We start from the raw sequence: 72,089 nt of genomic DNA on the forward strand, positions 1-72,089 counted from the left end.
TCCTGCTAAACTTGCAAAGCCTCAGGTCTCCAGGCAACTGTTGTTAACCAGTCACATAGTGCCCATACCTGTTTTAGCTAATTAACCCTTTCAATGGAGTGATAAACTAGATTACTAATTGATGCTAAGGCAAAAATAACTGGACTTTACTAATGAATAGTAACAAGCTGTCTGCTGCTTGCTTACCAGCCAATGCCATGAGGTTTTTTTCATATTAACCACTAAATGTTCACAGAGAAAATGTGTTCACTGTAAGTTAATGGGGCAACCTCAATGTCTCTCAAGTCATATGCCAGGTGCTCCAGCCCACCCCAAGGCACAGAGAAAGAGCAGAATGGACAACACTGCTCCTCTACTATGTTCCTCACCCAGGTCACCTAGGTATCTTATTAAGCTCCAGGCTTCATGGTGGGCATTGATAATTTGCGGGCTCTAGACATGTGCAGAGACCTCAAGTAATGAGGTGCAGCACAAATATCTCTCACTATAAATCAAAGTAAAGAAATAATAAAAACCAATCTAGCAAACTAAGCATGAAGTGAATGCAGAACTGTTCCATCAGAGGAAACCCTGCTACAACTTGGAATTTTTTTTCCCCACTTTCTTTTAAATCCGTAATCCTGAAGTGCAAATATAACCTTGCCAGAGATAGTGAGGGGAGAGGCAGCATAGTTTAGAGTATGAGGCCCCCTCACACACAACAGGAAGATGGGAATAGTCTAGTACTTTATCGAAAAAAATACCAGTACTTCTGTTTTCAGTACATCAGAGAAGAGAAAATAACTGCATCTCTTTTCTTCATTCCACCTTTTTTAAAGTAGTCAATAGTTTAAATTTAGTATAAGAAGCAAAGAGGGGAAAAAAGGACAAAAATTGAAAGCACGTGCTGCTTTTGGACACAGATGTTATTCCAAGTAAACGCTTTACCTGTGCATCAGATCATGCACTGCCTTCTCAATGCAATACTTGTGTAGCAATTTAAGCTGGCCAGCAGAATACTTCGGTCTGTTACTAGATGTACTGGACTCTTCCCTTCTCTCTGCTTTTCCAGTTCCTGAAAAACCCAATAGAAGGATACTAGCGAGGAACTCAGGTGCCTTACATCTGGTCTCTCTCCCAGCCAGGAACACACACCCAGGCACTGCCACTCGCTGAGCTGCTGGATAGTTCAGTCTCCTCTGCCACCCGGTGGCTTTGTGCCCATCCTGCAACCTGACCACGGCTTCTCCTCCATATTTTCTCTGGACACAAAAGTCAACTCAATGGAGTACAATGACAGCAGAAAGCCAAAACCTCATATTCTCGTATCACAAAAAGCACTTCTGAAGGGTTTCTGATGTTCTTCACCCAAAACAAAGCTTTCCTCCAAACCCATCAAGTGATGAGTTCCACCTCATAATCAATATAAAAATCTAGTTAAAGTCTGAGGGTATAAGAAGAATAGCTTTGAGCATAAGCACCAAGACTCTTCCATATCACCACTATGTGGTTTTTCAATAGTGGCAAGCTACAGAAATACTTAACATTTAGGTTTGGTGTTGGTGTTGTCTCAAGGGTTTTTTGTGGTTTGTTTGGCTTTTTGTTGGGTTTGGGTTCTGGGTTTTTTCCATGAGAAATACTGGAAGGTATTGCTTGCATCCAAAAGTTACTTGCAGTCTGTCAGATTCTTGAGCTTTTGGTTTTCTTCCCTACAAGAAAATTGCCAACCAGTAAATAAAGGCAGTACCTTTGTCCCAGGCTTAACTTGTACTGCATCCTGGCTGTCTGAAGTAAGGCTCTACAGACATATACCGTATCAATTTTGGTTTTGTTTGATTGTGTTTTAATCTCTTGGACATCTCTCAGATCACAACAGATAATACCTCTAATATCAGGAAAGTGCATTTGCAAGTAGAAAAATTACAGCTGTAATTAACCAATTGTTAGCACCACCAGTACCGATGACCCTGATTTACGTAGTTTGTTTGAGAAACATTCCTTGTGGCAGAAAACAGTAATATGACCTGTATTTAATGCATATCTTTTGGGAGCTTTAAACTCGCCATATAAAGATTCCTTTTTAAGTTCCATCCCTTCTATCTCCCCTTCCAAATGAAACCCATAATTCCTGAAATGCTATCGATAAAGCCTTGTATTCTTGACCTTCCACATTATAATTCTGAATGTTTTATGCTAATGAAGTAGCTTCATTCTTACAGATATGAACACACTTTAATAGACCTAGATGGCCCTTGAAAATGGAAGTCAGAAAAAAGGTTCCACTCTAAATTAGCATGTTGCAAATTGTCAATAAGATTGAAATGCATGTGTTGTGCTGAAAATTACCTTACTGCTTCATGAATGAGGAGTCAATCTACTTAAACCTTAAGGATAGCAAAGAGATGGGGGAAACGAAGGCCCAGCAATTTTGCTGAACACAATCTACCCTGGCTCTTAAATCTGCAAGTAACATGAACTGCTACAATGCACAAAGAATGAGGCAGAGCTGGCACATAGAATTGTCTGCCACCGTCTAATCCATATGCATATCCCAAGTCAGAAAGAAATTTCACTAGATATTAGTGAATTTTGTAACTATATTAAACAGCTGCTTTTCTACTGCAAAAGCTTTTTTAAGAACTTGAAAAAAATGAAGCCATGTCAGGTGCTATACAATTTTTTGTGTCTTCTAAAGACTGTATTTTCAAGGCTGGTCTACATTCCAGGTATGCAAAGTTAACACCTTGCATTTGCAAACAAAGCAAGTTCCAACAGAAGAAACTTAGGTAGCACTAAGTAGTCATAATGCACATATAACCTCATGCTCTCCATGTCTGTAATATCTATATCCATATTTAGCCGACAAGTTTAGCATACACAATTATTCAAAAATAGTTTAAATTCAGTGTGTGGTCAATTGCTCAATTTTATACAAACATGACACTGTAGTAATGTTCCCATATCTGTGGACACAGTGCGAGAGGACTTAATTTCTTTTTCCTATTTTCCGTGCATCACCCATTTCTAATTTTAACTACTTTCAGAAGGTACAAGCTATATAAAGTCAGCTTGGCTCCAGGAGCAAGAATACTAAAGGCCAAGAATATGGCCCCCTTGTGCTGATGACACACACTGTTTAGGGGAGTGCTGTTTTAAAAAAATTATTATGTTGAATGTATCCAAGCACCAGAAAATGTCTGATGTTTAACTGATGTTCTCTGGTGTGTTAGAAGCTATAAGAAGACAGTGCCCTTCAGAATAATGACCATAGCTGTTCTGTTTTTCAGAAGTCCTCAGTTTCTTCAGCAAAGGAAGTTTAATACTGTGAGATAAAACCAGCTTAATTGCATCTGTCATTGGGCCAGTATTAAAATGCTTTCTCTACTAAGATGAACACATTAGACCCAAACTATTTGTTCAAAGTCTAAATGAAATTAAACAGCTTTTAATTTCTCTTATGGTGAGTACAGATTTGTTTCTGTGAAGATTTTCTTGGCCACTCTAAAACCAGATTAGTGGGTAAGAGAAGCATTTTTGCAATAGACCCCATTCCTTGATGAGGTCACTTTGTCATAGTAAGCAAATATAGCTTTATATCACCTTTGATTTTTGTTTACTTTCCCAATGACAGGAAACAGAGATCCCTTTCTGACACCACTGACATCCTCAGCAACTTGCCCACTTCCTGAGTTGTGCCAACGCTCCATAGTTATCTCTCTCTCTCTCTCTTCTCCAGGTCATGCCACAGGGACATGATAAGGATTTTTGCAGGTTGGCAAGGACAATTCTCCCAGGCATCTTAGTTTTCAAATTCTAAGAGAGGTTTATGTGTTCCCCCAGTTCTTGGCCACAGTAGCAAAACCAGAAATCAAATCCACTCACTTAGACCACATAGAAAAATTTGCATCTTCTCTGTAACATGTTAAAAGTAGTTCCTATAGAGACCACATTGGTTTAATTCTATAAACATAATTCTGTTAAAAGTTTCCTCCACTTTAATCCTGATGCGACCATCTCTTGTTTTCAGCCTTTTTTGCCGTCATAGCCTTTGACTCAGAAAGATCAATACTTATACCTTGCCTCATGTATTATCACCTCTATTCTCTCTTCACAATAAATACAGATACGAGCCATTGTCTCTAAATTCTTATCATTCTTTTCATGTGTCTCAAAATTTCAACTTTCTGTCCCCACCAAAAAATTTAAATACAGTTAGTTCTACACACAGCTTCCAAATAGCCATATCTCCACCTTGAAATAACACACAGAGACAAAAAATCCCAACCACATACTGACTTGGTTTTTTAAACATCTCACTACCCTGATCTTGGCATCCCTTCCACTGACTTCCTTGTTTCCTTCTTCCCCCCACACCTGATACACTTTTTTTGTTTGTTATTATTTGTTTTGTTTGTTTTGTTTGTTGCTGAACTGCTTAAATGCAAGTTCCACTGAAATAATGCAAGTCAACACCTACTTTAAGATTCTGAGTTTTGTTCTGGCCATGGCCAAGTCACTTCAAAAGAGGTACTTTTACTGACATTTATCTTGAGTAGTTACAATATATACCTGAGAAAAAGCCTTTTAAGTCTCAGAAAACTATCTGTAAGAGATGTAACAGTTACACTCTGTGACCTGGGCACAGCCCTGTTCCCAAGCTGTTTAAGTGGTACATGCATGTGTATATGTTTTGCCATGCTTTCTTTTGCCTTCTTAATTCTCAGCTGGTAAGTATTATCAGGTACAAGGAATAATCCATCTTCCCTGAAGACTACTCATATCTTATCTATCATATCATATCAGCGTCATCTGATCTCATTTTCTTCCAGTCAACTGAAAGCCAAATCATGCCAAAATTTAGGCAACATTCACAAAGTAACTCTCCATTTTCTCCCTTCCTGATTGTTCAACTGGTTAAACAGTCAAAACAAAGGTGCTTATGATCTGCGACTCCTAGGCAAGTATATGATTAGGTGGGAGGCAAAAATTATATTAACCTTGATGTAAAAGAATTAACCCAGGCTTTCAGGCAAATAAGAATTCTCTGCTGCATAATTATAGTTTTAGCCTCTCTTGTTACAAAAGAGAGAGCACAGAAGCATATCTGGGAAAGGAATTCATGCAAGGAAATTTGTTTTAGATTTCAGAAAAACTAAACTTCAGAAAACTTTCACTGCATTTCTTTCAAATGGATCAATTGTCGCAGACATCTTTTTATGAAAATCCTTTCTTAGGATTTTTTCTTCCTGAGAAGCTGAGAGGCTCCAGGAACAAAATATAAACAATGGTTATCTGCTGTGGAATGCAACAGATGGATCCGTGATTGGTCTCATGTGGATGTTTGGATTTAGTGACCAGTCACGGCAGAGCTGGCTCTCTCTCTCTGTCCAAGCCAGCTGCCTTTGTTATCATTCTTTTCTATTCTATTCTTAGCTTACCTAGCCTTCTGAGATGAAACTTTTCCTTCTATTCATTTAATGTAGTTATAATGTAATATATATATATCATAAAATAATAAATCAAGCCTTCTGAAATATGGAGTCAGCTCTACGCCTCTTTCCTCATCCTGAAAACCCCTGTGAACACTGTCAGAATCAATGAGGGCATTTTAATTGTTTGTTTACATAAGACTGTACAAGCTGTCAAGACTCATCAGCACTGGATGGAAAGCAACAAGCCACCCTCTCAGCTCCACATTGCTGACATATATTTCTTTGTCTCATGTAACAATGCTGGACAGACCTAGAGGCGAGAGCCCATTTTCCCCTCCTACACACAAGATGTAACTCAGAAAATAAAAATGCAATCTCAGAATTTAGCAGTAGCGAGTTTCAATTTCATGTTTTTTTCTCGTGAGAACCATTTAAAATGTTTGTATAGAAAAGGAGACAGTCCACCACTGCCTTCAAATTTAAAGCTTTGTGAAGCTTTATTCACAACCATTGATGTTGCTGTTATTTAAACTCAGATGATTATTAGAACATTAGGTCCAAGATAAACCACTTACTTTCAACAAAATCTTCTGAGTACATGGCTTCAGTATTTCAACACTTGAAGTACAGCAGCTACAGTGTACATGGAAAATATCCAAACACGTACAAGACAAAACTCTTCAAATACCATATTAGATACCTGTAGCTGCAAAAGAAACTTCTTCCCCCAGATACACTTACTCTATTTCGGCTGAGTCATCTGCAGGGGTGGATTTGATTCTGTCATAGGCCTCTTCTATCTAGCATGCTACTGACAAATGATGAATTACACTGAGCAAAAGAAACTCTTCCCTGAAAATGAGTCCAGCATTCTAGAACTAGAGTAATTAATCATGTCAAAGTCAATAGAGAGCAAAAGCTTATTAAGTCACCAGGATGGGAACAGGCAGCAACAAAGCACAAATCCAGCTCCCAGCCCCAGGAATCCTGTCTCTGTACAAGGCTGCACAGATGGAGGGACAGAATCTAGCCTCCTCCTTCTCCTTCGCAAGTCCAAGGGTCAGAACCAGGAACTCACCAAATTCACACCCATGTACTTTACCCTCTTGGCTGCTACTCCTATGGTAGCCTCAAGAAATTGAATGGGGAGCAAGAACAAAGGTTCAAATAAACCTTTATCAAATGGAAAAAGGAAGAAAAGGGTACAAGGAAGTATTCCACAGAGCAAGAACCACAGCCTTTCTTATCCAAAGCACCTACCTGCATAATTTCTTAGTTAAATAGCTGTCTATGGATTAAGTGTTGCAAGTGGGTTATGTTCGTTAAAAATCCTGGAGTGTAAAAGCGCCAAGTTACCTCTTGGTTTTTCTCAGGGTATTCACTGAGGCAAAATCAGACACTGGCTTAAACTAAAAACACGTAAAATAAGAAAATCACAAAAATATAGATTTCTTAGCTAGCTGCAACACAGTTTCTCATAAATCATTGAATTTCTCCCTAAATATGATACATCCTATTTTCATCAGGCAGGGACACGGAGGGCTAGGCAAGGAAAGGCCAGGCCAAGAACGGGCTAGGCAAGTAAAGGCAGGGAACAGGTATATAAGGAAGTGCAAGACAAGGGAGATGTAGGAAAGACAAGGGAAATCAAAGCTTCTAAGTGCAAGTGGAAGCAAACAGAAGGAGGGAGGCCAATAATGTGACTTTTCAGACAAGTCTTGAGCTGTTCTAATAATAAACCAGGAAAATAGCTTGAATATGACATATTTTTGAGCAGTAGACCCTGACCTTTCTCAGTCCATACACGGCAAGCAACGTCAACCCTTGCCCTTCCCTGGCACATGGAGCACTGTGACAGCAACTCTGGCTTTAACAGAAGCTTTAATGGTAGATCATCTCTTTCTGCCCTTGAATTTACAGCGATTCTCCAATATCATTTCACCTGCCCAAATTCCTTGCAGCTCCTGGGGCAGTGGGAAGTTTCTGCTATGGTGGAGGTTCAGCCAGAAAATGATACTGTGTGTCACTAACTGCTGTTAATATATGTAACAGATCTTTATACCCTTAGCATGTAGACCTAGTTTATCCTTTTTTAATAGAAAGTCTGAACTCACCTGAAACACTGAACCATATTTTAGGTAGTTGAGGTTTTTTTTAAAGAAAAAAAACACAGGCTTTTCATGTGTGGCCTTTGTTGGTATTGCTCACTGAGCCACACCTTTAAGTAATGACATGGGCATCTTCGAGAAACAGTGTTCAATATATTTTACATTCTCTCACGAGACCTTCAGGTTCATGTTTTACCACTGCTGTGTTAAATGCAGTCCAAGCTGACAGTGTCCCTTGCATCTGGTGTTCATTGGTCTGCTTGTGATGCTCATTTCCTCTGGATGCAGAGTTGGGCTTTCTGGGCGAACCATGCCCCTCAAACCAGAAGGCTTTTTCAAACCTTGTACATGATTTTATGAAGACATAAGGTGAGTGAGGGCTTTGTCTCATTTCTGTACTAAGGAATGGAATGCAGGAAGTTCCTGCAATATTGGCATTGAAGTTGGAATGTCCAGTGACATCAGTGTGGCAGTTCTCAGGGATGAATCTTGCACCCAGCAGTCTGTAGCATGGTAGCATAGGACATGACAAAGCACAGTGTGAGGGACTGGGGTGTAGACACAGTGAGGTATTTAATGCTGGCAGCTGAGTTTGGCGGTGCTGGTGTTTTCAGAGCCAAAGCAGATTTATTTGGTTCTACAGCACTGGAACAAGATCCAAATGGTGGGAGGTATTTATTTGTCCTTAAGTTGAAAAATATTGCTGTGCAGCACTTTTCCCCTTGCACCTGCAGTTCATTATGGAAAAGATTTATTGTAGTGAGCAAAAGTTGTTGTGGCTAGTGCAGTGAAAAGCAGAAGAGTTCCTGGTAAGATCAGCTTGGAGAGAGAATGACTGCCAGCGAAAACCTTGCTGTGTTCAGGTGCAATGCCACTGCAGGAGGAAAGAGTGAGGTGCAAAGCCTTGAGCAGAGGGTGCTGGGAAATGGGAGATGAGGAAGGGTCGGATTAAGGATGGATTTAAACTGGGCTGGGTGTTAGTGTGGGAAGAGATTTGTCATCCAGATTGTCAAAATAAAGACCTGTAAAATCCTAGCTCTGCATTGTGTTTAATGTAGTTTTACTTCATATTTATGTCATCAAAAAAGCAAGGAAAGAGTAAATGTGACTGGTTCCCACTATTGCAGTGTGAATGTTTTTAAAAGGCTGGTGTATTTGTGTTCTCTTTTTCCACTCCAAGCTTGCCTTTCCCCCTCCTTTTTCAATATCTGCTGCACTGTGTGCCCCAGGGAGGGCTGGGTTTTTCAGCAGGTGTCTTAGGAGCCTTGCCATGCCTGCTCCTCCTAGGACTCTCCTTGTCTTACCTGCCCCCAACTTGCTTTGCCACGCAAAGCAACATTTTCCTTTCCTTCCCTGCTACCTCTCCCTTGCCTTGCATTACCTTGCAAAGCACCTTGCCACCTTGACCTGCCTACTGCTTTCTTCTCTAGCCTTGCTCTGATTTGTCTTTCTCATCCCTTTTCTTGCCTTTCCTACCCACCCCCATTTCCTTGCCATTCCTCAGCATCCCTTGCTTTGCCACTCAATACCTAGCTCTCTAGCCCTGTTCGTTATAAGGATATTTTTGAAATTAGTCCCATTGTCTGACTCACAAGAGGATTTATTTTTCAAGGCCCAGGATGGTGTTCCAGGCAGTGGCATGAGGCACAGGGTAGATGTACAGCCATCCAGTAGTGCCTTCTACCATTGTCACGATGTAAGCCTTGGCAGGTTTGCAGTAGCATGATAGAATCTCCTAGGTCTCCCCTATTTATATTTAGACCACTGACTCCCAGACCACATTTGGGCTTCACATTTGGTCTTGACTGTGCAGTGCACATTTCACAGTCTGGGGTTACTTGGGATATAGTATATGTGGTTAAGTCCACTGCTCAGTCACAAGCCCATCGGTATGGTGCATCTCTTCGCTGATGACCTGAGGCATCCTGGGTCCATCAAGCTAGAAAAAACTCTTCCTTGTGCTGCTAGGCCATGTCTACCTCTGGAACTTTAATCTTGGCAGCCTGATCCACCTGTTCATTGTTGCAATGCTCCTCCTTAGCCAGACTCTTGGGCACACGATGGACTTTCACAGTCAACTTTGCTACCCAGGCAGAAATATCTTGCCACACTGCAGAAGCCTGTCCAGATGTGTTTTCCTCTGTTCTGCAATTGGCCTTTTTCCATGGTGCCAGCCACCCCCACAGGGCGTTTGCTACCATCTACAAGCCAGTGCAGAGATAAATTGTTTAGCACTTGTCTTGCTCAGCAATATCCAAAGATATCTAGGTGGCTTTCAGCTCTACAACCTGACTTGAGCCATCTTGGCCCTTGACGACATGACTTGAAGAGACTGCACTGTCGAGGAATGGAAAATGTTTTCTCTAAGCTCCTTTCTGAGTTTCTGAAGGCAATGAGCATCATAAGAGGAACAGGCAAAGCACAGCAAAGCCAGGAAAAAAGCAGTAGAGAAGTCAAGGTGGGGGATGGGTGAAAAACTCAATGCAAGGCAATGAGTAGTAAGAAGGACAAGGGATGGTCACGATGGTCAGGAATACAAAAAAAAGGGATAGTCAGGAATGGCAAGAAAGCGCAAGATTGGGTAGAAATGGCAAGGAAAGGCAAAGGAATTGTAGGCCAGGCAATACAAGGCCAAGATAGAAAACAGTAGGCAGGTCAAGGTCTGATCTGGTTCACTTTGACCTCCTCTAGACAGATAATAGCCTTGCTATGGCAGGTAGAAAGTGGGAAAAAATAAATATCTACATTTGCAAGAAGAACTTAAAGAAGCATTTTTCTGCTACATATTTTCCCCTCCTCATAAACTCTATAAACTAGATATTAATGCAAAAGCATTTTTCTGATAAAACTCCAGAATGGCCCTGCCAGACTCTTTGTGTTCACCAGTCACATTAAGGCAATTTGAAGCAACTCCAGAAACTGCCAACACCCACTAAGATTTACTCAGGAATTGTATAAGCTTCCAAAGAACTCAGTTTTTTCCTGGTGCCCAAGTTTGTTTAACATACATCAGTGAAAATACAACCTAAATTTGCTCAGAAGCACGTTACGCCTTTATACACACACATATCTCAGCACATATCAAAGGATGACCCAGCTTAATAGCCTGAACCATAGAATTAGTAATTTTTCTTCCATTGCTGTTCAAACTATCGTTGTGTCTTGGTTTAAGACAGTTTAAAAAGATGAGCACTCTGAAATTAGTGAAACCTCCCCCTTGATTCCAATCCATCCCTTTCCACCATTAAGGAGTGACATACAAGTGAAAAAATAAAATAGGTGAAAAAATAACAGTTTACTGATAAACAGAATGCCAACAGTCAAGGAAAAAAGTAAATAACTGCTAGATACAGAACTGCTAAAAACTCATAAATCCCACAGGTGAAAAGAGATACCCAAAATGCCAGAAATAGCCTTTCCTGAGATGGCACAAGGCAGGGACAGGCTCAGGCTTGTAGGACAAAGGGGCAAGATGCTATCACATCATTCTTGGGAGGGCAGGAGCTTTACAGAGCAGTTCTGGCAGCAGATGTAGTCTTGCCGGCTCCTGTGGGGTCTGCCTGCTGCTTCCTCCTGTTCGCAGGTTCTGCTGCTGTTGCTGTGCTCTGCACTTGTGGCTGTGGGATGAGGGGAAAAGGACCAGTCTGCTGGTGCTGGCATGGGGTGGCCTGGTCCCAGGAACTCTCTGGCTTTTTTTGCGGACAGCGGAGTTTGCAAATTCACTTTGAAATAGTTTCTAATTCAAAATGCAGTCTTTGTGGACAGCTATGGTTGTGAAGCTGAAGCTGCCATAAAGAGAGGCATTCTGCTCCTGTAGCCTTCTCCCCTGCAGCAGGCAGCCAGTCGATGCAGACTGGCTTGCTGGAGCCCATGGTGACTGGTAGACACCCATAGAACGTGCCCCAAGGCAGCTCAAACCTGCTAACTGCACTCTCTCTGAGAGGGGGAAAAAAACCAAAATGAAAAGAGATCCCAAAAAGGAAAGAAAAACCTCTGTCTAAGCAAAGACCAAATAACCAGTGAAGCAAATACCATGCTGCAAAATGCAGGAAGCTGCCTGGGAGGGCTGATTTTAAAAATGCCTGTGACAGCCCAGTCACACACACAAGGTCTGCAGCTGTAGGGTCTTAAAAAGACAGTAACAATTTTTGGGTACAGATAGATATGGAATAGGATGACATTATTGATTATCCCAGAGCACTTTGAATAACTACTTCCTCCTGCACTTGCCTCTCATGCTTAAAACAAAAGGAAAAAAACCAAACCAAAACCCAAAAAAACAATGTTTTGGACAGAATTCTGTATTAGAAATAAAGGTGGCTGTTCAAGACCTTAAAAACACGTAGCATCTGCTTACAAGTCTACAGCACAAACAAACCACAAGAGAGTGAAAGAGTATTGAATTTGTTTTTGCATGTCTGTCCCATGCTTGACTCACATCTGTCTCAGGGAAGGAGGTGGTAATTCCTTAGGGACAGATATTCTGCTGGCTTCTCTCTATTGATTAGGTTTAATGACATAAGGCTTTTCTGTATGTGCAGCTTTTCCTGTTCAAAAGCACAACACTCCGGCCATTATTTTCTGACCTTTTGTCCCAAGTTGACAGAAAGATCCGAGCATCTGTCTGCTGCAAAAAGCAGCATACGGAGGAGAGCCTTGAGCTAGCTAAAAACAGGCTGCAAGCATTAGAGTTACAACCCTGTTCTTCAGAAGCTATTTATTGAGTTTAAACTTAGACCTAATCTACACCAGGTACAGTGTCACATTCACATGACCAAGGAGCTTTCAAGGTATACATCCATAGCTTGGAACAATGTGATATTGCACTATGTAGATGTAACTAAATCTGTCCTTGCAACACAAAATGGAACCACCCCGGTGGCCTAAGTTACAATTGCTGGGATAAGCTTCATGTGAAAAATGCATATTATATGATTGGCTCTTCGCAAATGTTAAAATGAACACTATATGTGTTATGTCACAAAGTTATGCTGCACTAATCTCCTCTAAGTAGTGTAGTAAATACAGTTTTTAGGCTATAACATAATATTAAAATAGAAACTATATGATGTAAGATACTTTTTGTAACTAGCTCAAGAACTAGATAAGATAATCAAGAAATTCTTTGCATAAAGATAACAGCAACAAGACACTAAGGTCTCAAGAGAAAAACTATTGCCTCCTTATCGGGAAAAGCCAGACTTTGTGGGGATCAAGGCAATTGATTTACAAGATGCGGGGGCAAGTTGACAATAAACAAAAAAATGCCTAGTTTGAAAGGAATGTTTGCATCATGTATGAAATATACGAATATGCAACAGCTATTGCTTTTGAAAGTCAATCCTTTGTCAGAGAACTGTGTGCTTTTTTGGCAGAGTGCAAAAAAGAGGACATCCATAATTCTTTGCTTTTATTGTCCCTTATTGTCCTAACTCTGATTGTCCAAATTCTTATTACTCTAATTTTTTATTACTATTTTTGTAACTATTTTATTACTATTAAACTTTTAAATTTTTAAAACAAGTAAATTGTAAAACAATTTAAATTTTAAAATTTAAAACAAGTAATTTTAAAAAAAGTGATTGGTATTTTTCACACTTCACAATGAAATGATGCAAGCTTGTGAAAGAAGAACCCATTCAGATGTACTAAATGCAAAGACATCACCTCCTGACCAGAGAGTGCAAGGATGAAACTTAAATTTAAATTTAAGATGGCTGTGTTTCTGAAGGTACAAGCTGCAGCATCTGAGCCTTGTTACCTGTGCTTGGGCCATCTGCCATATCAGGTCTGCTTTTCTCAGGTCTTTTGAGGGTCTAGACATCTCCCACTTCTCCCTTAAGGTACAGTTCTTACACTCCCATTGGTATCATGTAGCACTATCTGTCAGTAAAGTCCTACATTTACAAGGTTGTTCTTGCTTTGAGATACAGCAGTGATCTCTGTGAGCATTTCTCACATTGTGACAGATATTATCATGACACAATTATTTCAAACATTTACTGTTGCATCTTTGAAGTCAAACATCCCATGTGCCCCGAAAACTAAGTCCAGGTTTAACATTCAGCATCTCTTTCCACAAAACCCACTAATTTTAGTAAAATGACTTATATGCTGAGAGGGAATGGCAACATAGTGAGAAGTCAGATTTAGAAAAAGACATGAGAAACAGGTCTAGAACAGAATCGGAAAACAGTTCCAGATCTCTCTCTACTTGGGTAAGGTCTATGCATCTCCATGCATTTCTTAACTTCTACACTTGCACTGTCCTGAGAAGGGGCTACAGCTGAAATGAAGAAGTTTTGACAACTCTACATATTTCCCTATATAGTGTAAGGGGGATGACACATTACATACATTGTAGTGACTGCAGATTCTACTTTTTCTATTGTTTTTCATACTGCTACAGTCTTTTATTCTAAACTTTCCCCAGGAATGACTAAATGTCCCTTTTAGAACTGTCTTGTCCTTTGAATCACCGGTGATTATTATTTTTAGGAGCAATATAAATTTGAGGATGAGGGTATTTACTGATATCCCTAATGCAGATGGCTTATAGTTTTTCTATTACATCTCCTTGCAGAGTTTTCATAGCACAGCGTGTGGAACATTGTGAAGATCTATTTTTATGTCAAATAAAATACAAGTAAATTAAGGGTTTGCCCGGCATCACCATCAACACATGCTGTACAGTATATTAAACTATCCTGAATCTACATGACCAGTGCTAGAAATTTTACCATTTGTAGCATGAAGTGCTATAATCTGCCTAAAGAACATACCAGGTTTCAAGCTAGCTGCATTTTGATTACACAAAGCTGTGTTACTCTTTCCAAAGAGAAAACAAGAATGTGTTGTCAGCCACACCCCACCAAGAAGCCATTCATTGGAACAGCAAACTCATATTTTACTCAGACTTTCAAAATCCTCTGGAAGTCTGAAAGAACAAAATGCTTTTTCTCCTATAAAACTTTCTAGTGAAGAATTCTCTGTTCTGCACCAGAACAGAGACCTAACCCCTTTTGTCACCAATAGTTGCCCCAGTAACCTTCAGAAGTGAGGACAAGTAGGATGCACTCAGCCAGAGTTTAAACTATGGGGAATTATAAAGAAGATTTCCCTGTATCACAGCTGAATACCCAGCCCCTTGGGCTATTGTAAATGCAGAGGAATTTCTCCACCTCTGACTTCCAGAAAGCCTGCCAGGGAGTTAAGCAATTTTCAGGAAAAAAAACCAAAAAACAACCAATCCCAAAAAAACCCACTGAAAATAGTTGATTTGTAATAGGATACTGACTGGTGTGGGCTATATTCCAACACTGCCACTAACAGATGGACTGGCAGCTCTTTGGGCAGCTCTTTGCTCCATAGTGCTGTTACAAGGGTACGCCACATGAGAAGAAAAAACTCTGAATCGAGCTGGGTATTACACCCCCAGACCTAGTCCACCCCTCCTTAAGCAATTTTACACACTCTTCAGTAAAAATACAGTTGTGAAACCAATTTTTTTTTTTTTTTCAGAATTTCACATCTGTTTGAAAATTGGAGTTTTCCCATTGGTTTGAAAGACAGGTGTCTGCTAAGGAAGGCAGGAACCTCCCTTGGAAGGGAAAATATGACCCTCTTCTCTCCAAATTATTGTAACTGGTGCTGGGCTGGATGCCGCGGTGGCAGTGAATTTCTCCCGCTGCAGCTCAACTGCTCCCCTCCGATCCCAAGAGAGGAGCTGAGCCTAGACCCCTGACCTCCAGACAAAAATGTCACAGCGTTTCTGCTCTTCCCAAGAGAAAAGCCCCCAGCTAAGGGGCTGCAACCAACTGCATCCCTTCTCCCCATGCTGACAATTTATTTTGTCTCTCTTAAGTACTGGTCGTTATTATCTGTTAGGCAACAAGTGGGAGAAGATTCCCTGAGAGAAAGGGGAAAAAAGAAAAAATCCTAACCTCCAACACAATCTTAAAAAAATAAATAAATTCTTCCCTCTTTAACAAATCTTAACACCACTGCCACACTTTGAAGGCCTGACCATGGGCAGTGCTTTGCTGTAGCAGATTTGAAAATAAGCACTACAATATGTTGCCTCCACTTGAGGTGTGGCGTCTCGGGTCGGGAACGGCTCGGTGGCAGCACCTTTGCCACATGGACCAAGTACACGCACTCACCAATGTGGTGGATGGTAACTGGCGTTTATTAACGGCGGAACAGGGTAATTTATAACAGGGGCTAACAGTAAGGTAACGGTAGAAGGGGAGGGGTTCCACCCGACCATAACATCGCGATATCTTAACCTCCCACATTAATACAGACAGGAGAGCTGTCCTTAAGTTGCATTCTGACCACGATATCATCTAAGCCAAGTTTTACAGTTTTTGTGCTTGCTCCAAACTAAGCATTCTTCTACATTTTAGACTTTTCAGAGACATTCACATCCTTGTTTAAATGATGCTGAGAAACTCCAGTATTACATGTATATTCAATATTCAATACTGTTTCCTAATCAGTCCTGCAGTTTTATACATATATTTTGAGCTTCTGCTTGCATGGGCTGGCAGTGTAATTTCAGTCTGAGCAGGAAGAACATTCAGTCTCACACTGGATCCTTGTTATTTGTATTGATATAACTCTATTCATCCATCTCAAAGCAGCTTTCATCATCCACCCTGAAAAAAGCAGCCATTTCTAAACTTGAAAGCCATTTTGTTCCACCTCTGGGGCTAATGGCACAGCCATACCAATTCAAAAAAACCAAGTGGAGGTGGGAGACTGTAAGGGAAAAAACCATGCAGACAGATCAGTGTCAGACAAGAGAAGACAAAGCACCTCCTCGTTGCCAGAGAAGAGGAAAGAAAAACAAACTGCCTTTCAGCTTAAATCAGGTATTTCCAGTAAATAAATATAAGCCAGAAATAATTAAATAGCAAGTTCTTTTTTAAAATCAACACAAGGCCCGAAGTTAACAATTATATTCTCCAGTTATTATTTTCCTTACTAGGTTATTATAAGGCATCCTAAATTTCAAGGTTATGAGAGGTCTCAGATTCATAAAACACAGGCATCTTCTTACAATAGCCTGCTTAAAAAAAGTAGTCTGGGTGAGGGAGAATAGCAGCGCACACATTTCATCCTCTCCAGCAAGCCAACTCAGAAACCTGGTTTGTGGCTATGCAACTGGGACTTGTTAAAGAAAAATGGGGTGGGGAGGGTACAGAAACCCCAATAGTAGAGGCTGTGCAAGCTGCACTTCTTGAGCCTGGGAAAGAAAGAATTCCAGGGGGACACGAAGCACCCTCACAGAAACTACAGGGGCTTATTGAGAAAATGGATCTGGGCTCTTTGCTGAGGTGTTCTGTGAAGGAAAAGGGACATAAATTGAAAAAAAAACCCTACAAAACCAAACAGATTTTAAAGAAAATAATTTTCCCTCTGGGAATAAATTAAGGGACAAATTACCCAGAGTTCTTGGAGGTTTTCAAGACGGGGTAAATCTGTGAGGGCTCTGATGTGGATTTGGGGGGATTTAAGCAGGAGACTCTCAAGGGCACTCCCAGCTGGGTTGATCCTGTCCCTAACCTGTCCTTCCCAAAGCCAGGTAGAAGCCAGCCACTGGATGTCTCCCAGCACTCATTCAACATTGCTGCTCCCAGTGTACTATGGCAGTGAAAGGCTTTCTTACAAGCTTTTTACTTAAGGTAATGACTTAAGAGTATTACCCTTCTTCAAAGACATCCTTGCTGGAAAGTACACAACAGGCTGTTTTTAAAACTTCTGAATCCCTGCCTAAGGTTGAAAACTTCATATTAAGTTCAGCCATGAGTTAAGAGTGCATTTTGAGGCCACATTAAGAGTGCTACACAACCCTATTTAAATGCAAACCTGACATGCATTCAGGTCTGCATGTATTTCCCCTATACTGGGATAAAACGAACTGAAACAGACTATGAAATCTTATCTAGTGTACATATTACTGAAACAGGATTGGTGAAACTGCTATGATTTCCACAAAGAAATAGCAAGGACAATAATCACTGTCGGGGAAAAAGAAAGATTCTAGAAGATCCAAAGCACCCTTCAATGCCTCCTGGCATAATATTGACTCACCTTTCCTCCTGAAAGTCGGTTCCTGTTTATTTCAGCCAGGTACAGCGTGAACACTGAGGGGTCTGAATGGCAAGCTGTGTTCTTCTGGAAGTGAGCTTCACCTAAGAATGTGAAATGCAGGAAGCAGATGCAAGTTCAGTGACAAAGCTATTGATCTGTAACTGTCAATTTCACATTAATAGTGCTGTCATCTGCAAGCGCTCAGAAGCTCCCTACAGACATCCTGTGCTCCCCTGCCATTTCTCCCTTCTCCACTAATCCCAGATTTCATCATACACATCCAGGATAATTTACCTTTAATGTCAGTGCTGCTAAAATTGCCATACTTCCCTATATTTGTAAAGGGTGGAAACTGAGACTTTCCTCAAAATGCAAGAGTCTCATTTTTTCTTTTGTAGCAATTAGCATTAGCAATGGGAATTTTAAGTTAACCATTCTGAAAAAAATAAAGTGCTGCTTTGATTCAAGTGAATAAATTATAATTGAGACACATAGTGGATCTTCTCTAGAGTAAGAAGACCATGTCAGACTCAACATCTCCACGCTTCTGAGCACACACACCATCCCCTGTGCAAAGAATCTACTCAACATGCCTTCTCAGTGGAGCATTTACACAGTTAGAGATTGCTGTCAGATACGCCATGGACAAAGACGTCGAGAATTGCTTTATTCCTTGTATAACACCGCAGCAGACTAACAGATAAAGTTACAGTGCTCTATGCAACTTTTAAAAATGATCCTACGCAAAAGTCATATAATGAAGCTGTAAGTTTATCTAGCCTATCATACCTGAGTTCAGACTGTAGCACAAGTCATCAGTGTTTATGTGATGACAGTTTTTACACAAGTACCTGTGACATTGTGCAGACAAAAGGTGCTATAAAGCTACACTGGATTGGAGACCATCCAACAGTTGACCTTTAGAGACTGAATTCAAGAGACAAGAAACTTTGCCACTACAGTGTTCCTTCACAGCCAAATGCTTTATGGATATCACGAAGTCAACCCTTATACTACCTTCCTCAGAATTTCAAGTAGCAAAGACAGATTCTGATGCCCCCTTCAAGCTTGCTGAGTTATTTTTCTGTACAGAAAGGTCATTTTGAACAGGGTCTCTAATGGCAGCCAGGGAAAAGGCAAAGAGGAATAAAAGCACACTGCCCACATTCTGTCACAATGGCTGCCAAAGAAGTACTAGCAAGCTGTTTTTCTGTGAGACTCCAAACATTGCCCTTTGTGCAACATCAAAAAGGATAATAGATGTATACCTACTCCCTGGTGTATGCATCCTGCATTGGAAGTATTCTCCTCTTAGTTGTTTTGCTGTCCACATATAGTATCCACGTTTATATAGAGTATCCATAGCTCATACAAGCTGGTTAGAGAGCAAACAGGAGCTGAAACCAGCTATGTCTGCAAGTTTTCTTCATAACTTGAGTTAAGGATTAAGTGCAATGTCAAGGACTACAAACACTGGTCTTATTTTATACCACAGAATGTCCAGTTCTGGCCTGGAGCTCCTGCACTGCACTGTGATTGAAAAGGAAGGCATCTTTGTGGAGACATGTATATTTTATGTATATCAAGCTTCATCTTGTGAAGTATAGAGCTGCATCTTCCACATCCAAGTAGAATTGGATATGTTAATATTTGTAACCAATGATATGAAACAATGCTTTGAGAAAAAACTCACATTTTCCACTAGCAATTGCTAAATTTCACCTCATAATTTTTATTCATAGCCACAGGGAAATTTAATGTATTTTGCCTGTTGTTTGCAAACACTGCCACAGGTGCTCTCTTGGTACTCACAGCTTCCAATGTGTATTGAGGTGTAGGGTGCATTCCCACCACACAGCCTGTTTAAAATGGACATATTAAGACCTTACAGCAGCCCTTCAATACCTGAAAGGGGCTTATAAGAAAGATGGGGAGAAATTTTTTGGCAGGGCCTGCTGTGATAGGACAAAACATAGGTGGATTTAGATTATACATAAGGAAGTTTTTTACAATGAGGGCAGTGAAACTCTGGCACAGGTTGCCCAGAGAGGTGGTGGATACCCCATCCCTGGAAACATTCAGGGTCAGGTTGGACAGAATGCTGAGCGACCACCTCTAGTTGAAGACGTCCCGGGTCTTTGCAGCGGGTTTGGACTAGATGGAGACTTTAAGGGTCCCTTCCAACCCAAGTGATTGTTTTCCCCTGGCTTAGAGCCATGGTTTCAGCTTGAAAATAACCTGTACCAACACATGCAACAGGTAAGAAGCTCTTTTTGATGCACTGCTAAAGCCCATATTCAGTTGCTGGTGTTTTCACGATTGTTAGATAACTCTTACAACTGTAAGATTTATCCCAGCAAGTCACAGATAGCTCATCCAAGGGAGGAATTTTTAATAGCCAATACATGGTGTAAGGTTGTGGCAGGAAAATTCACACCAAGGTCACACATCTAATCCCGTGCATAGCTTACTTAGACCACAGAGACTTCGAGCAATACAAAGGCTATCAGCTTTATTAACAAGTAACAGAATGTATGCACATAAAAAATTTCTAAAGAACAAATCCTGTGTGGGACTGTGTCCTCATCCCAAATCACTCCCTATAAATAAAAATGTTCTTGTTTTGAAGAAAGGTTGCTTGTTTCACAAATATCTATTACAGGAAGTGTGTGTTTAGAGAGGGTGCCCAGGTTGCCTCCTGTCAGCTTTCCCTGGTAGAAGCCAAGAGATTGCCTGCTCTCAGTGCTAGTCACAAAAGAAATTATTATCTTGAAAAAGAGAGTTAAGAGGAAAAATGTTTTGAGATTACTGAAGAATTAACATTCTTTTATTGCACTTCAAAGGTAAATGAATATGTTATAATATACACAAAGTACGCCATAGTTGATTCAAAGGACTCTGGAAAAGAAAGAGGTGTTTTGTCTTTTGACTCATTTTGCACAGCTCAGATAATTTGTTCCTGCCTTGAATTCTTAAAATTAATTAGACCATACCTCCTTCTCTCTTAATTTCAAATTCATTTATCTTCCTTTTTTTGTTTGTTTTCTTTTGTATTCCTACAATCCAAAACCTGGAATGGTTAGTCATATGTAACCCTTTATCCTTAAACAATTCCTAATCCCACATGAAAAGGATGACTTAGACTGTACACTTAGAGAACTGCTGACTAGAAAATAAATCCCAGTATTTTGCTTGAAAACTTCTGGCAGGGAAAATACTTCCAGAGCATGTTGCTTCCTTCCTGCTATTACCTTATCTGCCTACACAAATCTGGATTCTGCCGCAGGGAATTATCACACTCTTTTGCTCATCTGCATCAGAGCAGTGTATCCAGTGTATCCCACATAGCTGCCCATTGGAAACACGAGACAGGGAGCTGCTGCAGAACATCTGCTTCCTGGTAACCAGAGTACTCAGCCAGCAAATGGCCAATTTTAAGTGCCTGAGGGAAGGCAGGCAATCCAACACCACACTCTGATGTGCACACAGCATATTGTGTTCAGCCCATTGTATTCAGCACTGAGAAAAAAAACCAAAAACAACCTATTGATATTTAATGCTCAAACACCAACCAACACACATGGATTACCCCAAGTGCTGCACAAAAGGATCCTGAGAGAGGTCCACAGGCCGAAAGGTTTATTATAGCAAGGTCTGTAGCTAATGGCATACATTGATTCCAACAGTGAAAGTTACCTTTTTGGGAGGAAAAAAAACTCTGAAATAAAAGGAGGTTGGACACACAGAGGCCCCCAAACCCTTTATCTTTTAGGCTTCTCTCCAATGTAGGAGGTGTCCCCCTTAGTGGTTTTCCCCATCAAGTTCCCCACCAGACATTCCTTCACACAATGTCATTTGCACTGCGTGATGATTCATTGTTCAACTTTGGGCATCAGATCTCCTCATTTAAATGGCAACCCCTTCCAAAGAGAGCCCATCTTACACCAATATTGGGCTTTGAAGGTGTAAGGCTGTTTTGGTTCAGAGCAAATTTGGGAGAGAATCTCTAAAGGGGCTCTTCTAGGAAAGCAGATTCAATCGGCCTCTCTCCTTAACCGGTCTGGGAGAAAATACTTCTTTGGAGAAAATGTTTATTAAACAATAAAACTTAAACATTTAAATATTAAATGTTTAAGTTTTATTGTTCTTATTGTTTAAATATTAAACAATAAAAATCTTTGCTGCTCTAAAAGAGATGACAAACTGATAAAGTCTCCTCCCCGGGTTGCAGTTCAGCTCACTCAGTCTCTTATCAGTCCCTCTGGTGCTGGAAATGTTGTGGGCCAGGCCCAGCCTGGTGGGCCACAGGTGCTAGCTGCTGATGCTCTTCTGGGTGTTCAGTCCAGAGCAGGTTTCAAGAGGTTTAAAGAAAAGGGGAAAAAGAAAAAAAACTACAGTCCAGGGAACTTCGTTGTCTCAGCTAGCTAAAACTAACCAAAAGCAAAGGAGAGCTCTGTCCCGCTGTCTGTTCATCCACAGACAACACAGTCCAGGAGCAGGAATGTGGAGGAGTGAGTGCAGTGTCTGAAAACAAAGTGCGTGCTTCTTCTCTCTCTCTCCTTCACTCTCTGGAACAAGTCTTAAAGGTGCAAAACTTATTATTCAGCCTAAACAGAACAAGACGATTGGGGATAAAAGCATCATATAGTCAACCCAGGACATGAAAGCAAGGCAAAAACATTGCCAGTGCTTTGGGAGAAGGTCACAGAGCTGTGAGGAGACTGGATTTTGATTTGCAGATGGAAGGCTGGTGGTGCAACACTAGCTCTATTTGTAACAGTTCCTTTAGGAGATATTGCTGGAGCAGGCAGCACACAGATGGTCAAGATGTGCTATAGACTATTTTAAATGTGAACAAAGAGTCTGATCCTTAAAGTCACATTTGCAAAATAAGCTGAGATCAGTAGATGTCTCTGTATGACCCTTTGTTTTCACCACAATGTTCCTACATAAAAGTAGGTTATCTTGAAACAGTTAAGTCTTCAAGAATTTGTTCTGTGCATTTTCCAGTAACCAAAATAACAGCTTCAGAAGCAATTTCAGCACTGAAAGTTAGAATCGCTCTTTACACTTTTCACTTAAGTGAAAAATGTCGCCTTACAAAACCCATTTTTTTGGTAAAACTGCATGTGGCATTCTACATAGCCAGTTGACAAGACAAATATATAACAGAGCTAAACAAGCGAAGTAGTTTTCCCTTCACCACTATTTTTTAAACTATTTTGTCCTCAAAGATAAAGCAAATTTACTTACAGACACAGTCATCATCAGTACACAGGTTCTTGTTGGTAAGCTTCTCCATAAAAATTCCAGTTGTGAGAGGACACATTAATCTGAGACACAAAAGTAAAGTCATCAAATAAACACTTTGTGTCACTTTTCTTTGCTGCAGCACTTGCTGAGTACATGCCAGGTCCAGCAATCCCCACCTTTTATGGAAGAGGCAGACACCTGGACAAACACACCAGGCTAATAGAAAGGGGCTATGGCAACATTCCATCCCACCAGAGGAGCTGTAGGCAGGGGGAAAACCTCAGGACCGACTCATAAAGCTGAATCTCCTCCCAAAACCAGCCTGTATTAATATTTTAATCAGCAACTGTATTATTTAAACATTCTAAGCCCTCCTAGAGCTGTCCATAGCCTTAATCACACTTCAAGCAAAGTCTGAGAATGAAAATTAAGTCAGACCCTGGTAATGAAATTACATCCTTCTTAATACTCCCATCCTTAATTTTCACAAATGCTCCCTGACAAGCACAATCTTCTGTCGACCAAAAATCCTCAGTGGCAGAGATTCCCCTGTTCCCGCCTACAGAAAGGACCTACTGGGATGACAGCAGATGGATGCAATGTAACAACTGATTAGGGAGCTGTGCAAGGCAGTAAAAAGACTTTTAAAGTCATTAATTAAAATTTAAAATCTAAGAACTCAAGCACTGCATACTTGTACAGGCAAGACCCCTTCCACAGGGAGATGCAGTCAGAGCAAAACACAGAGGTCATTCCAGGACAGCAACCATTTCACTTTTCATTACCTAGCTGAACTCTGTTGAGGATTTGAAGGTCCCAGACATTAAACAGGGCCACAGGCTGACTTAAAAGGTCCCCTTTACAACAGCACAGCAGTCAGGCTCCAAACCCTTAAAGTGAATAAAGGTGAAAAACAATGGTAGTCATGTGCACACAAACTAGTGGGAGGACATGACAGCATAATTATTATCTATAAATTTATGACTGCAGCAGGAAAAATCCAAGGTTATGATGGAAGAACTGCTCTTACAGACACATTGGAATGATTTGAATACTTGTGAAAACACACATACACAAAATCACCAGAAAGAATGAAAAAGTACATAAAAGGAGATAGGACGGTAATTGAAATGACTGTGAAAGAGACATAATTTTGCAATGTAGTCTGGGAGCAGATGAAACTTCAATTTTCTAAGTCTTGTGCAAATAAAGGTGGCTTATGTTGCAGACATAAAACCCTACAACTTTCTAAAGTGATTTTTTTTTTCTGAAATATTTAGAACAGTTACAACTCACAATACTATATCTGATCACTGCATCCAATGCACTTCATGTCACACAAAACCTATAAAGTTTTTAGCAAATGAGAAAAAATAAAGTAAATCAAACCTCGAGAAACCCAGAAGCATTAGGTCATGTATTTCAGAAAAGCTAGGCTAAAAATCTGAAACTTTTATGTTTCCTCTCAGGACTTGTTTCTACTTCCAGTCACCAAGACAAAACCAAGTTGAATCGCATTACTGCCAAACTATAATCAATTTCTAACTGTACCTGGGGAGAAAAACCACTAATGATAAGCTGTATTCCTAAGTGAAAAACAGTTGTCCCCTTGATAATGAGGTTGAATGTTGTATTTATTCTGTATTTATGCTGGCATTCAGCATCCCTGATCATACTTTTGCTCTGGAAAGAAAGCTATTTTTAGCACTCACTTCTGAGAAATAAGGCTCACCTTAAAAGCTCCTAAACTGAATAAAGCCCTGCAAGGCTAATCAATAATGAGACAGACTTGAGGAAAAAATATGGCTCGAAAACAGCATATTTATATTTTATTTTATAAAAATTTGTATTTCAACAGAAAAAGTTACTATCCGGGTGATCTGTGAAAATTTTACATGTGCCCTGGTCATTGTGGCAATTCTATTTGAGTCTTATGTTTTCTGCAGAGAACAGCAAACATGGTAGCTGACCAGAGTATCAGTGTTTTTAAAAAAAACACCTGTCCACAGAAGTCCTTTATAGGATCATATAGCTATTTCTTCGCATAAGTGATTTTCATGGCGTGAGATGGAGTGATCTTGAATCCTTGGAGAGCGTCTCGAGCAGCCCCTGCTTGGTTCTCATTTTCAAACTCCACAAACGCGATGTCATGGCGCCCTGGCACTAAGCGTACTTCTTTGAATCCGGGAAACCTTTAAAATAAAGTGAGAGTCCAAAAATACTCCTTACCTCAATAATACAGCTCTCTTCAGTAGCTTCTTATCAGAAGCATCTACTAGTGCAATAGTTATTGCTAATGGAAGATTTAAATTGAAGGGTTTTACATGTTCTATCCTTAGAACTATGTCTCAATTAAGAAATATTATGTGGAAGCAGTTTAATTAGAGCTGTACACATACAGAAGCAATCTATCTAGCTCTAAAACGGCTCCTGCTGTCCTACAGACTTTAGTATTACAGTCACCAGCTTGAATCCAATGCAAATTGATAGCAGATAAACCACACAATCAAAACCAGCTACGGAAAAGATCAGATTTGCTTTCTGAACCAAGTCATCAGAACCAACATCTGTAACCTTGGCAGTAAGGCTAACAGCTAAAATACCTTCAGAAGAAACTCTCATTGCTAAGAAGTGAGCTTGTTAACTGAGAAAAATCACACAGGTTACAGAAGAATTCAAAGGAGAAATAATTTCTATTCAAAACTTACTGATTAAATAACATGGACAGCATCATCTCATTTGTTTCCTCAGGCAAATTATTAAGGAAAAGGATATAGTTTGGTGGGTTATCAGGCACCTGCAACAACAGAAGATCAAAGCTCAGAAGACTATACATAGTTGCATACAGTTCCTTTGCATCTGTCTGCATGATTATTTGAACTAAGACTCACATTCCTTTAGTTTTGCTCATAACATTCTATCTGGGCTACACCACACCTTTATCAATATGCAGACAGAGCCCCTTCATTCTTTTACACACATATATTAATTTGGAGAGGTTCTTACTTCCACAAAAATCACAATACCATACTGTCTTAGATGTCACATTTAAACTCAACTAGTCAAGAGCTGACACTGCAGTACTCTCTGCACCCAGGTGCCACAGCAGTGGTTGCAGTGCTATTCAAGACACCTGTAAGGCAGTGGTAGAATGTATGAAGGACTCACATCCTTCCAGAAAGCAGAGGGTAGCCAAGCCCTGTTTACCTGCAGTACAAACAAAATACTGAGTATCTCTGGGCAATCAAAACTCACAAAATTCACATGGTTTTATTACAGAGCTCAATTAAAATGTAATTAGAAACCCCTTTAGATTTAGAGCTTTAGTCTTGTAACAGATTAGCCTGCTAATATGAATTTGTAGCCACTCACCACAGACAAGGCTGAGTAGTCATCTGCTGATACTGAAATCTTCAAGTCATCAAGTAAATTATAAATCTAAAAATAAACTGGACACCCCAACTTCAAACATCTTCAAAGCAGTGCCAAATAAAAAGCCTCAGCAGAACAATCTCCTTCTACTGATGGAAATATTCTAGGTAGTGCCATTCGGAAATAAACTTCTGATGTTCAAAGAAATACCCAAACACTCAGTGCTGCGCTTTGATGCAAACTGACATGCACATATTGTGCCTGAAAATCCAGGGAGCAGGACCTTTTCCCCTGTTGATTATGTATGCAGTGGCAGTACTCAAGAAAGATGCAGGGCAGGGCAGACCAAGATATTCTTCTATGGTACTTGCTCTCCTGTAAATCCTGGCTCTTTACCACTTTCACTTCTAACATGAATCATTTAGAAGGTCACTGAGCAGACAAGATGAATGAAGTGTAGGGAGTTGTTCCTACATCTCCACACAATCCTTTGGAAAGTAAGACACTTGTGAGAAAAAGGAAGAAGTGAGCAGAGAACCCTCAAACTCCTGAAATAAGGCTTTTAGGCAGATATTTTGGCATCCCATGTTGTCCTCCTTTTCTTTATCTGCTGCCAGAAAAAAAGTAAGCTAAAGGGAACCTATGATCAATGGAAAAAAAAAATTAAGAATCCTTCAACTGATACTAAGCACAGTCCAAATTTAAGAATCCAGTATGATTTTGTAATAGTGCTGTTTTCTGTATAGTAATAAGAAACTGCAGATTTTCATTTCCTGTCAACCAGATATAGTAAAAAAGGGATTTGTTTTGTTTGTTTACTGTCATGTAGCTGTTAGACAAATATCTCATAGGACAAAAATAAAGCTGTAAAATAAATCCTCACATTTCCATGTGTAACAAACTATTATTCATAGAGAATAATTATAAACATTAGTGCTTTTAGTGATAAAAATAAAAAGCATTACCTGATTCTGTGGTGTAGTCCCTGGGGCACTGGCTGAATTCTGTGTTGCTCCCTAGCAAGTAAGTACAAAATAGTTTTACAAAGGTGTTCCATTAGAAATAAACAAGCACATATCACCATGTTTCTCTACAATTCAAGACATATGTTAAAGGTTTTTTTGAGCTGCAATCCAAGAACATTTGGGTGCCTATGAGACACTTCTCAAAGGGAACAAATCCTGTGAATTTTGCTTGGCTCCAAAACCAGGCAATCAAAAGAAATAACATCAGTACTACCTGATCAATCTAATGGCTGAGTCAAGTATTTCTCCACATGACAGAATTTTATTTAGTAGACAGGGAGAAAGTAGTTTTGAAAATGAAGGCCTAGACAAGTATCCTGGTTTCACCTGGGATAGAATTAATTTTCTTCTTAGTACAGTGTGGTTTGAATTTAATATGAGAGTAACACTGATAACAAACTGATGTTTTGGTTGTTGATAACGAGTGATTGTTTGTATCAAGGACTTTCCAGTTTCACATGCTCTGCTAGTGAGCAGGCGCACAACAAGCCAGGAGGGAGCCAGGAAAGCTGACCAAAACTGTCCAAAGGCACATTCCATAGTACAGAATATCATGTCCAATATATAAATTCGGGGGATCTGGTGAGGTGTTTTGATGTTTTCTGCTATACTCCAGCACAAAAGCTACTAAATATTGTTACTTTAGACAAACCAACCCTTAGTGGAGATAAATTCCAACCTAATTCCTGTTAATCTAACATGGAACATGTAATATCTAACATAAATGAATTCTCTTGTTCTCATTTATTATTCTTCTGTCCTTATTAGGCAACATGGAATTAAAACACTGAAGAGAAGAGCTGGTTGAGCACTTGAAGCCAGTACTAAAGATAAGCCCATTCTCCTTTTTTTTCCTTTTCTTAAGAGGCTAGTTTCTACTTTGGTTTGTTGTACGTTTGCCCTCCATCTTTATTTTCATCTGATAATAGCAAAGGAGGATAAAAAAAGGAACAGCAAGGCTACATAACCAGCTCCCTCTCCTTTAACTTCTAGTAAATGCTCAAGAGCTCTAGATAACCCACAGACCCCAATTTAGGGAGTTGAAAAGCAACAAAAGACAATATCAAGTCTTAAAAGAATTATTTAGAATAGCTTTTGTGTGGGTTTTTTTTTTTTAATGGAGTTCTTTTTTTTTGTTTGCTTGGTTTGTTTGTTTGGGGTTTTGTGTTTTGTTTTTTTTTTTTCTGAACAGAGAAGCAGCTTACCTGGATAACCTTTTTATTTGGTGCATTTGCTGACTGTTCCAGAGTTTTAGCTTTTTTCTTTTCCTTTCTTTTTTCCTTATCAGCAAAAGTCCCACGCATTTTAGAGATGATATCGGAGTCTGTTTTTGCATACTGAATACGCTTTTTAAAAGAAAAAAAAAAAACCAGAGTATATTCTACAGTTAATAATACAGAACATTTTGCACCACTTACATTAACTGTGTGTTTACACTTTTTTTTTGCAGAAACTTTTTATACTAGTAACATTGTTAAAAAGTGTAGGTACACTTAGAAAGTAACCAATTCTCATAGTTTTTTCAGAACACAATTACAGAAGTCTAAGAAAAAACCCTAATATGCAAATTACTAATTTTAGCTCATTGAAATCAGAACTCTATTTTATCTAACAACAACTTTTTAACATCTGTCAAGGTAGCACCTACAGAGAGATACAGTTGAGCTACACAGAGGACAACTGAGAAAATCGGCACTAGCTTCTATTAAAACTGTGAGTTTTCAGTCCCATTTTAAAGGAAGTTAAATTTTAAAGTGATTTCTCAGATTTCTGCAGAAACATAAATTCAGCAAAACCCAAACTTCTTAAACAGAAAAGGCAAGTATTCACCTTAATCCCAACAGGATTGCATAAATGCTGCTGTTCTTTTGACAAAGGCCTCCTACAGCTGAAGGTTAAGCAGATGCAGGTATAACTATACCAGTGTGCAACATTATTATTTATGCATACAATCTTATTGTTTTTCCTATCAGAGACTACCTCAATACAAAACTACACAACAGCTTAAGATTTTTTTAATGCTTTTGTTTAGCGCTTAGAGTATACATGCTGCAGGCAATGTTCAAAGATGGAAGTACATTTGAAAGCTTATGAAGCCTCAATCCTTTTATTTCTTATTGAGTTCTACTGAGCACAAAACTCCTTAAGGATAAATGGCGGACTGAGTTTGCAAAATTCTGTGTTAAGGATTTAATTAGAGAATCTGAAGGTGTTAAGGCAAATAGCTTGCGGCTCAGCAGCACAACTGCTCTCGTCACTGCTCAAAGCCATAAGCTGAGAGCCAGTAGAATTGTACCCATCCATTGCTGAAGTCATGGGCCATTTGCATGTATTGTTACACCTTACCAACAGCCGCAGAATTAAGAGGTGCTTAATTGTCCAAGCAGACAAGAACAAAGCAGGTCAACTGTGCTGCTCTGCATACCATGAAGCACATTACTAAATCATGTTCTATCAACCAGCGCTGTATTTACTGAAGTACTGAACTTTACTAAAGTTATTCTGAAGTACAGCTACTTGGTTTGGTGATCTACTGTCAAGCAGAACTAGCCATCAATTTAAAAAAGAAAAAATCAGTGGTCACATCTGGAAAGCAAACGGGAGATCTTCACCCTTCTCACTGTTACCTCAAAAAGGAAGCATCACATTCTAGCTATACATTACCAATCTAAGAGTAGTTAATGCTACTCTACATAAAGTAATTGAAAACTAATCTAATTTCAATAATATTTCAGAATTCATTTAATTGGTTCAATGGAAGACATGATGAGTAAAATGAAAGCATTTAAGATCTTAAAAACTTTAATCCAGCATAGAAAAACAAAAAGTCCCCCATGTTAAGTTCAAAGTGTGTGTGTTGTAACTGCAGTCTCTTCAGCATCCCTCCAGCTTGCACAAATGTAGATACTCATCAGGATGTGACCGGAGTAATCCTTTGGTAACAACTACATAGGAGAGGTCATTCCCAAGGTGCAAGTACCAAAAACACTCTATCACACCATCAGGGTATTTTTCTTCTTTACAAAGGTAACAAAATAGCTTACCATTGGTTTCCCATAAAACGGAAAGCCTTGTAGCTGTCTCAAAGCATTGGTCGATGATCCAAGTTCTTTAAATATAACAAATGCCTGTCCTCTCATCTTCATAGTTTTTAAAGCCACAATGTCGACCACATGACCAAACTGTGAGAACAACGCATACAGGGACCTCTTCAGCTCTGGGGACCAAGGGAGAAAACACATTATAACAGGTTATATGCAAACTTCCACTTCTACCGAGTCTGCCGTCCTATGGGAACAATGTTTTTTAGAAGCTTTAGCTCACACAGCGAGTACATGAGTTTGTCAAAACTGTTACATCATTACAAGTTTATTTGTCCAGGTTTTGTAAGCTGGTGTGCAACATTCGGTTTCATACCTCAAGGATTCAGGTAGTGAAGAAGTTGTAATGCCATCCATTCTACCATTCCAAGGGAATCACAATGACATAAAGGTGTATGTAAAAACGTATTTTCATACAGGTATATGCACACACAAGTATGATGCGTGACAGCCATCTCAGACTGATCAGAAAATCAAAACTGAAACAAGCAGCAGTAAAGAGATATGATGCAAAACAAGAATGCAGCAAAACAGGCTAAAAGGCTAAAAAAAGTTGGAAATTTTGGTTGTAACCATTAAATCAATTTTCTCACCCATATTCTGGATCCAAATTATTTTTGTATGAGACTACTGCAGCTTATGGCTGCATTGGGTTTATTTTAATTATCTACCATTACCTGAATACATGCCAAATTAAACCTTAGTACTATCCAAATCAAGCTAAATAAATAATAGGTACTGTGTAATCATTCTAACACAAAACCCTTACATTTTAACTATTTTAGCAATATAAGAATGCTGTCTCTTCTTTATTGATATTGAGACTTGGTAATATCAGTCCACTGTCATTTCCTCCACCTGCTCCTGACTAACTATATTAACTATATGGTTTTTTTATTAAAAAAAAGGTGTTCTATCAAAACACTTTCCCTAAAAATTACTTTAAGACCTGTATTAAAACAGAAAGTAATTTTTAATCTTAACAGGTAGTTTAACACCCTACGAGATTTAACAAGACCAAGTGCAAGGTGCTAAACCTGGGTCAGGGCAACCCCCAGTATCAACCCAAGCTGAGGGATGGACAGATGGAAAGCAGCACTGAGAAAGACTTGGGGTGATGGTGGGGAAGGGGCTGGACATGCGTACTCACAGCCCAGAAACCAACCATGTCCTGGGCTGCATCCAAAGCAGAGCGGGCAGCACCCTGTGAGGGAAGGGATTCTGCCCCGTTCAGGTGAGACCCCACCTGCAGAGCTGCATCCAGATCTGGGGTGCGCAGCACAGGAAGGACACGGAGCTGTGGGTGCAAGGCCAGGAGACGACCAAGTTGATTAGAGGGATGGAGCACCTCTCCTATGAGGAAAGGCTCAGAGATTTGGGGTTGTTCAGCCTGGAAAAGAGAAGGCTTAGGAGTAGTGATCTTTGGCCTTCCAGTACCTGATGGAGAAGGACTATATACAAGGGCTTGGAGCGACAGGACAAGGGGTAATGACTTCAAACTGACAGGAGGCTTAGATGTAGTATTGGGAAAATATCCTTTACTGTCGGGGTGGTGAGGCACTGGAACAGGCTTCCCAGAGAGGCTGTGGACTCCCCATCGCTAAAAGCGTTCAAGACTGGGCTGTAGGGAGATCTCAGCAACCTGATCGAGTGGGAGGTGAATTTGTTTGCTTTAGCTACTGTTTCATTACAAGAAAGCGTTTGCCCAGAGCTCGGATAATGATCTCCTGCTCAGCACTTCAGAGACCTCCGGGAGATCCTAAAAGCCCCTTTGTAAGACCAGTGCCGTGTGCAAGTGAATGACCAGGCTTCACTGGACAACCAGAAGCGATCGGCAGCCGTTCGTACCTTCCTTCTTGATCTTGTCATTGATATTGTTGATGTAGATGGTGTGGTTCGGCCTGATGTCCATTCTCGGCGGCACCCGCGAACTGCCTGCGGGCAGAGCACACAGGAGAGGCGTTAGCGAACCCCTGGCCGCGACAGCTGCCAACGCCGGCGACACCTCACAACCCCGAGCAGCGGCACCGCGAGTGGGGGGCGGCTTGTCTGTCTACATGTCTGCCCGCCCGCAGGCCACACACCCGCCCCGCTCCGGCCCTTTCCGGGCGTAAGAGGGCTGCGACGGCAGGACAGGAACTCCAGAGAAGAAGCCCCGAGCTAGCCCCTTCTTGCTCTCACCTGGATCTCAGATCCTGGACCCCGGGTCCCAGAGCCCCTCACCACCCCTCACCTCCCCTCCCCTATCCGGCCTCAGCTCTCGATGGCGGCCTACGCTTCCCGCCCTGCTGGGACGCAGCGCAGGCGGCAAAGCCACTCCCAGAGCAGTCGATGCGCCGAATGCCGATAGCGCCGATGGGGAGTGGCGGGTGCGCGCGGCCCAAGAGCGGCGGGATGAAGGTGTTGTACGGAAAAAACGCCAATCCCTTGTTTTTAAAATTTTAAAAGTTTAGTAGTAATAAAATGGTTATAAAAATAGTAATACAATTAGAGTAATAATAGTTTGGACAATTTGAATTGGGACAATATGAGACAATAGAGACAAAGAGTTACGGACGTCCGGGTACGTTTTTCCGGGCAGCACAAGCCCGAAAAAGGACGCACGTTAACAGAGGATTAACCCTTAAAAACAATAGCCTGTTGCATATTCATGCACCTCATACATGATGCATAAATTCCACTCAAATACAGGATTCTCTCTGGTCATCGTCAACTTCTTCCTCATAAGCCAAACGGCGTCATCCTCTGCTGCGAGGCGGGAAGTTAGTTTCTTTTGATAGCGGAGCAATAAATTCCCTTTCTCTGAAAGATTTAAGTGTCCTGTGACTGCTATCTCAGTGCGAGTCCTTTCTTCAGAAAAAAAGTATCCTACATAGAATAGTTTCTATTTTAACATTTTGTTATAACCTAAAACTATGTTTATCACACTACTTCAAAGAATTAATACAGCATTCCTTTCTAACACAACACATATAATATTCATTTTATATGTGAAAAACGCCAATCACTTGTTTTTAAAATTTTTAAATGTTTAATAGTAATAAAATAGTTATAAAAATAGTAACACAATTAGGGTAATAAGAATTTGGACAAATTGAATTAAGACAATATGAGACAATAAAAACAAAGAGTTACGGACGTCTGGGTACCTTTTTCTGGGCATCACGAGCCCGAAAAAGGACACCCGTTAACAAAGGATTAACCCTTAAGAACAATAGCCTGTTGCATATTCATACACTTCATACACGATGCATAAATTCCATTCAAACACAGGATTCTGTCTGGTCAGTGTCAACCTCTTCCTTCTAATCCTAACAGCGCCTCCAAGCCGGGAAGAAGTTTGTTTCTTCTGATAAGAAGGCAATAAATTCCCTTTCTCTGAAAGATCTTGGTGTCCTGTGGCTGCTATCTCGCTGCAAGCCCTTTCTGTTAAACAAAGCATCCTACATAGCATCATTTCTATTTTAACAATTTTTATAACCTAAAACTATATTTAACACAGTACTTAAGAAAATTAATACAGGATTATTTTCTAACACTACACATATAATATTCATTTTAATATTTGCGAAAAGCCAATCATAAAATGCATGCATTTTTCACAATCCCCACTCTTATTCTTTGTAAATCATTTGGCTTGAGCAATATTTTTTTATCTACTTGCATCTTCTGGACTATGCTGGCAAAATAAAACAGGGGATTACACAAGTAAGTAATATAAAAACAGTTGTAACACAAAATGAAAAGATCTTAATTTCTTCTAATACATCACCCCACCAGCTAGATTTTAACATTGTTTTCTAATTTTTGGACTGGTACCTGGGTTATTATATGCATATATATTTTTCTTCTTTGATTTCTTTTGCTTTTGCTAAAATGACTTTTCTGTGGTCATCAATTTTCAACAATCTGATATATTGAACTTTCTACAAACACCCCCTTCTTTGGCCAATAAATAGTCTAAAGCCAACCTATTCTGATACCCTACAGTTTTTGTTTGGCTTAGTTGACTTAATATTAACTCTAATGCCTGGGCAGCCTTATTTGCTACCATTTCTGTAACTGCTTGGAGTCTTGTAATACAATTCAACAGATAATTTGGAGTCAATACAGAGTTAGATTGCTGTGCTGGTTTTAGCTTTTCGTTTATTATTTGTTTTTTACGAAATCTTGAACCGTATCTTCAAGATTGAATTTAAAACAAATCCATCTCTCTCCTTTTGGACATTCGGTTCTAAATCTATTACCACTTTTCCTTAAGTTTCTTGTAATCTAATAATTTACTCTATTTTGCCTACAAGTTCTAAATTTGGATGGGTTATAACAGTGGCTGTTGACATAGGTGTGTGTAATAAAAGAGGAACTTTGGTTTCTTTCTATATGATGCTTTATGTAGCATTTGTGACACGATCTTGCTGGTATCCCGAAAGGGAAAAGACAACAAATGAGTGCCAGAAACAGGAATAGCAGAGGTCCAGTATGGCTTATGCTCCCACCTCCCATGCCTGTGAGGTTGCAACCCACAGCAGGTTTATTTGATCTTCTCGGTGGCGAAATACAGAGGCCAATCTGGTCTTGCCCTCTATTTTCTTGTCACTTTCTCTTAACTAATTTCTAGGCAAATTGTTTTTGACACTCTTTAACTGTGGTCTCTTAGTGTTCCTCAGGTATCTCTCATTCAACAGGCACTAATAATTCCCATCCACAAAACCAAGTCAGTACTTTTACACTTTTTGCAATAAGAGCATAAATTTTCCTAATCACAACACTAATTACTCTCACAATTTAAGCATTTACTTAAAACCCAGCTAGCATGTCCAGTATTGGAATGCATCAAATAAATTTTACTAATGGAAATGGCAATTCCCCTTCTCCCCTGTACAATTCTCAGGCTAAGGTCAGAATACAAAAAAAACTAGTCTTGATCTTTCTATCTGAAGTTTTCCTACCCCAAGGAGATGTTTTGTTCAGGCAGTGCTCAAAACCAGTGATATAAGCATTATCTTATATCTTAATTCAGTGTTATTCTTTGTACATTTCTTGGATCATTTGGGTTTTCTCAAACTGTTACCACTCAGTCCTCATTGGAAAGTCAGTTCGGCATCAGCCGGGTAAAGGTGATAGTCCATTCCTCAGGTTTCTTCACAAGTCCTTTGATTCTGCTGGCATGAATCCACCCTCTTTCCATGATTCTGATCGTTGCTTCAGTAGTACCTGGAAGGGACTTCTTAATAGCATAGTAATAAAAGAAAGATAATACTGCATTAACTGTTATAGGTTAGTTGCGGTGGGGAATGAATCACCGACTAAGAAGTCCAAATAACATGAAATTCATTAATTGATAAAGCAAGCGATAATAGGCAAAGTCAGCACCCCGGGCGCGCTGGGCGACCGGAGAGTCTCCACTCTAGCACTGCCGCGCTCTCCTGATTTTCCGTGGAGTTCTTATACAGTCCTTCTTCCGGGTTGATGTGTAGTACTCTGCGTATTCTTCTTTTGTGTTTAGGTGGTCATAGGCCACCTCCCGGGGTCTGAAGATGAAGGTTGGTAATTTTCCTTTGTCTGATTCCTGGAATTTTTAGGTTCAATCTGCTGAGTTCCTGGAATCCTAGGTTTACTGAGCGGATAAGCTGATACTGTGCTATCAATCATAGCAAATCCCCCACCCATACTGACAGTTTACTAAACAGATAAACAAATGTTTGTGAAACCTATTGTCTTTTGGTTTCATCTTCCTTATCCTTTAAAGTCTGGAAATTTACTTAAACAAACTGGAGGTGTTGCAACAGTCTTACTGGAATTACTTTGTCAGCTTTGATGAACAAACTTAAAGTTTTAACCCATTACAATTCCCCCGTTTTTCTTTTTAATCATTTTGTTCATCAAATCGTTTCAGTTCTTGTTTTGCTAGCTCCTAAACAGCATCAAATGTGCAACTTCTAAACGTCTTTTTACTATGGTAATTAACCTATAAAATGCAGGGCCCAAAAGTGGGCCTGAGTAGTGTATCTACTGCTCCCTCTTCTTCTGGGAGCCAAGATTCTTCTATCATTCAACTGTCCTTGTTCTAAATACAATTAACAATTAAAACACAAGGCAAAATAAACAAAAGCAGTAAAAATCACACCCAATATTTGTTATGAACAAAAATTCTGTTAATTTTTTTGGGGAGGAAAGGTTACAAAAAGGCAGCCAGATCACTGTCACTGCCGAAGTTCTGCGTGTTTTGTTATTGTAATCACGGGTCGTTGTGGCTAATTGCTCCTTTTGTATTAGCAGAGCCTTGCCCGAGGCTAAGTTGTACTTTTCCCCAGGATAGTGAAGAGACCTTAGAGGGTGGGGGGGGCTATGCAAAGTGATTCCAAGGACCAGCATGCTGTGTGGGACCCCTATTCCAAATGCACGGAGAAAACCCCAAAAACAACGAGCCACCTATGAGTTGGGAGATTGGAGTGATGTCTGGATGAGAGGAGCGGAGTGCAGGGCCTTCAGAGATGCTGAAAACCTTCGTTGTTCCTCACCCTGTCTTCGAGAGCCCCTGGGCCAGGTCTGGGAGGAAGCGAGACGAGACGCAAACCAAATCAACATCGGATGGGATCACCACGCCCTAAAGGTTCCCACGAGGACCTGATCCCCAGCTCTGCCCCTTGTGGACAGAGCTGCGCATATCCTCCTCCTCTGAGTCGCTCTGGGAGAGATGACGGGAGACTGCAGCCCCGCCGAGCTGCCCAATCCTGAGCTGATCACTTTTAATAAAGGCATTAAAAAGGAGAAGAAGTCTCCTGGCCCTGTTTATTTCATATTCTTATAACATATGTTACAAAAGTACAGGCTAGCCCACCAAGTATGTCCAGAAAGGGCTAATAACTTTTCTTAAACTCAGGCAAAACGATGATTGTTTAGTTTGATTAGCAAACATTACCCATATGTTTTCTTTTTGGCTGGTTAAAGCACGTTACTTCTGTTATACCAGCTGTTACAGCGCTAAGAAATACAATAAAAAATCAGTTTTGTTTTTCTTTTCCCTTTTTCTTTTCCTTCCTTTTTCTATCAACCTTTAGCTTTACTCCTGGCCATTGTAGTCTAAACTCCTGTAATTCTTTTATACATTGATCTAATGCTTTATCAGGGTCTCCTTAAACGGGCCCTACGATAGAATGCTGTGTTAAGGGCCCTAATCACCTACACCTTGCGGAAGTTATATAAGACCTACTTTGAGCTTTAACCCTTTTTATAGTATGCTTTTTCTCCCACCGATAGTAAGCCAAAACCTTCTGTTCAGGAGATCCGTAAAAATCTAAAGCCGAAGCTGTATCCAGCCCCGTCTGCCTCCTCAGGTCCCCCTGCCAGCTATCAAATATGTGCCTATGCTGGCATGTGTTGCATCATAGGTGCCAGATCAAAAATTGTTCCACTCAAAAGGTTTTACCACAACCCCCATAATATAGTGCTACTCAAGCGACACAATACAGGCTATAACACTCAAGGCAGTTTTCCCCTGCTGGTCCCCTTATGTAAAAAGGCGATAATGATTCAACAGTGTCAATCAATTCCTTAGCCGTTTGGCGGCGTATAACGGCCCTGTGGACCGCTTTCGAGTGTCCCTTTAGGTGTATCAGTAGTGGTCGCAGGATCAGGAGCAGCTTCTCTTCTTAGACGCTTTTTTGTCTTTGTCTGTCAGATTGTCCACCCGCCGTTGCATTGAAAGCAGGCTTGGTCCACTTCACAGGTAGTTATACAGCTCCTGTAGGGGTAGAAACATAGGGACATCCCCTTCCCCAGTATAAAACTCTGGCAGAACCTATCCACTCAGGTTACAACATTTAGAAGAGAAAAACCAGAACCTGCCAGGTCAGACGGTAGATGTTGCCTCTGAATTGAAATATTTGCCAATTCATTCCCCAATTTAGTGACTGCTCCCCTTTTCTTTTAGGAGTTCATGCTCCACCTGTTCCATAATCTTTCTCTTTGTTAGGTTAGAATCGATTCCTCCACAGGTACTTACCACTCTGCCTTTACTCGTCAACTCGGTTGCCTCGAGCTACGAGAGAGGTATAGTCTTCTTGGCAGCAGAGGTGTTTCTTCAGGAGGGTCTAACCTGTCACTGTTATGCTGCTTCAGAGAAAAAGAGCTCATTATCAAAGGGTACGAGGGATCGGATTACAGGGGCACCGTCTATGATTTTGCTAAGAACTTGACTCCCCCCCCTTTTTCTTTTGTGGCTGATTCCATCGTCTATCTTGACAAATTTTACATTTACACCCTCTACTGTGGGATTAATGAAGTCTTTTTCCATTATTTAATTAATATCCGATCACCCGGTTTAAATGTGATAGTCCGTTTTTCAGGTTTCTTCACGAGTCTTTTGGTTCTGCTGACATGAAATTCACCTTCATTCTGTGGTGGTCTTTGGGCTATCATGCTCTTTTTCGCAGTTCTTCCCTATATCGCATTAGGGTGGTCAAGTATGTGTTAATCTGCTTGTCCCTGAGGCTGGGGTGGTCTTGGAGTGTATCCCGTACAGCATTTCAAAGGGGCAAACCCCCACATCAGCCCTAGGCTGAATTCTAATATTTAATAGTACCAAAGGTAAACACTTGATTCATAACGACTTTGTTTCTATCATCCATTTGGTGAGTTGTTTCTTTATTTGCCCATTCATCCTCTCAACTTTTCTTGTGCCACGGAGTGTGATGGTCTTATTGTATCCCATTATTTTCATTACTTCCTGAATAATTTTAGACACAAAATGTGGTCCTTTATCAGAGTCAGTTACTTCCGTGACCTTATATCTTGGTATAATATTTTCAAACAAAATTTTAACTCCACAAACCAGGTCTAGCAGGTATCGATGTCTCCCTACTTTAGCCAGTTTAGTAAAATCAATCAAAATGTGTGAAAATAGCCGGTCAGCTAGAGGTCTGCTCCCCCCGCCCCAAGGGACGTTCTCGGAAATGGGCTTTGTTCTCCTTCAGGCAGGTTACACATCCTCTGATTGCCTGTTATGCTATATACCCCTATTATTCTTAAAATTTATTTCCTACCTATTTTCTCAAAAGTTCTCCTAATTACAGATCAATTTCCATCAATTCCCCTTTAACACCCTTTATAAATTTTAGTCAGAAATCTTTTCCTGGTGGTGATGGACTTGCCACTGCTCCCAGCAAACTTCAAAGGCATAATAAAGGATTATTCACTCTATGCATACCACTTAACAAAATAAGAATAAGGCACAAAAACATTTTTGTCATGCTCTAAAATAATTATGAGTGATTTTTTTACAATAAACCAGAATAACATATGCACAAATTTCATTAGTATTAGCTGCCCACCAAGCCTGTTCTCCTTTCTCAGTCAATTAGTATATGTTTTGAACAGGGCTAGGCTCTAATGGAAATTTCTCTGATGTTCATGTTAACATTTTACACACAAAAAATAAGCTTTTAGCATAAATTTATCTAATGTCACTTAAACCTAATAACACTTAAACTTAAAACACTTAAACTTAAAACATTTGAGCTTAACCAAACTTAACATCACTAAAACTTATCTTTACTTAAACTTAACAGAAATTAAACTCAACAGAATTTGAACTTAGTAGAACTTAGTTTAGCAGACCTTAACTTTAACAAACCTTAAACTTAACAGATTTTCAAATCAACAGAACTTACATGTAAAATCACTTAAATTTAACAGAACTTAACTTTAACACAACTCAACCGACTTAAATTCTGCATGACTTAAAACTAAAAACACTTCACCTTAACAGGAATAAAACTTTAAACATTTGACTTTAACAGTATTTAACCCTTAATGACACTCAATAGACAATTTAACTTTCCACCACCGGAGTTATCTGGGCTTCTGATGCACTTTGTCAAACAAAACGCACATATCAAACACTCACACAGTTTGGCCAAACTGCATAAAACATACATTCCTTATTATAAAAACTTTTTACCCTAACTTATTTGCTTTTATCACTTCAAATTGTACTCCTAAAAAGCAGGCTTATGTACTATGGTAGACAAAATGCAAAAAATTCTAAAAGCATATTTTTATCTTTAGTATGAGCCTTCTCTGAGAGGCTCTAACACATTTTGGTTCGCAGCATCGTATTGAGCAATAAAATGCTTGAGGCCTTCAACGCATCTCTCACTTCTTTCACGCAAGTTCTGCCTCAGGGCAAACTGAATGGCTTTCTCTAATGATGGATCTTTATCTACTAACATCTTAACTACTGTGCTAAAGGTTTCACAGTCTTGTCTGTAGGCCTGTTCAATTTCCCTTGTTTTAGTTGTAATTGTTTTTAACCGATCTAGAGGCTGCCTATTTGTTAGATTTGCCTCTATAATTTTTGTCTCGCTGTGGAGGCCAGATTCATTGTCCGTATTCTGCAGTTGAGTCAATAATTCCTGATCAACTGGAGCATTTGTGACATTGATATTTCCCTGATTATTAGTTGTATTTACCGCAGGGAAAGCTTGTATTTCACTCATAGTATTCAGGAGGTCATAATCCTGATGATCTATTGCCTCCCTTGCAATTGCTTGCCAATTTACCCACGAAACCCTATTTTCAGACCTTCCATTTTCATCTTGAATCCATTCCTTTTTCTCATCCCTCTTCCTCTTACGGCATTCCCTCTTAAAGTGTCCTTTATTCCCACTATAAAAACAAACAATCTCCTCCCTTCTTTTAGTCCACGGAACTCCAGCTCCTTCCCTTTTCTCTCTTTGCAACATTCGTCTCTTTTCATCATTTCTTCTTACATACACTTTCTGAGCTTCTCTTAGGAGCTCATCTAAGTAAATATTTTTCTTCTGTCTCCTATCAATTACTTTGTCGATATTTTGTCCCTTAAGGGGAACTGAAATAAACCCAATCCCGGCTTGAGCACCCGCATTGGCATTTCCTTCAGGGGATAGAGGTGTAGCTTTTTCGGTTGTGCTTGGAGTCAGTGGTTCCCAATCGTCTAGATAACTATCCGGGAAGGGGAGGGGATCCCCCTCCTGACTCCTAGTTTGAACACGGGGTGCATTTGGTGGGGGAGGAGTATATGATGGTGATATTAAGGGAACCTCCTCCTTCTTCTTATTTTTATAATTTGCGCCATCATCTTTCTCCCTTAGGGGATACATTTGCTCATTGTTAATTTCTAAAGGACATAATTTTACACTTTGCCTTTAGATACCTCTATTCCTATTCCGAATTCAATCATAAGATCCCGCCCTAAAAGATTACAATTGGCTTCTGGGACCAGCAATAGAGACCCTATTCCCATTTTGGAGGGTCCTTGAATTATTCCATCTTTTATTATAGGTATCCCAAAAGATTCCCCTTGAAATCTTTTCAGCTGCACCATTTCTGTGGAAAGGGTACAGCCTTTGGGGAGAGTTTGAATTGTAGATAGCTCGATCCCCAAGTCCAGAAGGAACTCGTGTATCTGTTGCTGGGGACCTATCTTAAGTGTTATCAGGGGCTTCTCTTGTTTTCCTGTCCCCAGCAAATAGTAACCCAGGTCTTGAAATCGTTCCTCATCCTTTTCCCGTTTTTTACATGCTTCTTCCAAGTGTCCTTCCTTCTCACAATAATAGCAAACAACCAATAGAGGTCGTTCCATGCTAAATGATTCCCTTAAAGTAACGTAATAGATTTCGGCTGGACACCCTGATACCTATAGGGAGTGTTCTCGAGGGGCTTGCTCTCCTCCTGTCCCCCGATCGACCTCCTGGAGTGTCTCCACACACACACACACTCGCCCCCTCCGTTCGTGGCCCAGTCTATCTCGAGTATGTGGGAACTGCACTATAGGAGGTCCGCAATCGCCCCGTCCAGAGGATGTCTCATACACCACACTCTGGGAACACACTCTCCAACATCCCAACCGGACCGCCCCTTGTTGCCCCTTGTTCGTACTCACGTATATGCTCACCTGCGTCTTGGTCCGGACTTCGTGCACAAAGATTATGGGGTTGTTGCCGGCTTCCCTTTGCCTATTATCTGAATTTGGGTTCGTCGGGTAGGGTAGAAGCGAAGGTTGGACCCTAGGCCACCAGAGGTGGGCACCTCCTTGGTAAAATCCATCCTCCGCAATTATCCCTATCCGAGTCACGGCACCAATTTGTTATAGGTTAGATGCGGTGGGGAATGAATCACCGACTAAGAAGTCCAAATAACATGAAATTCATTAATTGATAGAGCAAGCGATAATAGGCAAAGTCAGCACCCCGGGCGCGCTGGGCGACCGGAGAGTCTCCACTCTAACACTGCCGCGCTCTCCTGATTTTCCATGGAGTTCTTATACAGTCCTTCTTCCGGGTTGATGTGTAGTACTCTGCGTATTCTTCTTTTGTGTTTAGGTGGTCATAGGCCACCTCCCGGGGTCTGAAGATGAAGGTTGGTAATTTTCCTTTGTCTGATTCCTGGAATTTTTAGGTTCAATCTGCTGAGTTCCTGGAATCCTAGGTTTACTGAGCAGATAAGCTGATACTGTGCTATCAATCATAGCAAACCCCCCACCCATACTGACAGTTTACTAAACAGATAAAGGGAATTTATTGCCTTCTTATCAGAAGAAACAAACTTCTTCCCAGCTTGGAGGCGCTGTTAGGATTAGAAGGATGAAGTTTACACTGACCAGACAGAATCCTGTGTTTGAATGGAATTTATGCATCATGTATGAAGAGTATGAGTTACCTACGCACCAGGCCGTAGCTCCCGGGTAGCTGGGGGCTTCTGGGCCGAAGGGTACGAGTGACCTACGCAGCAGGCTGTAGCTCCTGGGTAGCTGGGGGCTTCTGGGACGAAGGGTATGAGTTACCTACGCAGCAGGCTGTAGCTCCTGGGTAGGTGGGGGCTTCTGGGCCAAAGGGTATGAGTTACCTACGCACCAGGCTGTAGCTCCCAGGTAGGTGGGGGCTTCTGGGCCGAAGAGGAGTGAGCGACCTGCGAACCAAGCTAGCGTTCCCTGGGCGTGTGAGTGGCCCTAGCTGAAGAGTGTGAAAGACATGCAGACAGCCTCACAGGTGAACGGACACCAGAGGCAGCCAGAGTCAGGGCCCTTCTAGGGGGCCTGGTGACACTGAGACCTGGAGGTAAACCCCAAAGCGAAAGAGGGGGCCACAAGGACTTGTGATTTTCTAGCAATAAGGATCCACTTTGTGTCTTGCGAGTGTGAAGGAATGTGTGAAAGTGAATGAGAAATAAAAGTGAGTGAATGTAGATGAATGAAAGTATAGGTAATGTCGATTGTGCATTTTAAGCCTTACCACATCTCCTTGGAGGGAGGTGGATTGTATTGAAAAGCAGTGTGAGAAAAAGGGGGGGTTTTTTTGGGTGTAAGTAGTTGAAAGAAAAAATTAAGTTGCTAGTAAAAAGTGAAAAAGGGAAGCAGGAGGTGAATAGATAAAAAATTGAAAAATGAGACAGAAATCCAGTAAGGTAGATACAGGAAAAGAAAAGCAGAAAAAAATTACCAACAGAAATACCCCAAGATAGCACTTTGGGGGTTATGTTAACAAACAGAAATACAACTCCTTGCAAAATATAAGGTATGCAAAAGTTGATGAGAAAAAAAAAAAACATGCAAACTTGTGAATTATATACTTAAAAAGAGCATTAGGAAATTTAACACAAAAGAAAGGAGTTATATATTGATTCAAGGTATGCCTTTAGAGTAGCACATACCTTAAGAGAATTTTAAAAAGGGAGATTACTTAATTAAAGAAGAAAAAGATTAGTACATGAGAAACTTATTTTTGAGGTTTTAGAGGCATTAAAATTACCTAAGAGAGATAGCAATAATACATATTAAAGGACACCAAAAGGTAAAGACCCAGAAATAAGAAGAAATAATTGGCAGATCAAGAAGCTAAAGATGCAGCAGAAAATAGAACTGAAAGAGTTAATATTAACTCCAAATGAAGGAAAATTGGAAATTCCAAAGTTTAGAGAAGCAAAAAAAGGGAATTAAAACAAGATAGGTGGCGAACAAGATGAATCGGAGAAATTGAAACATCTTGATGGAAGACAATTAGATAATAAAACACTCACTAGGGAATAACAGAGGACATGTATCAAAAAAAAGCCCGGTGGGATACTCAGGCTTTGTGTGTTCATTTTTTTAAAGAACTATGGTTGCACTGAGACTTTTAGAGTAGAAAAACAAGTACCTGAAACATGTATAATTTGCCAAAAGATAAATAAAAGGGTGATGAGAAAAACAATATGAGAAGGTCGTGAGTTAGCTCATTGACCATTTCAAAGTATCCAAGCAGAAGTTTAGATTTGTTGAACTCTGGATTTATTTGTAAAAACCATTTAATCCAGAAGAAACGCTGGGGAGGGGGGTGGCTGTAAGAAAATAACATTTTTGAAAGGCAATAAAAGCAAAACGGGGAAAGTATAGAGCTGAGAACAATTTACCTCATCCATTCCCATTCGTTCCCCCACTCGTTCGCACCACCCCTCCCAGCCCCTGTGCCGGCTCCGGCACAGTCCGTCTGTCCCAGTCGGGCCGCCTGGTCCGCGGCCGCTCCGCAGTTCGTGCCGGGGGTGGGGGTCTGTCCTGCCCTGTGGACTTCAGTTACCGCGCTGATCGAACCGAGGGGGATCCCGTCTGTCCCATCCCCGGCTGCCTTGACTCTGGTCGGCTCCCGCCGCTGCAGCCGAGGTCAGTCGGCAGCTTTGTCTCTGCAGGATCAGCTACTGTGAGCCATGTGGGGGCTATCCACGCTCCAGCTCGGCCTGCACCAGAACACCCCTCGGGCGATCGCGGCTGCAGACCCCGCCTTTGGAGGACCGAGACTCTTGAGCTGTGCCAAGTCTCCCTGTCCTGCCCTGAGCTCCGTTCCCTTGGTAACCACAGCTCCAGCTGCTCAGGGGAACTTTCTAAAAGAATCACTTTATCGAAACACTAAAAGTTCAGTTAGAAGAAAGCCCTCTCCTGATTCTTCCTAAAAATACGGGAGAAAGGCTATAGAAGATAAAAATCCAAAAAGAATGAGATAAAGAGATTGGTCTATTTCCATTAAGAGAGGTTCTCATAGGAGGGGACAGATCAGAGTTTGTAAATGCTCCTTTGACTTCGTCTGAGGTCTGAAATTTTAAGAAATAAATAAAAGGGATAGTTGGAGAATTCCATAGGCAAAGATGAACAATTAGGCCATCTTTTAGGTCCAAACATTTATACTTGAGAAGAGATGCGGTTGGTAATGAAAATAATGTTTTTCTCAAGAAGAAAAGCAATTAATCAGAGCAACTGAAATAAAAGCTTAAGAAAAAGATAATCCACAAGGACCCCCAGAGAAGACAAAATGCCAACTGTACCTCCTGAGTGGGGTTAAAATAATGAGGAGGGGAGTAAACACATGAATTGTTATTGTAATTACATAACCAAGAGAATAAATGAGACAGCATATCAAAGGCGAAATGCCAAAACAAAAGGTTTTTGAAGGGCAACTTTTAAAGGGGAAAGAAGAAACTCCAACTAAATAGATAAACAAACCTGAGAGAAAAAGGAAAATGGTCCTAAGTAAGCAGAAGATCTGAAAATCTTTAAAGAAATGGACACATAAAAGAAATAAAGTCATAGATTCTGATTTTTTTTGGAGACAAATACCATCTGAGGCCTGTGATAACTTTACAAGTGGGAGAATTGGAATTTGTAATAGACACAGGGGCAAATGTTATGAACAAAATTCGGGTAATATTTTTTTGTGAGAAAAAGTTACAAAAAAGCAGCCAGACCACGGGTAGCTGCTGAAGTTCTTCGTGTTTTGTTATTGTAATCACAAGTCGTTGTGGCTAATCGCTCCTTTTGTATCAGCAGAGCCTCGCCCGAGGCTAAGTTGTACCTTTCCCAGAAGGGTGGGAACCTTCCCGAACAGTAGAAGAGACCTGAGAAGGTGAGGGGGGCTATGCAAAGTGACTCCAAGACCACAATGCAGCATGGGCCCCCCGGTGCACAGAGAAGACCCCAAAACGACGAGCCACCTAAGAGTTGAGAGACTGGAGTGATGTCTGGACGTGAGGAGCCGAGTGCTGAGCCTGCAGAGATGCAGAACACCTTCGGACCCTCTCGCCCTGAACAAGAGAGACGACCCCGGCGGTGAGACCAGGCTGACTGAGCCGGCAAAAGTACCATCTGACGGGATCAGCAGGCCCTAAAGGCTCCCACGAGGACGTGATCCCCAGCTCTGCCCCTTGTGGACAGAGCTGCGCATATCCTCCTCCTCTGAGTCGCCCGGGAAGACGACGGAGACTGCAGACGCGTCGAGCCGCCCAATCCTGAGCTGATCACTTTTAATAAAGGCATTAAAAAGGAGAAGAAGTCTCCCGGCCCTTTTTGTTTATTTCAGCTGGGGGCTCGTCCGGGATAGCCACGCCGCAAGAAGACTCAGGACTGGCCATCTTGGATCTTCAGAGGACAGCTGGCTACCAGGACCAAGAGGGATCGGCTCAGGACAGCGACGCAGAGGAGCACTGGACTGGTGAGAACTCCGGTGGCGGGAGTGGGAGACGTGCGCATGTGTGTGTGAGTGAGACGAGGGCCGGCAGCCGGACCTTCGAAGCGAGTGGGACCCCTCAGTACTGCGTTTCCGGTTTTTTGCGAGAAACCCGACCAGGAACAGGGGGAAGCGAGTAGACTTATTGTGAGTGAAGTCGTCTCCCAAGGGGGAATAAAGGGCCCCCCCACTCCGGGCGTGCGGAGTGAATTACTGTGTATGAGTGGCACGCACCCAAAGTAAGTCCTGACAGAGGAAGGTCAGGCACTTTTGTAAGTCTCGAGAAGGATTCGCGTAAGATTTGTCAGTCCCGAGAAGGATTCGGGTGTTTTCGCAAGCCCTGCAGGCAAAGTAAGTCCTGACAAAGGGAGTCAGGCACAAACCCCAGCGAAGGAGGCTGTGGTTTGCTTTTAAGTCCTGATACGGTGAAGCCTAAAAATTGGCGAGTTAGGCAAACTAAAAATCAGGCAGTTGTTTTTCCTGACTGAGGGAGTCAGGCACAACCCGGATTCTTGGCCGAGGCATCGTGTGTTCAAGTCCCGATAGATATAAGACCTGACGAAAGTTGGGCAATCAAGAGATTGGGCAGTTGTTTCAGTATAAAGTCCTGAGCATCAGGCAGAAATTTGAAGTTCAGTGGAGGAGGCTGAAGCTCCTCAAACAAGGTTTTTTTTGAAACTACCGGTCAGTTGAGGCACCTTTGAGACTTTTTTATTGAGACCTGAAAAATGGGATGTTGTAGTAGTAAAAAGACCGGCAAGAGACTGAGAGACATACCTCCCGGTAGTCCCTTAGGAGAACTGTTAGTGAAATGGGATTCTATAGAGGCCACGGAGGGATTAGATAAAGTGAAAATGATCCATTATTGTATGGTAGTGTGGCCAGAATTAGAACTGCAAGGGGGATGGCCTTGGTGTGGGACAAAGGATAAGTGGATGTGCCAACTATTAAATAATTATCTGACAGCTCAAAGAGATACTGATCCTGAGCAATTATTGTATGTGGCTTGCTGGGTAAAGAGCGCTGTTGAGGATGAAGGGGTGCAAATTTGTAAGGTACAGAGGAAGAAAGAAGGGAATGAAAGAGGGGATGATAGAACTAGTAAAAGATGGGACCCCCTGGATTATTTGCCTCCTTCTGCCCCTCCACATTATAATCCTCTTCTTCAAGCACCTCAAATGGCAGGTCCGGTTCCTCCCCCGGCTGCCATCCCACTACCACCTGCTCAAATTCCTCCTTCTACCTCTTCAGCTTCCGCTATGATAAACCCAGTATCTCCTCCAACCACTCCCTCACCACCCCCTTCAGCTCCTCCAGTTCCTTCTGCATCACCACAAGCGCCTACTCCACCTGCTGCATTCTCCACCCCTTCTCCAGCTCCGCTTAATATTCACTCAGGCTCTTCTCCCCCTCCTATTGCTGTCCCTTTACCTCCTCCTAGTTGGGACACAAATGCCTCCTTGCCCGATAAACAGCCATCAGCAAATACACCTGCTGATGGGCAGAATGTTCACGGTAACCCAGAGATCCCTCAAAGTAGTTTGGCATCTGAAGATGGGCCGTACTGTAGCACCAGATCCAAGACCTCCAAGGCGGAGAGACTCTTTCCCCTCAGAGAGGTTCCTATGGGAGGAGTAGCGGGAGGTGTTGGCTTTGTGAATGCTCCCCTAACTGCTTCTGAGGTGAGAGGATTCAAGAAAGAGTTGGGGCATTTAGTGGAGGACCCAGTGGGCATAGCCAACCAAGTGGAACAATTTCTAGGTCCAAATATCTACACTTGGGGGGAGATGAATTCCATCCTGAGTATATTATTTTCCCCAGAAGAGGTCCGGATGATAAGGGCGGCTAGCATAAGAATATGGGAGAAAGATAACAGTCCAGGACCCCAGGTGCCAACAGGTGAACAGAAATTGCCACTAACGGAGCCCAGCTGGAACCCTAACCAGGAGGAGGGGAGGAAGGCCATGAGGGAATATAGGTCTTTGATAATATGGGGGATCAAAGAGTCAGTTCCCAAAGGAACTAATACCCAATTGGCATTTGAGGGTGCACAAGAGAAGGATGAAACTCCTGCTGCCTGGCTTAATCGCCTAAGGCGGAACTTCCAGTTGTACTCTAGAATAGACACAGACACCCCAGAAGGTCTAATGCTGCTAAAAGTCCAATTCGTTACCAAATCTTGGCCTGATATAAGGAGAAAACTGGAGAAGATGGAAGATTGGCAAGAGAAGGACATTAATGAATTGTTAAAAGAGGCATTGAAGGTGTATTTAAGGAGGGAGGAAGAAAAAGCAAAGGCCAAGGCTAAGGTCATGGTTGCTGTAGCTAGAGAAAGTGCAGGGGGGGCAGGTCCACCATCAGGAGGAGGCAGAGGTAGGCCAGTACTGACAGGTGCACAAAGGATTGAGAGACCTCAAGTCCCTTTGAGAGGACGACAGTGTTATTACTGTGGGGAAGCAGGACACACCAAGAGGTTTTGTAAAAAGCTCAGTCTCGATGAGGCAATAGCCAAGGAACAAGACAATTTAGGAAGGATTCTTAAGGGGGAGGACTAGGGGTGCCAAGGGCTTTTTACTATAGGGTCCCGATGAAACATCTAGAAGAGCCCTTGGTAAACTTTGAAGTGGGACCCCTAAATTAAGAATTTGAATTTTTGGTTGATACAGGGGCAGATAAGTCTTGTCTCAACAAAATACCACAAAGTATAGAAATTGAAAAAAAATTTTGTAAAGTATTGGGTGCGGAGGAGAGACCATTTAGAGCATCGGTGATTGAAGAAGTGAAAATAATTGGAAACTCAAGGCAGTGTGAAGCTAATTTTCTTTATCTGCCTAACTTAGAAAAAAGTTTGTTAAGAAGGGATCTGCAAGTTCATTTGGGGGTTGAGATTGTTCCAAGGGAAGGGAGAATGGTAGTACAAGTGATGAAGCTGTCTCAAGGAGATGTTGCAGAGATAAATCCTGAGGTATGGGCTGAGGGGGGGAAGAGAAGCTTATTAGACATTCCACCAATAACAATAAAAATGCAAGATGATACCTCACCCATACGGGTTAAACAGTATCCGATTTCCCTAGAAGGAAAGAAGGGGCTTGCTATAGTCATTGAACAACTGTTGCAAGAGGGAATTTTAGAACCCTGCATGTCACCACATAATTCCCCTATACTGGCAGTTAAAAAGGCTGAAAGGAAATATAGGCTGGTGCAAGATTTGAGAGAAGTCAACAAAAGAACCATTGCCAGACATCCAGTTGTGCCCAACCCATGTAGTCTCTTAAGCAGAATTCCAAGAGAACATGCTTGGTTCACTGTCATAGATTTGAAGGATGCTTTCTGGGTGTGTCCTCTGGCAACAGAAAGTAGAGATTGGTTTGCCTTTAAATGGGAGGACCCGAGTACGAAAAGGAGACAACAGCTAAGGTGGACCCGATTACCACAGGAATTCACTGAATCCCCCAATCTCTTTGGACAAGCTTTAGAGAGTTTGTTGGAACAATTTGTCCCTGAACAAGAAGTGCAGATCCTGCAGTATGTTGATGACCTGATGGTATCAAGAAAAGAAAAAGATCAGGTCAGACAAACTAGTATTAAACTTTTGAATTTTCTAGGAGAGAAAGGACTAAAAGTTTCCCAAGGGAAACTACAATTTGTGCAATCAGAAGTAACATACTAGGGGCACATAATAAGGAGTGGGTATAAGAAATTAAGCCCTAACAGAATTTCAAGTATTTTAGCTCTCCCAGCCCCAAAAACGAAAAGAGATGTGAGAAAACTCCTGGGCTTGTTTGGGTATTGTAAGTTATGGTTAGACCAATACACACAGAGTGTGAAATTTCTGTACAATAAACTAGTGGATCCAGAACCCCTTATTTGGACAGCTGAAGATGATCAACAATTAGAAAACTTAAAAAACAAATTGTCTTCTGCCCCGGTCTTAAGCTTACCAGACCTCAGGAAGGGCTTTGACCTGTTTGTGAGTGCAGAAGGAGGTATAGCCTATGGAGTATTAACTCAAGAGTGGGGAGGGTGCAGGAAACCTGTGGCATACATATCCAAATTGTTAGATCCAGTAGCTAGAGGCTGGCCAGTTTGTATACAGGCAGTAGCAGCAACCGCAGTTCTGATAGAGGAGACTCAAAAATTGACCTTACAAGGAAAAATTAAAGTGCATACCCCTCATGATCTTAGGGCAGTACTGAGACAGAGAGCTCCGCAGTGGTTAACCGATGCTAGAATATTAAAATATGAGATAATACTAATGAATACAGAGAACTTAGAATTTATCACATCAAATGCCCTCAATCCAGCACAATTCTTAATGGGAGAGCCTATAGAAAATTTAGAACATGATTGTCTTGAATTAGTTTATCTCCAAACAAAAGTAAGAGAAGATTTGGAAGATCAGCCTCTAGCAACTGGAAGAAGCTTATTCATAGATGGCTCTTCGAGAGTAGTAAATGGAAAAAGAGCTTCAAGTTATGCCATTATAGATGGAGAAACATTACAAATTGCAGAAAAAGGGAAACTATCCCCAAACTGGTCAGCCCAAAGTTGTGAAATATATGCCCTAAAATGGGGACTGGACTTACTGGAGGGGGACCGGGGAACCATTTATACAGACTCCCAATATGCATATGAGACAGTTCACACATTTGGGAAAATATGGGAGGAACGTAGGTATTTAAGTTCAAAGGGAAAGAGCTTAGCCCATGAGAACCTAGTCCGATCAGTATTAGAAGCCCTACATAAACCTACAGAAATAGCAGTAGTCCATATAAAGGAGCACCAAAGAAGAGACAGTTTAGAAGTTAGGAGAAACCGACTGGCTGATCAGATAGCCAAAGAAGCAGCTTTAGAACCAGGGGATCCAGTAAAAATTTTGAAGACAAAAATGACGCCTGAAAAAGGAGAAGAACCTGTATTTAGTGAAGAAGAATTAGAAGCAATAAAAGATTTAAAGTTACATCAAGGACAACAGGGGGAGTGGGTAACCTCAGATGGACGGGTATTTTTGAATAAAGCACTGGCTCGGACAGTGCTAACAGAACTACATAAATTAACTCACTGGGGAGTCCAAGGACTATGTGATCATTTCCTAAGAAATAACCTATGCATCGGTGTATATAGCCTGGCTAAGGCTGTTACCAGAGGGTGTGTCATTTGTCAAAAAGTGAACCAGAAAGTTATGAGAAAAATAGCACCTGGAGGAAGGGAATTAGCCCTGAGACCCTTCCAAAGCATACAGATAGATTTCACTGAGATGCCCCCAGTACAAGGGTACAGATATTTACTGGTTATAGTTGATCATCTAACACACTGAGTAGAAGCCTTCCCGATCAGGAGGGAAACGGCTCAAGTCGTAGCAAAAGCAATCCTAGAGAACATTATCCCCAGATATAGTATGGTGAACACCATAGATTCAGACCGAAGTCCACATTTTGTGTCCCAAACATTACAAAATATAATTGGGGCTTTAGGAATAAAATGGAAGTTGCATACTCCATGGCACCCCCAGAGTTCTGAGAGGGTGGAGCGAATGAACAAAACTCTCAAAAATGTGTTAACTAAATTGATTGAAGAAACAAAAATGAATTGGCTGAAGTGTTTGCCCCTAGCGCTGTTGCGCATCAGAACAAGACCTCGGGCTGACATAAGAATTTCACCTTATGAAATGATGTTTGGGCTGCCATTCTTGTTAACACCTTATAGCACAGGAGACTATCTGGAAGGAGAAGAAGCTACCAGAAAGTATTTAGAAATAATTGGAAGAACTCTAGAGAGACTTAGAAAGAAAGGATACCTTCCTCAAACTTCCCCTCTCGACACAAAAGTTCACAACATAAGCCCAGGAGATTGGGTTTTGATAAAATCATGGAATACAGGAACATTAATGCCTAAATTTGAAAGCCCCTTCCAGGTGCTCCTGATCACTAATTCAGCTGTGCGGACCAAAGAAAAAGGTTGGACTCATATTACAAGAATAAAAGGGCCAGTGTCACCCCCAGGTACGGGACCGGATCCAACATCAGCTCCCTCTGGCACTGGACCAGAGTCCACACCACTCTCGCCCCCCGGCGCTGGACAAGATTCATCTGCTTCACAAGCTAAATCACCTGAGTATACTGTGGTAAAAGGACCAAAGGATTTAAAGTTGACTCTCAGAAAGAAGAGTCAAAAAGACTGAACTGTGTGAGAAAAATTGGTATCAGAGTTCTAATATTGCTTAAAATGTTTCAAAACTGTTTTGTGTAAACTATGTTGGTAAAAAGTTTAAGACTGTAAATAAGAAATTCTAGTTAAGTTCCCCAATTTATTTCAAAAAAACTCCAGGTTACTCCTCCACAGAACACTCCCCTGGGAGGGGAAACCAAAATTGGTAGGGAACAGACCAAGAAGAGTTTAACCAGAGAAGCGGGTAGAAGGGACTCTAAAGAGCTTGGAAGCTTTTCCTCAGTAAAATTCCCCAAGAGGCAAGGCCGGGTGGGCAGGCTCTGCAAGATGACCCATACCGGACTCTTGGGAAGAGTAGTACTGATAGCTCTGATTGCTAGTGGTGCTCTGAGAAGCCCAGCTGAGCGGTGCAGTGAATGCTACCAACTTCTCTGTGCGGAGGAAGTGAGCTCCTTGTCGAGAGTCCACATCAGTTCTGACCCTGATCGTGTTAACCCCTCCCAATTGGTCCTTTATCAGAAAAATAAGAGAGTGTATTGGATAGCATACAATACTGCCACTTTTGGGCAGCCACTCCTAGGAGAGTGTACTGTAGGGGAAGCCTGGTTGTGCTTTGAATGTGATGCTGCTGAAACAAGCTCAGCAGATCTAGTAAAAAGTAAAGAAATGGTGAAAATAGTAAGAAAAATTGTTTGTTACAAGTATTTATATAAGTGTACTGGAAAGGAGATCAACCCCTTTTAGAACACATTTCAGGAGAGCCCAAAATCCCTAAGTTTGATCTCATCTGGCAACTGCATTGCTAGAGTGATAAAACCAATTCTCTTATTACCCAAAGAAACTGGATCAAGTTTGGGAGTTCCTATATATAATGATTTGAGAGAAAATAAACAGAACCGGGAAAGTGAAATAGAAATTGAGAAAATCCAAAATTGTAAAAGCCAAATTGGGATCCCAATATCTATGTTAAACAAATTAATCCGGCTCCAGGCAGTATTAAAAATAAAGAATTCAATTATTAGGAACATTTCAAACGAAATAAAAAGATTAGCATGTGTAAATAATGAAGAACAAACTCCTACACTTGATTCCAGTAGGTGGGAGAACCTGGAGATTTTCAAAAAAAATGTATGAGAAAAGGTAGTTTTTCTCACTGTGTGTGTACTTGGAAGATTGCTTTTTTTACTATGCTTAGTTATCTGTCTTAGTAGAATAGTACTTGCCGGGCAGACCAACCTGAAGAAACCAAAGAAAGTAACAAGGTTAAGTAACCATGATTACCAAAGTGCACAAGAGATTTATAGTAAATTCAAAACAAAAAATTGTGAGTTGATGCGAGCTTAGAATTTAAGCTCGATCAAAGAAAAAGAGGGGAGACTGTTATGAACAAAATTCGAGTAATATTTTTTTGTGAGAAAAAGTTACAAAAAAGCAGCCAGACCACGGGTAGCTGCTGAAGTTCTTCGTGTTTTGTTATTGTAATCACAAGTCGTTGTGGCTAATCGCTCCTTTTGTATCAGCAGAGCCTCGCCCGAGGCTAAGTTGTACCTTTCCCAGAAGGGTGGGAACCTTCCCGAACAGTAGAAGAGACCTGAGAAGGTGAGGGGGGCTATGCAAAGTGACTCCAAGACCACAATGCAGCATGGGTCCCCCGGTGTACAGAGAAGACCCCAAAACGACGAGCCACCTAAGAGTTGAGAGACTGGAGTGATGTCTGGACGTGAGGAGCCGAGTGCTGAGCCTGCAGAGATGCAGAACACCTTCGGACCCTCTCGCCCTGAACAAGAGAGACGACCCCGGCGGTGAGACCAGGCTGACTGAGCCGGCAAAAGTACCATCTGACGGGATCAGCAGGCCCTAAAGGCTCCCACGAGGACGTGATCCCCAGCTCTGCCCCTTGTGGACAGAGCTGCGCATATCCTCCTCCTCTGAGTCGCCCGGGAAGACGACGGAGACTGCAGACGCGTCGAGCCGCCCAATCCTGAGCTGATCACTTTTAATAAAGGCATTAAAAAGGAGAAGAAGTCTCCTGGCCCTTTTTGTTTATTTCACAAAGAGAACCTGCATGTTAAATGTTCCAAAAGGTTATAGTGTAAGCAAACATATAGTGAAAGTAACAGGGGCAAAAATACAAAGTTTTACATTTCCAGTCATTAAAGATGTGGTAATTGAAGGAAGAAACTAAAATTTAGGTGGGAGATGTGTTATTGGTCCCAGGGGTAGGTAGCAATTTATTGGGAAGAGTCTTACAAGTGCAATCAAGAATAGAAGTTATATCAGAAATTAGGAAAATGACTGGTAGAGTTTTGAAATTAGGCCAAGCGGATGAAGAAAAAAAAATCAACAAAGAAGTTTGGGCAGAAGAAAGAAATAGGGGAAGATTAAATATCGACCCCATAAGGCTTACAATTGAGAGAGAAGAAAGAGAGAAGTTGAAGTTGAGAGGAAGGTGAGAAACTCTGAGATGTTAGAATGTGAAGTGATGACATCTTGGTGCTAGAAGAGAGTAGAAGTGTGAATGAAGGTTTTTGCATGAAAGGCAGAGAATTAAGAGGTTATTCAATGCCACACTGCGGTCCGGAAAAGCCTTAGCTTTTCCTAACAGGCCCTGCTTGACAGGAAAAGAGGATAAGTTGACTAGAGAAAGAAAAAGAATGTCAGGAGCGCCTGGGGACGCCAAGTTTGGGGTTGTCAAGGCTGGGAGGTGTCTGACTGCTCCCTACGAGCGGCGGGGTCTCGGGGGCTGCGGCAGGGACCAATCCATAGAGGTGTCCCGGCGGTGGTGCTGGCAGCAGAGGACACAGGTTTGCCGGCCAGGAGTGGGCTGGCTCCGTGGCGGAACTGCCGGGGGGGCTCCCAGACTGACGGGGTCCCGAGTCCAGGATGGCAGCGTCGACCCGGTAAGTGGGCAGAGAGAGAAAAGGAAAGAGAAAGAGAGAGAAGAGAGAGAGAGGGCAAAACGAACCCAAGGCAGCCCCTAGGGTCCCCATGCCCGTGGCAGTTCGCCCCTGCTCCGGCCAGCGCCAGAGGGAAGGACGGCAATGACAGCAGGGCTGTGAAAAGAGCGGGAGGGGGCCAGCACTAAAAGATAAAATCAAAGCAGAGATTGCTGACTCTCCAAACCTTACAAAGCAGTTTGTTTTTCTTAAGTAAGAAGTTTTTTTGTTTTTTTCTTTTGTGTGTTTTGTTTGCTGCTAACGAGAAGGTTTTCTCCTGAAGAAGAAGAGGCGGCTGTAGAGAAGGCTTTTAGCTAAACCCAGAAAGTTTAGAAGGAAAGCGAATAGTAAAAGTTAATGTAATGAGTTAAAACTTTAAGTTTGTTCATCAAAGCTGACAAAGTAATTCCAGTAAGACTGTTGCAACACCTCCAGTTTGTTTAAGTAAATTTCCAGACTTTAAAGGATAAGGAAGATGAAACCAAAAGACAATAGGTTTCACAAACATTTGTTTATCTGTTTAGTAAACTGTCAGTATGGGTGGAGGGTTTGCTATGATTGATAGCACAGTATCAGCTTATCCGCTCAGTAAACCTAGGATTCCAGGAACTCAGCAGATTGAACCTAAAAATTCCAGGAATCAGACAAAGGAAAATTACCAACCTTCATCTTCAGACCCCGGGAGGTGGCCTATGACCACCTAAACACAAAAGAAGAATACGCAGAGTACTACACATCAACCCGGAAGAAGGACTGTATAAGAACTCCACGGAAAATCAGGAGAGCGCGGCAGTGCTAGAGTGGAGACTCTCCGGTCGCCCAGCGCGCCCGGGGTGCTGACTTTGCCTATTATCGCTTGCTTTATCAATTAATGAATTTCATGTTATTTGGACTTCTTAGTCGGTGATTCATTCCCCACCGCAACTAACCTATAACAGTTAATGCAGTATTATCTTTCTTTTATTACTATGCTATTAAGAAGTCCCTTCCAGGTACTACTGAAGCAACGATCAGAATCATGGAAAGAGGGTGGATTCATGCCAGCAGAATCAAAGGACTTGTGAAGAAACCTGAGGAATGGACTATCACCTTTACCCGGCTGATGCCGAACTGACTTTCCAATGAGGACTGAGTGGTAACAGTTTGAGAAAACCCAAATGATCCAAGAAATGTACAAAGAATAACACTGAATTAAGATATAAGATAATGCTTATATCACTGGTTTTGAGCACTGCCTGAACAAAACATCTCCTTGGGGTAGGAAAACTTCAGATAGAAAGATCAAGACTAGTTTTTTTTGTATTCTGACCTTAGCCTGAGAATTGTACAGGGGAGAAGGGGAATTGCCATTTCCATTAGTAAAATTTATTTGATGCATTCCAATACTGGACATGCTAGCTGGGTTTTAAGTAAATGCTTAAATTGTGAGAGTAATTAGTGTTGTGATTAGGAAAATTTATGCTCTTATTGCAAAAAGTGTAAAAGTACTGACTTGGTTTTGTGGATGGGAATTATTAGTGCCTGTTGAATGAGAGATACCTGAGGAACACTAAGAGACCACAGTTAAAGAGTGTCAAAAACAATTTGCCTAGAAATTAGTTAAGAGAAAGTGACAAGAAAATAGAGGGCAAGACCAGATTGGCCTCTGTATTTCGCCACCGAGAAGATCAAATAAACCTGCTGTGGGTTGCAACCTCACAGGCATGGGAGGTGGGAGCATAAGCCATACTGGACCTCTGCTATTCCTGTTTCTGGCACTCATTTGTTGTCTTTTCCCTTTCGGGATACCAGCAAGATCGTGTCACAAATGCTACATAAAGCATCATATAGAAAGAAACCAAAGTTCCTCTTTTATTACACACACCTATGTCAACAGCCACTGTTATAACCCATCCAAATTTAGAACTTGTAGGCAAAATAGAGTAAATTATTAGATTACAAGAAACTTAAGGAAAAGTGGTAATAGATTTAGAACCGAATGTCCAAAAGGAGAGAGATGGATTTGTTTTAAATTCAATCTTGAAGATACGGTTCAAGATTTCGTAAAAAACAAATAATAAACGAAAAGCTAAAACCAGCACAGCAATCTAACTCTGTATTGACTCCAAATTATCTGTTGAATTGTATTACAAGACTCCAAGCAGTTACAGAAATGGTAGCAAATAAGGCTGCCCAGGCATTAGAGTTAATATTAAGTCAACTAAGCCAAACAAAAACTGTAGGGTATCAGAATAGGTTGGCTTTAGACTATTTATTGGCCAAAGAAGGGGGTGTTTGTAGAAAGTTCAATATATCAGATTGTTGAAAATTGATGACCACAGAAAAGTCATTTTAGCAAAAGCAAAAGAAATCAAAGAAGAAAAATATATATGCATATAATAACCCAGGTACCAGTCCAAAAATTAGAAAACAATGTTAAAATCTAGCTGGTGGGGTGATGTATTAGAAGAAATTAAGATCTTTTCATTTTGTGTTACAACTGTTTTTATATTACTTACTTGTGTAATCCCCTGTTTTATTTTGCCAGCATAGTCCAGAAGATGCAAGTAGATAAAAAAATATTGCTCAAGCCAAATGATTTACAAAGAATAAGAGTGGGGATTGTGAAAAATGCATGCATTTTATGATTGGCTTTTCGCAAATATTAAAATGAATATTATATGTGTAGTGTTAGAAAATAATCCTGTATTAATTTTCTTAAGTACTGTGTTAAATATAGTTTTAGGTTATAAAAATTGTTAAAATAGAAATGATGCTATGTAGGATGCTTTGTTTAACAGAAAGGGCTTGCAGCGAGATAGCAGCCACAGGACACCAAGATCTTTCAGAGAAAGGGAATTTATTGCCTTCTTATCAGAAGAAACAAACTTCTTCCCGGCTTGGAGGCGCTGTTAGGATTAGAAGGAAGAGGTTGACACTGACCAGACAGAATCCTGTGTTTGAATGGAATTTATGCATCGTGTATGAAGTGTATGAATATGCAACAGGCTATTGTTCTTAAGGGTTAATCCTTTGTTAACGGGTGTCCTTTTTCGGGCTCGTGATGCCCAGAAAAAGGTACCCAGACGTCCGTAACTCTTTGTTTTTATTGTCTCATATTGTCTTAATTCAATTTGTCCAAATTCTTATTACCCTAATTGTGTTACTATTTTTATAACTATTTTATTACTATTAAACATTTAAAAATTTTAAAAACAAGTGATTGGCGTTTTTCACATATAAAATGAATATTATATGTGTTGTGTTAGAAAGGAATGCTGTATTAATTCTTTGAAGTAGTGTGATAAACATAGTTTTAGGTTATAACAAAATGTTAAAATAGAAACTATTCTATGTAGGATACTTTTTTTCTGAAGAAAGGACTCGCACTGAGATAGCAGTCACAGGACACTTAAATCTTTCAGAGAAAGGGAATTTATTGCTCCGCTATCAAAAGAAACTAACTTCCCGCCTCGCAGCAGAGGATGACGCCGTTTGGCTTATGAGGAAGAAGTTGACGATGACCAGAGAGAATCCTGTATTTGAGTGGAATTTATGCATCATGTATGAGGTGCATGAATATGCAACAGGCTATTGTTTTTAAGGGTTAATCCTCTGTTAACGTGCGTCCTTTTTCGGGCTTGTGCTGCCCGGAAAAACGTACCCGGACGTCCGTAACTCTTTGTCTCTATTGTCTCATATTGTCCCAATTCAAATTGTCCAAACTATTATTACTCTAATTGTATTACTATTTTTATAACCATTTTATTACTACTAAACTTTTAAAATTTTAAAAACAAGGGATTGGCGTTTTTTCCGTACAACACCTTCATCCCGCCGCTCTTGGGCCGCGCGCACCCGCCACTCCCCATCGGCGCTATCGGCATTCGGCGCATCGACTGCTCTGGGAGTGGCTTTGCCGCCTGCGCTGCGTCCCAGCAGGGCGGGAAGCGTAGGCCGCCATCGAGAGCTGAGGCCGGATAGGGGAGGGGAGGTGAGGGGTGGTGAGGGGCTCTGGGACCCGGGGTCCAGGATCTGAGATCCAGGTGAGAGCAAGAAGGGGCTAGCTCGGGGCTTCTTCTCTGGAGTTCCTGTCCTGCCGTCGCAGCCCTCTTACGCCCGGAAAGGGCCGGAGCGGGGCGGGTGTGTGGCCTGCGGGCGGGCAGACATGTAGACAGACAAGCCGCCCCCCACTCGCGGTGCCGCTGCTCGGGGTTGTGAGGTGTCGCCGGCGTTGGCAGCTGTCGCGGCCAGGGGTTCGCTAACGCCTCTCCTGTGTGCTCTGCCCGCAGGCAGTTCGCGGGTGCCGCCGAGAATGGACATCAGGCCGAACCACACCATCTACATCAACAATATCAATGACAAGATCAAGAAGGAAGGTACGAACGGCTGCCGATCGCTTCTGGTTGTCCAGTGAAGCCTGGTCATTCACTTGCACACGGCACTGGTCTTACAAAGGGGCTTTTAGGATCTCCCGGAGGTCTCTGAAGTGCTGAGCAGGAGATCATTATCCGAGCTCTGGGCAAACGCTTTCTTGTAATGAAACAGTAGCTAAAGCAAACAAATTCACCTCCCACTCGATCAGGTTGCTGAGATCTCCCTACAGCCCAGTCTTGAACGCTTTTAGCGATGGGGAGTCCACAGCCTCTCTGGGAAGCCTGTTCCAGTGCCTCACCACCCCGACAGTAAAGGATATTTTCCCAATACTACATCTAAGCCTCCTGTCAGTTTGAAGTCATTACCCCTTGTCCTGTCGCTCCAAGCCCTTGTATATAGTCCTTCTCCATCAGGTACTGGAAGGCCAAAGATCACTACTCCTAAGCCTTCTCTTTTCCAGGCTGAACAACCCCAAATCTCTGAGCCTTTCCTCATAGGAGAGGTGCTCCATCCCTCTAATCAACTTGGTCGTCTCCTGGCCTTGCACCCACAGCTCCGTGTCCTTCCTGTGCTGCGCACCCCAGATCTGGATGCAGCTCTGCAGGTGGGGTCTCACCTGAACGGGGCAGAATCCCTTCCCTCACAGGGTGCTGCCCGCTCTGCTTTGGATGCAGCCCAGGACATGGTTGGTTTCTGGGCTGTGAGTACGCATGTCCAGCCCCTTCCCCACCATCACCCCAAGTCTTTCTCAGTGCTGCTTTCCATCTGTCCATCCCTCAGCTTGGGTTGATACTGGGGGTTGCCCTGACCCAGGTTTAGCACCTTGCACTTGGTCTTGTTAAATCTCGTAGGGTGTTAAACTACCTGTTAAGATTAAAAATTACTTTCTGTTTTAATACAGGTCTTAAAGTAATTTTTAGGGAAAGTGTTTTGATAGAACACCTTTTTTTTAATAAAAAAACCATATAGTTAATATAGTTAGTCAGGAGCAGGTGGAGGAAATGACAGTGGACTGATATTACCAAGTCTCAATATCAATAAAGAAGAGACAGCATTCTTATATTGCTAAAATAGTTAAAATGTAAGGGTTTTGTGTTAGAATGATTACACAGTACCTATTATTTATTTAGCTTGATTTGGATAGTACTAAGGTTTAATTTGGCATGTATTCAGGTAATGGTAGATAATTAAAATAAACCCAATGCAGCCATAAGCTGCAGTAGTCTCATACAAAAATAATTTGGATCCAGAATATGGGTGAGAAAATTGATTTAATGGTTACAACCAAAATTTCCAACTTTTTTTAGCCTTTTAGCCTGTTTTGCTGCATTCTTGTTTTGCATCATATCTCTTTACTGCTGCTTGTTTCAGTTTTGATTTTCTGATCAGTCTGAGATGGCTGTCACGCATCATACTTGTGTGTGCATATACCTGTATGAAAATACGTTTTTACATACACCTTTATGTCATTGTGATTCCCTTGGAATGGTAGAATGGATGGCATTACAACTTCTTCACTACCTGAATCCTTGAGGTATGAAACCGAATGTTGCACACCAGCTTACAAAACCTGGACAAATAAACTTGTAATGATGTAACAGTTTTGACAAACTCATGTACTCGCTGTGTGAGCTAAAGCTTCTAAAAAACATTGTTCCCATAGGACGGCAGACTCGGTAGAAGTGGAAGTTTGCATATAACCTGTTATAATGTGTTTTCTCCCTTGGTCCCCAGAGCTGAAGAGGTCCCTGTATGCGTTGTTCTCACAGTTTGGTCATGTGGTCGACATTGTGGCTTTAAAAACTATGAAGATGAGAGGACAGGCATTTGTTATATTTAAAGAACTTGGATCATCGACCAATGCTTTGAGACAGCTACAAGGCTTTCCGTTTTATGGGAAACCAATGGTAAGCTATTTTGTTACCTTTGTAAAGAAGAAAAATACCCTGATGGTGTGATAGAGTGTTTTTGGTACTTGCACCTTGGGAATGACCTCTCCTATGTAGTTGTTACCAAAGGATTACTCCGGTCACATCCTGATGAGTATCTACATTTGTGCAAGCTGGAGGGATGCTGAAGAGACTGCAGTTACAACACACACACTTTGAACTTAACATGGGGGACTTTTTGTTTTTCTATGCTGGATTAAAGTTTTTAAGATCTTAAATGCTTTCATTTTACTCATCATGTCTTCCATTGAACCAATTAAATGAATTCTGAAATATTATTGAAATTAGATTAGTTTTCAATTACTTTATGTAGAGTAGCATTAACTACTCTTAGATTGGTAATGTATAGCTAGAATGTGATGCTTCCTTTTTGAGGTAACAGTGAGAAGGGTGAAGATCTCCCGTTTGCTTTCCAGATGTGACCACTGATTTTTTCTTTTTTAAATTGATGGCTAGTTCTGCTTGACAGTAGATCACCAAACCAAGTAGCTGTACTTCAGAATAACTTTAGTAAAGTTCAGTACTTCAGTAAATACAGCGCTGGTTGATAGAACATGATTTAGTAATGTGCTTCATGGTATGCAGAGCAGCACAGTTGACCTGCTTTGTTCTTGTCTGCTTGGACAATTAAGCACCTCTTAATTCTGCGGCTGTTGGTAAGGTGTAACAATACATGCAAATGGCCCATGACTTCAGCAATGGATGGGTACAATTCTACTGGCTCTCAGCTTATGGCTTTGAGCAGTGACGAGAGCAGTTGTGCTGCTGAGCCGCAAGCTATTTGCCTTAACACCTTCAGATTCTCTAATTAAATCCTTAACACAGAATTTTGCAAACTCAGTCCGCCATTTATCCTTAAGGAGTTTTGTGCTCAGTAGAACTCAATAAGAAATAAAAGGATTGAGGCTTCATAAGCTTTCAAATGTACTTCCATCTTTGAACATTGCCTGCAGCATGTATACTCTAAGCGCTAAACAAAAGCATTAAAAAAATCTTAAGCTGTTGTGTAGTTTTGTATTGAGGTAGTCTCTGATAGGAAAAACAATAAGATTGTATGCATAAATAATAATGTTGCACACTGGTATAGTTATACCTGCATCTGCTTAACCTTCAGCTGTAGGAGGCCTTTGTCAAAAGAACAGCAGCATTTATGCAATCCTGTTGGGATTAAGGTGAATACTTGCCTTTTCTGTTTAAGAAGTTTGGGTTTTGCTGAATTTATGTTTCTGCAGAAATCTGAGAAATCACTTTAAAATTTAACTTCCTTTAAAATGGGACTGAAAACTCACAGTTTTAATAGAAGCTAGTGCCGATTTTCTCAGTTGTCCTCTGTGTAGCTCAACTGTATCTCTCTGTAGGTGCTACCTTGACAGATGTTAAAAAGTTGTTGTTAGATAAAATAGAGTTCTGATTTCAATGAGCTAAAATTAGTAATTTGCATATTAGGGTTTTTTCTTAGACTTCTGTAATTGTGTTCTGAAAAAACTATGAGAATTGGTTACTTTCTAAGTGTACCTACACTTTTTAACAATGTTACTAGTATAAAAAGTTTCTGCAAAAAAAAAGTGTAAACACACAGTTAATGTAAGTGGTGCAAAATGTTCTGTATTATTAACTGTAGAATATACTCTGGTTTTTTTTTTTTCTTTTAAAAAGCGTATTCAGTATGCAAAAACAGACTCCGATATCATCTCTAAAATGCGTGGGACTTTTGCTGATAAGGAAAAAAGAAAGGAAAAGAAAAAAGCTAAAACTCTGGAACAGTCAGCAAATGCACCAAATAAAAAGGTTATCCAGGTAAGCTGCTTCTCTGTTCAGAAAAAAAAAAAACAAAACACAAAACCCCAAACAAACAAACCAAGCAAACAAAAAAAAAGAACTCCATTAAAAAAAAAAAACCCACACAAAAGCTATTCTAAATAATTCTTTTAAGACTTGATATTGTCTTTTGTTGCTTTTCAACTCCCTAAATTGGGGTCTGTGGGTTATCTAGAGCTCTTGAGCATTTACTAGAAGTTAAAGGAGAGGGAGCTGGTTATGTAGCCTTGCTGTTCCTTTTTTTATCCTCCTTTGCTATTATCAGATGAAAATAAAGATGGAGGGCAAACGTACAACAAACCAAAGTAGAAACTAGCCTCTTAAGAAAAGGAAAAAAAAGGAGAATGGGCTTATCTTTAGTACTGGCTTCAAGTGCTCAACCAGCTCTTCTCTTCAGTGTTTTAATTCCATGTTGCCTAATAAGGACAGAAGAATAATAAATGAGAACAAGAGAATTCATTTATGTTAGATATTACATGTTCCATGTTAGATTAACAGGAATTAGGTTGGAATTTATCTCCACTAAGGGTTGGTTTGTCTAAAGTAACAATATTTAGTAGCTTTTGTGCTGGAGTATAGCAGAAAACATCAAAACACCTCACCAGATCCCCCGAATTTATATATTGGACATGATATTCTGTACTATGGAATGTGCCTTTGGACAGTTTTGGTCAGCTTTCCTGGCTCCCTCCTGGCTTGTTGTGCGCCTGCTCACTAGCAGAGCATGTGAAACTGGAAAGTCCTTGATACAAACAATCACTCGTTATCAACAACCAAAACATCAGTTTGTTATCAGTGTTACTCTCATATTAAATTCAAACCACACTGTACTAAGAAGAAAATTAATTCTATCCCAGGTGAAACCAGGATACTTGTCTAGGCCTTCATTTTCAAAACTACTTTCTCCCTGTCTACTAAATAAAATTCTGTCATGTGGAGAAATACTTGACTCAGCCATTAGATTGATCAGGTAGTACTGATGTTATTTCTTTTGATTGCCTGGTTTTGGAGCCAAGCAAAATTCACAGGATTTGTTCCCTTTGAGAAGTGTCTCATAGGCACCCAAATGTTCTTGGATTGCAGCTCAAAAAAACCTTTAACATATGTCTTGAATTGTAGAGAAACATGGTGATATGTGCTTGTTTATTTCTAATGGAACACCTTTGTAAAACTATTTTGTACTTACTTGCTAGGGAGCAACACAGAATTCAGCCAGTGCCCCAGGGACTACACCACAGAATCAGGTAATGCTTTTTATTTTTATCACTAAAAGCACTAATGTTTATAATTATTCTCTATGAATAATAGTTTGTTACACATGGAAATGTGAGGATTTATTTTACAGCTTTATTTTTGTCCTATGAGATATTTGTCTAACAGCTACATGACAGTAAACAAACAAAACAAATCCCTTTTTTACTATATCTGGTTGACAGGAAATGAAAATCTGCAGTTTCTTATTACTATACAGAAAACAGCACTATTACAAAATCATACTGGATTCTTAAATTTGGACTGTGCTTAGTATCAGTTGAAGGATTCTTAATTTTTTTTTTCCATTGATCATAGGTTCCCTTTAGCTTACTTTTTTTCTGGCAGCAGATAAAGAAAAGGAGGACAACATGGGATGCCAAAATATCTGCCTAAAAGCCTTATTTCAGGAGTTTGAGGGTTCTCTGCTCACTTCTTCCTTTTTCTCACAAGTGTCTTACTTTCCAAAGGATTGTGTGGAGATGTAGGAACAACTCCCTACACTTCATTCATCTTGTCTGCTCAGTGACCTTCTAAATGATTCATGTTAGAAGTGAAAGTGGTAAAGAGCCAGGATTTACAGGAGAGCAAGTACCATAGAAGAATATCTTGGTCTGCCCTGCCCTGCATCTTTCTTGAGTACTGCCACTGCATACATAATCAACAGGGGAAAAGGTCCTGCTCCCTGGATTTTCAGGCACAATATGTGCATGTCAGTTTGCATCAAAGCGCAGCACTGAGTGTTTGGGTATTTCTTTGAACATCAGAAGTTTATTTCCGAATGGCACTACCTAGAATATTTCCATCAGTAGAAGGAGATTGTTCTGCTGAGGCTTTTTATTTGGCACTGCTTTGAAGATGTTTGAAGTTGGGGTGTCCAGTTTATTTTTAGATTTATAATTTACTTGATGACTTGAAGATTTCAGTATCAGCAGATGACTACTCAGCCTTGTCTGTGGTGAGTGGCTACAAATTCATATTAGCAGGCTAATCTGTTACAAGACTAAAGCTCTAAATCTAAAGGGGTTTCTAATTACATTTTAATTGAGCTCTGTAATAAAACCATGTGAATTTTGTGAGTTTTGATTGCCCAGAGATACTCAGTATTTTGTTTGTACTGCAGGTAAACAGGGCTTGGCTACCCTCTGCTTTCTGGAAGGATGTGAGTCCTTCATACATTCTACCACTGCCTTACAGGTGTCTTGAATAGCACTGCAACCACTGCTGTGGCACCTGGGTGCAGAGAGTACTGCAGTGTCAGCTCTTGACTAGTTGAGTTTAAATGTGACATCTAAGACAGTATGGTATTGTGATTTTTGTGGAAGTAAGAACCTCTCCAAATTAATATATGTGTGTAAAAGAATGAAGGGGCTCTGTCTGCATATTGATAAAGGTGTGGTGTAGCCCAGATAGAATGTTATGAGCAAAACTAAAGGAATGTGAGTCTTAGTTCAAATAATCATGCAGACAGATGCAAAGGAACTGTATGCAACTATGTATAGTCTTCTGAGCTTTGATCTTCTGTTGTTGCAGGTGCCTGATAACCCACCAAACTATATCCTTTTCCTTAATAATTTGCCTGAGGAAACAAATGAGATGATGCTGTCCATGTTATTTAATCAGTAAGTTTTGAATAGAAATTATTTCTCCTTTGAATTCTTCTGTAACCTGTGTGATTTTTCTCAGTTAACAAGCTCACTTCTTAGCAATGAGAGTTTCTTCTGAAGGTATTTTAGCTGTTAGCCTTACTGCCAAGGTTACAGATGTTGGTTCTGATGACTTGGTTCAGAAAGCAAATCTGATCTTTTCCGTAGCTGGTTTTGATTGTGTGGTTTATCTGCTATCAATTTGCATTGGATTCAAGCTGGTGACTGTAATACTAAAGTCTGTAGGACAGCAGGAGCCGTTTTAGAGCTAGATAGATTGCTTCTGTATGTGTACAGCTCTAATTAAACTGCTTCCACATAATATTTCTTAATTGAGACATAGTTCTAAGGATAGAACATGTAAAACCCTTCAATTTAAATCTTCCATTAGCAATAACTATTGCACTAGTAGATGCTTCTGATAAGAAGCTACTGAAGAGAGCTGTATTATTGAGGTAAGGAGTATTTTTGGACTCTCACTTTATTTTAAAGGTTTCCCGGATTCAAAGAAGTACGCTTAGTGCCAGGGCGCCATGACATCGCGTTTGTGGAGTTTGAAAATGAGAACCAAGCAGGGGCTGCTCGAGACGCTCTCCAAGGATTCAAGATCACTCCATCTCACGCCATGAAAATCACTTATGCGAAGAAATAGCTATATGATCCTATAAAGGACTTCTGTGGACAGGTGTTTTTTTTAAAAACACTGATACTCTGGTCAGCTACCATGTTTGCTGTTCTCTGCAGAAAACATAAGACTCAAATAGAATTGCCACAATGACCAGGGCACATGTAAAATTTTCACAGATCACCCGGATAGTAACTTTTTCTGTTGAAATACAAATTTTTATAAAATAAAATATAAATATGCTGTTTTCGAGCCATATTTTTTCCTCAAGTCTGTCTCATTATTGATTAGCCTTGCAGGGCTTTATTCAGTTTAGGAGCTTTTAAGGTGAGCCTTATTTCTCAGAAGTGAGTGCTAAAAATAGCTTTCTTTCCAGAGCAAAAGTATGATCAGGGATGCTGAATGCCAGCATAAATACAGAATAAATACAACATTCAACCTCATTATCAAGGGGACAACTGTTTTTCACTTAGGAATACAGCTTATCATTAGTGGTTTTTCTCCCCAGGTACAGTTAGAAATTGATTATAGTTTGGCAGTAATGCGATTCAACTTGGTTTTGTCTTGGTGACTGGAAGTAGAAACAAGTCCTGAGAGGAAACATAAAAGTTTCAGATTTTTAGCCTAGCTTTTCTGAAATACATGACCTAATGCTTCTGGGTTTCTCGAGGTTTGATTTACTTTATTTTTTCTCATTTGCTAAAAACTTTATAGGTTTTGTGTGACATGAAGTGCATTGGATGCAGTGATCAGATATAGTATTGTGAGTTGTAACTGTTCTAAATATTTCAGAAAAAAAAAATCACTTTAGAAAGTTGTAGGGTTTTATGTCTGCAACATAAGCCACCTTTATTTGCACAAGACTTAGAAAATTGAAGTTTCATCTGCTCCCAGACTACATTGCAAAATTATGTCTCTTTCACAGTCATTTCAATTACCGTCCTATCTCCTTTTATGTACTTTTTCATTCTTTCTGGTGATTTTGTGTATGTGTGTTTTCACAAGTATTCAAATCATTCCAATGTGTCTGTAAGAGCAGTTCTTCCATCATAACCTTGGATTTTTCCTGCTGCAGTCATAAATTTATAGATAATAATTATGCTGTCATGTCCTCCCACTAGTTTGTGTGCACATGACTACCATTGTTTTTCACCTTTATTCACTTTAAGGGTTTGGAGCCTGACTGCTGTGCTGTTGTAAAGGGGACCTTTTAAGTCAGCCTGTGGCCCTGTTTAATGTCTGGGACCTTCAAATCCTCAACAGAGTTCAGCTAGGTAATGAAAAGTGAAATGGTTGCTGTCCTGGAATGACCTCTGTGTTTTGCTCTGACTGCATCTCCCTGTGGAAGGGGTCTTGCCTGTACAAGTATGCAGTGCTTGAGTTCTTAGATTTTAAATTTTAATTAATGACTTTAAAAGTCTTTTTACTGCCTTGCACAGCTCCCTAATCAGTTGTTACATTGCATCCATCTGCTGTCATCCCAGTAGGTCCTTTCTGTAGGCGGGAACAGGGGAATCTCTGCCACTGAGGATTTTTGGTCGACAGAAGATTGTGCTTGTCAGGGAGCATTTGTGAAAATTAAGGATGGGAGTATTAAGAAGGATGTAATTTCATTACCAGGGTCTGACTTAATTTTCATTCTCAGACTTTGCTTGAAGTGTGATTAAGGCTATGGACAGCTCTAGGAGGGCTTAGAATGTTTAAATAATACAGTTGCTGATTAAAATATTAATACAGGCTGGTTTTGGGAGGAGATTCAGCTTTATGAGTCGGTCCTGAGGTTTTCCCCCTGCCTACAGCTCCTCTGGTGGGATGGAATGTTGCCATAGCCCCTTTCTATTAGCCTGGTGTGTTTGTCCAGGTGTCTGCCTCTTCCATAAAAGGTGGGGATTGCTGGACCTGGCATGTACTCAGCAAGTGCTGCAGCAAAGAAAAGTGACACAAAGTGTTTATTTGATGACTTTACTTTTGTGTCTCAGATTAATGTGTCCTCTCACAACTGGAATTTTTATGGAGAAGCTTACCAACAAGAACCTGTGTACTGATGATGACTGTGTCTGTAAGTAAATTTGCTTTATCTTTGAGGACAAAATAGTTTAAAAAATAGTGGTGAAGGGAAAACTACTTCGCTTGTTTAGCTCTGTTATATATTTGTCTTGTCAACTGGCTATGTAGAATGCCACATGCAGTTTTACCAAAAAAATGGGTTTTGTAAGGCGACATTTTTCACTTAAGTGAAAAGTGTAAAGAGCGATTCTAACTTTCAGTGCTGAAATTGCTTCTGAAGCTGTTATTTTGGTTACTGGAAAATGCACAGAACAAATTCTTGAAGACTTAACTGTTTCAAGATAACCTACTTTTATGTAGGAACATTGTGGTGAAAACAAAGGGTCATACAGAGACATCTACTGATCTCAGCTTATTTTGCAAATGTGACTTTAAGGATCAGACTCTTTGTTCACATTTAAAATAGTCTATAGCACATCTTGACCATCTGTGTGCTGCCTGCTCCAGCAATATCTCCTAAAGGAACTGTTACAAATAGAGCTAGTGTTGCACCACCAGCCTTCCATCTGCAAATCAAAATCCAGTCTCCTCACAGCTCTGTGACCTTCTCCCAAAGCACTGGCAATGTTTTTGCCTTGCTTTCATGTCCTGGGTTGACTATATGATGCTTTTATCCCCAATCGTCTTGTTCTGTTTAGGCTGAATAATAAGTTTTGCACCTTTAAGACTTGTTCCAGAGAGTGAAGGAGAGAGAGAGAAGAAGCACGCACTTTGTTTTCAGACACTGCACTCACTCCTCCACATTCCTGCTCCTGGACTGTGTTGTCTGTGGATGAACAGACAGCGGGACAGAGCTCTCCTTTGCTTTTGGTTAGTTTTAGCTAGCTGAGACAACGAAGTTCCCTGGACTGTAGTTTTTTTTCTTTTTCCCCTTTTCTTTAAACCTCTTGAAACCTGCTCTGGACTGAACACCCAGAAGAGCATCAGCAGCTAGCACCTGTGGCCCACCAGGCTGGGCCTGGCCCACAACATTTCCAGCACCAGAGGGACTGATAAGAGACTGAGTGAGCTGAACTGCAACCCGGGGAGGAGACTTTATCAGTTTGTCATCTCTTTTAGAGCAGCAAAGATTTTTATTGTTTAATATTTAAACAATAAGAACAATAAAACTTAAACATTTAATATTTAAATGTTTAAGTTTTATTGTTTAATAAACATTTTCTCCAAAGAAGTATTTTCTCCCAGACCGGTTAAGGAGAGAGGCCGATTGAATCTGCTTTCCTAGAAGAGCCCCTTTAGAGATTCTCTCCCAAATTTGCTCTGAACCAAAACAGCCTTACACCTTCAAAGCCCAATATTGGTGTAAGATGGGCTCTCTTTGGAAGGGGTTGCCATTTAAATGAGGAGATCTGATGCCCAAAGTTGAACAATGAATCATCACGCAGTGCAAATGACATTGTGTGAAGGAATGTCTGGTGGGGAACTTGATGGGGAAAACCACTAAGGGGGACACCTCCTACATTGGAGAGAAGCCTAAAAGATAAAGGGTTTGGGGGCCTCTGTGTGTCCAACCTCCTTTTATTTCAGAGTTTTTTTTCCTCCCAAAAAGGTAACTTTCACTGTTGGAATCAATGTATGCCATTAGCTACAGACCTTGCTATAATAAACCTTTCGGCCTGTGGACCTCTCTCAGGATCCTTTTGTGCAGCACTTGGGGTAATCCATGTGTGTTGGTTGGTGTTTGAGCATTAAATATCAATAGGTTGTTTTTGGTTTTTTTTCTCAGTGCTGAATACAATGGGCTGAACACAATATGCTGTGTGCACATCAGAGTGTGGTGTTGGATTGCCTGCCTTCCCTCAGGCACTTAAAATTGGCCATTTGCTGGCTGAGTACTCTGGTTACCAGGAAGCAGATGTTCTGCAGCAGCTCCCTGTCTCGTGTTTCCAATGGGCAGCTATGTGGGATACACTGGATACACTGCTCTGATGCAGATGAGCAAAAGAGTGTGATAATTCCCTGCGGCAGAATCCAGATTTGTGTAGGCAGATAAGGTAATAGCAGGAAGGAAGCAACATGCTCTGGAAGTATTTTCCCTGCCAGAAGTTTTCAAGCAAAATACTGGGATTTATTTTCTAGTCAGCAGTTCTCTAAGTGTACAGTCTAAGTCATCCTTTTCATGTGGGATTAGGAATTGTTTAAGGATAAAGGGTTACATATGACTAACCATTCCAGGTTTTGGATTGTAGGAATACAAAAGAAAACAAACAAAAAAAGGAAGATAAATGAATTTGAAATTAAGAGAGAAGGAGGTATGGTCTAATTAATTTTAAGAATTCAAGGCAGGAACAAATTATCTGAGCTGTGCAAAATGAGTCAAAAGACAAAACACCTCTTTCTTTTCCAGAGTCCTTTGAATCAACTATGGCGTACTTTGTGTATATTATAACATATTCA

General features: G+C 40.9%; 2 protein-coding genes across 2 annotated transcripts; one reads left to right on the forward strand and one right to left on the reverse strand.

Moving 5' to 3' along the window:
* Positions 1–24,671: 24,671 nt before the first annotated feature.
* On the reverse strand, positions 24,672–32,603 carry LOC128946603 (U2 small nuclear ribonucleoprotein B''). The gene is made up of 7 exons (XM_054290505.1): positions 32,550–32,603; positions 32,217–32,303; positions 30,312–30,484; positions 28,473–28,613; positions 27,208–27,258; positions 25,579–25,667; positions 24,672–25,062 (listed from the first exon to the last, which is right to left on the reverse strand). Exons 2-7 carry the CDS (start codon positions 32,278–32,280, stop codon positions 24,903–24,905), a joined length of 678 nt encoding a protein of 225 aa, XP_054146480.1. The 5' UTR covers positions 32,281–32,303; positions 32,550–32,603; the 3' UTR covers positions 24,672–24,902.
* A 27,348-nt stretch (positions 32,604–59,951) lies between these two features.
* Positions 59,952–67,883, forward strand: LOC128946599 (U2 small nuclear ribonucleoprotein B''). The gene is made up of 7 exons (XM_054290499.1): positions 59,952–60,005; positions 60,252–60,338; positions 62,071–62,243; positions 63,942–64,082; positions 65,297–65,347; positions 66,888–66,976; positions 67,493–67,883. Exons 2-7 carry the CDS (start codon positions 60,275–60,277, stop codon positions 67,650–67,652), a joined length of 678 nt encoding a protein of 225 aa, XP_054146474.1. The 5' UTR covers positions 59,952–60,005; positions 60,252–60,274; the 3' UTR covers positions 67,653–67,883.
* The last annotated feature ends 4,206 nt before the right edge of the window (positions 67,884–72,089 follow it).

Source organism: Melozone crissalis, unplaced genomic scaffold (genome assembly GCF_028551555.1).
Source record: "Melozone crissalis strain CALT ecotype California unplaced genomic scaffold, PUWL_Pcris_2 ptg000081l_1, whole genome shotgun sequence".
Classification (NCBI taxonomy): domain Eukaryota; kingdom Metazoa; phylum Chordata; class Aves; order Passeriformes; family Passerellidae; genus Melozone; species Melozone crissalis.

Coding starts and splice junctions, on each gene's coding strand:
- LOC128946603 (XM_054290505.1), bottom strand. CDS start 32,280: ATGGACATCAGGCCGAACCACACCATCTACATCAACAATATCAATGAC. Junction 27,259..28,472: donor CAAATAAAAAGGTTATCCAG/GTAAGCTGCTTC, acceptor CTTACTTGCTAG/GGAGCAACACAGAATTCAGC. Junction 25,668..27,207: donor GGACTACACCACAGAATCAG/GTAATGCTTTTT, acceptor CTGTTGTTGCAG/GTGCCTGATAACCCACCAAA.
- LOC128946599 (XM_054290499.1), top strand. CDS start 60,275: ATGGACATCAGGCCGAACCACACCATCTACATCAACAATATCAATGAC. Junction 62,244..63,941: donor CGTTTTATGGGAAACCAATG/GTAAGCTATTTT, acceptor TCTTTTAAAAAG/CGTATTCAGTATGCAAAAAC. Junction 64,083..65,296: donor CAAATAAAAAGGTTATCCAG/GTAAGCTGCTTC, acceptor CTTACTTGCTAG/GGAGCAACACAGAATTCAGC.